General features: G+C 43.2%; 3 protein-coding genes across 4 annotated transcripts; all 3 read left to right on the top strand.

The window, feature by feature from the left end:
* The first annotated feature begins 19,109 nt into the window (after nt 1–19,109).
* sumo2a (small ubiquitin like modifier 2a) lies at nt 19,110–21,995 on the top strand. Its single transcript, XM_080522413.1, has 3 exons — nt 19,110–19,201; nt 20,182–20,313; nt 21,003–21,995. Exons 1-3 carry the CDS (start codon nt 19,181–19,183, stop codon nt 21,135–21,137), a joined length of 288 nt encoding a protein of 95 aa, XP_080378539.1. The 5' UTR covers nt 19,110–19,180; the 3' UTR covers nt 21,138–21,995.
* Nucleotides 21,996–22,465: 470 nt separating this feature from the next.
* Nucleotides 22,466–31,038, top strand: jpt1a (Jupiter microtubule associated homolog 1a). The gene is made up of 5 exons (XM_080523667.1): nt 22,466–22,631; nt 24,295–24,437; nt 28,624–28,730; nt 29,982–30,009; nt 30,618–31,038. The coding sequence occupies exons 1-5, from the start codon at nt 22,576–22,578 to the stop codon at nt 30,767–30,769; spliced, it is 486 nt and encodes a 161-aa protein (XP_080379793.1). The 5' UTR covers nt 22,466–22,575; the 3' UTR covers nt 30,770–31,038.
* Nucleotides 31,039–44,809: 13,771 nt separating this feature from the next.
* On the top strand, nt 44,810–53,793 carry LOC308149464 (CD276 antigen). Of its 2 annotated transcripts, XM_080522320.1 has the most exons (6): nt 44,810–45,035; nt 45,649–45,966; nt 47,267–47,386; nt 49,420–49,452; nt 50,280–50,333; nt 51,071–53,793. In XM_080522320.1, exons 1-6 carry the CDS (start codon nt 44,921–44,923, stop codon nt 51,085–51,087), a joined length of 657 nt encoding a protein of 218 aa, XP_080378446.1. In that variant the 5' UTR covers nt 44,810–44,920; the 3' UTR covers nt 51,088–53,793. The 2 variants fall into 2 exon arrangements, with proteins under 2 accessions (XP_080378446.1, XP_080378447.1); XM_080522321.1 differs by lacking the exon at nt 49,420–49,452.
* Nucleotides 53,794–72,089: the final 18,296 nt, after the last annotated feature.

The raw sequence follows: 72,089 nt of genomic DNA, 5'->3' as shown, positions 1-72,089 counted from the left end.
GATTGATTGATTGAAAACTTTATTAGAAGATTTGCAGAAGTAGGTACATGAAAGTACATATTACATACAAGGTCAACTAACAGGATAAAAAACCAAGAAAGCCACTGGCTTATTTCAATTGGGGTCCTTGATTCTCAATTCAATGCTAAATGGTTAAAATGTCAATGTAATATGGCCTTGTTCGATAAGGATGTATAATCCCCCTCTTCATCTTCCGCAACGCCCCTACCCTGGACACTTTTAAATCAAATTTGGCCTCTAGTTGTCACTCTCGTTGTCTTTGTTTTTCTGTTCTGTCTGACTGTCTGTCTATGAAATCGGTTAAGCGTCCTTGGGTTTGAGAAAGGCGCTATACAAATCTAAGCTGCTATTATTATTATTATTATTATTATTATTATTATTATTATTCATGTTTAAGCGCCACATAGTAGTTCCCTTCTTCACATTTACTGTCATGCGAGGTTAGCCGTAGTACATATTCCACGACAGATCTGACCGAAAACACATATTTTAGCGATTTTTGGCTGTTTTTCACTGTCCTGGCACCCCGCTGGTGGAACGAGCTTCCCACTGCAGTCACTACCTACCTTACACCGTAGATTGAAGACCCACCATCTCTTCGGGCTACACCTTAAGTATCCCTCTTAAGACTTTTTCATCCCCTCTACCGCCCTGTAGGCCTACAGTTTCTCTACTGTAAATAATAATAATTTTAAAAATTATAATAATTCTTCCTTCCTTCTAGCATTATAACTCCCAATGACCGCTGGTCTGAGCATAGATTACTTTTTTTTTTTTTGCTCTGACTGATGGATAGAAGATTTACTTACTTAGACAAATGCATTTGTAAGTCGGTATGGATAAAGGCTATGAAAACATCTCGCGAGACTTTCCTTTAGCGAAGTTGATGGAATACCGCCCAGGGCAGAAGGATAATTGATCTATCAAGGTATATCAGACATAGTTGATACTCAATTAAGGTACTCCTATTACACATATTTTAACGTATTCCTCTTTTCAGAGTTAGTAATATAGTAGGGAAATATTTAGACATTTTGAACCTAGGAATAGGTGTTAAAAACGTATGCTCTGAAATGAGCTAAGCCTACTTCAAAAACAATTATGCTTCATCAAACATAGTTCTGGGTCTGTGCTGTAAGCGCCATCTGCTGCTAGAACAGCAGGAGGAAAGGAACATAAAGACGTGCAGGGAAGAAGAGGAGTCTACTTCAATCGGATCTTTCTGCGATTTGTGTAAGTAGAAAAGTCAGCAGGCCTAATGGTGATTTTACTGCAGATGCTAACATTTAGCCATTCAAATGTGCCATCTGTCACTGAATCTGTCACTGCCATGTCGGCATTTGCAACATTAGTGTGTTATTATCAGATTCTTATGAAACCTCAGTACAAAAGTCTTATTTGGCCAGATGGGGTTGCAACATGGGCTTCAATGGGTAAACATGTTTTTTTGGCACCAGCCTCTGTAATGCCCTGCAGTTCTTTCCATGGCCAATTATTGTTTTTTTGTTTGTTTTTTATTCAAATGTGCATAAACAGTTTTGTTGTTCAAATTATAATGAAACCAATAAAAAACTGGGAACTGCATTTTTGTCATATCTTTGCATCAGTTATATTTTCACGTTTCAATTAATAGTGAACATTAATCTTAATTGATTTTTAAAAAAAGAAAACGAGTAGTAGAGTGGTGGTTGTTGTATTTGTTATTAGCGCCATCTTCTGTCAGAATAAGGAGTAAAGGATAAAATAGTGATACAAGAGCACGTGTACAAATGTTTCAATGAAAGACATTTTTATGAAAGACATTTTTGAGCATTCAAAAAATAAATGTTATCAAGCTGCATCGACGCACAGCCTCACCTGACCTGGAGAACCACTGAATCAACTCGACGCGGAACGGGAGGACCTTTCTGTAATGTATTTGTTTTATTGTACGAAAAGAAAGTGTTGTAGCTATGTGTTTCTCAGCTCACGTTCATGTTTATTTTATTTTCGGCAAGCTAACTGATTTTATGCGGCAACTATTCAACATTGTCTTGTGTCGTTTGTCTCCTCGTTAGGGTTAGGGTCTTTGCTAGGGTTAAAGTGACATTAGTTCAGGAAATGATTTATCATATCTTATATGAAAAGGGACTTTTGTACATCTGTCTGAAGTTTTTTTTTTTTTATAATTTTTTTCTTAATCCAGGAAATCGTATTGAAGGACCTCTTTTGCCAGGGAGACTTCAGCTGATGGGTGACTATGTTCTTGTTATTTTACAGCTGATGGGTGACTATGTTCTTGGTGTTTTACACCTGATGGGTAACTTATGTTCTTGGCCCCCATACCCCTGTAGACAGAGGGAGACTCAGAGGACTAAATGTGAGAGTCTTCAAGCAAAGCTGCCCAGGCTACAACAGGAGGTCTCACTGAGGTCTCACTTGTGACGTTTGGTTTTCTTGGCGTTTCCTTGGCTTGGATACATGTATAGATGCATACATACTGTACATACATTTTCATTTTTGGCATTTAGCAGACGCCATCTTCTACTGTAGTGTATTCTTATTGATTATGGATCAAAGAACAGTTAGTTTAAGATAATTTAATTAGTTACAGGCAGGTTTATACATTACATCTGTTCCCCGTGGATCCTGGGTGAGAAGAGAGCGCTTTGCCTCTGTCTCTCCCCCTTCCCTTTCCGAGGGGAGGGGCCAGCGTGCATGTCTGTCCCTGCCCAACCCCCAAAGGTCCCTGCTGGTCATCTGTGTCCCTGCATGCCCTGACATGTGTGTGTGTCTAAAACATACCACATATTCATACATAGATCATACATACTACAGAAATATACTACACATCCCCCCTCGGACCACCCAGAGGGTGTTCCGAAACTAAACTACCATAAAACAAAAACAAAAACACAAAACCCCACAAAACATTCCCAAAAAAAAAAAAAAAAAAAAAAAAATTCAAATAAAATTAAAAATTAAAAAATAAACAACAACAGACAGAAAAACTACACCAACACACAACACAAGAAGCACAATAACACAGACCAACCCAGGACCAGTATTAGGAACCAAAGATATCATAAACAAAAAATAGAAAACAACCAATAATAAAAAGAATTTTGAAAATAACAATCACAATTAAACTAAACACAGTTTATCATGCACAAATCAATACAGAAACTTCCAACGACCGATGTTTTCTTTGTCCTTGAAGCGTCGGGGTCAGAGGTTACTAGCACTTGTACCCAGTTGGAGAACAGCCTTTACCGCTGTCTCAGATTGATAACACTTCCATAGTCAGGAGCTTTCCATTTTCGTTGCGCTAGGAACAGAACCTCTCTCCTAGCTTTGTATAACCACCACATCACTTCTCAACTGACATCAATCCCATACGATATAGAAATAAACAAACAATACACAAATAATGACATTCAGTTATCATAACACATAATTCTCCAACAGTAAGCATAGGACAAAGGGAATGCATTAATGCATAGATCTTCACCTCAGGTGAGGACTAGTCTTCTGAAAAGTTCATTAACGTGGACTGAGTGACTGATTTTCCAAAAACAGTCAATGAGGCCCTGCCTCCTAAGAAAGTCAAAAATCATGTCTGCTATAATAGGTGCTCCTATCTTGGCAAAATAAGTTTCCCATGCCCCTAAGACCGTTTCCAGCCATGCTATCATCTGCTGTCCATTCCCGTCGTTCCCTTTGATCTGCTGCTTCACTACCCTATTCATAGTCTTTAATCTTTTCCTAACTGGTCGTCGTCCGTCAGTGTCATTGAGGTTAAGGCAGCCGCCTGGTCCCCTCCCACGCTGATCAAGGTCTGGGGAGTCGCCCTCAGCATCATCTGAAGCATGGTGCAGGCACTCGCCAGCATCCCCAGTAGCACAGGTGTCCAGGCTTTGGACACCCCCAGGCTGGACCTCCAGACTGTCAACACTCTCTGCTTCGTTGGTTTCTGGTTCATTGGCATCTGGACAGCTTTCCACTGTCCCCTCGGTTTCAGGCACTGCCGGTAATGTCACTGGCTGTAAAACTGGCATTGCCACTGGCTCTGGCAACACCACAGCATCTCCTCGTAGCTCCTCCTTCTCAGGTTCTCTGGGGACCTCGGCACCTGTTGGCACAACATCCTGCCTACTCTGTACATCCACCCCCCTGTCCACCACCCGTGGCCCTATTGGGGTAGGGATATGCCCAGACACCACTGGTGTACCCACTCTGATGTTGTTTCTCCAACAGACCCCACATTGACCTAAAGCATGGTCAATCTGTTCCATCAAATATGGACTCCAAAACCCATATTTCTTGGTGATCTTGCGTCTCACCTCCCCCCTAGCCACATGTGCTAATCCATGGGCTTCCTGTATTAACATGCCTAATAAATCTGAGGGTGCTACAACCAACCCCTCATGATTCCTCCATAGACCTGTGTCATCCTGACTTGCCCCCCTTGCTAGCCAAACGCTCTTGTCTAACGTAGTTACTCTACTCTGTAACATCAATAAATCCTCAAGTGTGACCATGCCCTGTAATTGCTTTTCATGTGTGACCAGAAGACCTTTACCTGCCTTGTCTGCTCCTGTAATGGCTTTGGCTGCATCTTCTGCAGCCCTGTTACCTTGTGTGACATGTGATGAGTCAGACCTGTGTGTGGCACACTTCACTATAGCTAATTCCTTTGGCTTCATCATGGCTTGTAACAGCTTCATGATCTGTGCGTGATGCTGTATAGGCGTACCATCAGTTCTCTTAAAACCCCGCCCCCTCCATACAGCTCCATTAAAATGACAAACATTATGTGCATAGGCAGAGTCGGTGTACACTGTCACTCTCCGTCCGGTTCCCAAGTTGCATGCTTCCGTGAGGGCAATCAATTCAGCCAACTGAGCCGAGCAAGGCTGAGGAACTGCCTCAGCCTGTTCTACAATAAACTTTGAATTCTGTGCTTTAACTAAGGAATACCCAGCGCACAACGTTTCTCCTACCCCGTAACAAGACCCATCAACCCAATATTCTATATCAGCTCCCTTTAAAGGCAAAGCTTGTAGGTCTGTTCTATGCTTAATCACTCTGGCTGTCGATGGAATCTGAGCACCGCTGTCAGGTGTGCATTTTACTGTACAGTTCAATTGGCATAGAGCATCTCTCCCTAGCAGCCCTGTTGGCGTGTGTTCTGACACAAGTGTTGACAGAGTTGCTCTCTGTCCCTTGTACTCTAAGTCTACAAGCTCAGTTGTAGGAATCAGCTGTTTAATTCCCTCAAATCCGATTGTCTTCACATATTCTCTAGACATAGGGAGGTGCGTGGCGCCTTCAGGCTTCTGTGTCACCACCAGCTGGCACCTCCCACTCGGATCTTCCGGGCACCCCTATAGGCCAGCTGCTGGGCCTCCGTAAGGGTTCATCACTCCTGGAGCAGGTGTAGTAGGGGGCCAATATCCTCCTCCTTGGCTCCCCCCTGCGCCCCCCTGGGGCCTGTTGCAGCAGGCACAGGCTAGATGTCCATTCTGGTCGCATTGGCATGACTCTAGCATCTCCTTCCCTGCTGCTGTCCATCCCCCTGGTGGTGGTCCTTGGCCAGGCTGTGTGTACATCTGGTATGGAACCGCTTGCACCCCTGGTGGCCCTTGTGAGTATGGATACCCCCCTTGTGGCCCCTGTGGGTAGGACTGGTAAGTAGCAGGATACCCCCCTTGTGGCCCCTGTGAGTAGGACTGGTAAGTAGCAGTCTGCACTCCAGGTGGCTGTTGCTGTGGGGCTAAAGCCTGCACTCCCTCTATGTTCCTCTCGCTTTCAGTCAATTGCAAATGAGTCAATATTCTGAGGGATTCTTCGTCTCGTGCCTTCTGTATCTGAATGTTCTTTCGATATAACTCAACTTGATGCGCTACGTGGTCTATATAAACAGCTTTGTTCATGTGTCGTAGCCCCACCACTTCTGCTAGCTTATCCTTAACTGGGGTAGGAAGCCCTTCTTGTATTTTTTCCCTGATTATGGATTTTTCTAAGGGGTTATCTTCAGCGTCTTTCCCTGTCACATTTCTCCATTGAGCGTGCATACGGGCAACATAACCCCTAGGATTCTCATCCCCCCCCAGTGGCTTCACAATGATATTGTCTGGGTGAATGTGAGTAGGGTAGGTCTCTCTGATTGCTTTCCACAGCCTGCCTCTGTTTGCTGCGAAGAGCTCTGGATCATAAACTGATGTATTGATATATCTATGAAGTCCTGCCTTCATCAATATTTCCTGCATTGTATCCAATCCTGCAATAAAAGCTAAGAGTCTTTTCAGGTCTCCCATCGCGGCCTGCGTTCCTATCAGTATCACGTCGACTTGCGCCGTCCAAGAATGTCCTCCCTCTTGAAGAACTGGGAGTTTCTCGATCACTTCAGACAAATCTGTATGATGCCACGGATGATATTCCATCTTGTTACCCCGAATCAGCACTGGACAGTTCTTTAATGTATTTGATGACATTCGGTGACAATCTCCCTCTTTCTCCGGGCGTCTTCTCCCACCTTTCCTTTCGGCTGTGGCTATCATCTTCCTGCCCTGCGCGTTGTAGCCTCCATCTGCATTGTCGTCATCACTTGAGTCTGCACTGCCATCTTCGCTGTCATCTTCCTCGTCACTCCTGTCGTCCCCTTTTCCCCTTGGCTCCTTCTTCTTCTTCTGGGAATGATCCTCCAGTGCCTTAGCATATGGAGGGGGACTGGGGGCAGGACACTGAGCTATTTTCTGTCCCTCTACCTTAAATAGATCTAAAATAGCCAACTCTAACTTGCGTTTCTCTGATCTAATCTTTCCTCTTTGATGTGCTTTGTGCCCATTGATAAGTATTTCCAATGTTGCAATTAATTGTAAATTAATGCTGCCCTCTTTCGGCCACGGCTGTTCAATATATGCCCAACGGCTATTCCATTTCGTTGACATTTTGCTAATTTCCCTAACAAGAGGATTCATTTTTTCCACTACAGCCATAGGGGATAACGTAGCCAACATTCCACGATGTTCACTAATATCTTTTAACAGCTTCGTGGAATTCGACCCCATTCTACTTGGCTCAATATGCTGACAATATTCTATATTAGATAAGGTGTACGCTTCTTACAACCCACCTTATTTTGTCTTGTTTGCTAAACAAATGCTAGTCCAATATAACTGTATTAACCATCCCCACAAAAACCCTGCAACTTCAGAATAACAGACTTGCCTCTTGTGTATGTCAGTGCAGTATTAACTTAAATCTAATCTCTGTGTAAGTACTTTATACTTAAATGTGTTTCCTAATTGTTTATGAATGTATCTTAATTACTCATTCAATACTAATTACAGTTCTGGTCAACACAATTATTAAATCACAAAAGCTTGGTCAACACCTAAGTATTCACTGATTTACAAAAACCCTTTTACTGCTTAATTATCAAATATGTACTATTCTGCTATTCCTTAATCAAACACTGTGGAAATGACCTAACTAAAATAAAAGATGTAAATTACAAATATTAATTATAACCTGTAGAGAAATCGACTTGTTATTTGGAAAAGAATGAATGATTAATTATTAATTACACACTTAAAGAAATCGACTTGTCATTTGGAAGGAATAAAATGATTAATTATTCATTACAATCTGTAAGGAAATCGACTTGTTATTTGAAAGGAATAAATGATTAGTTAGAATTATTCACTATATCATCATATACATTGATTTAAAACTTATGGAATCAATCAATTGTTTTGGGAAACAGAAAATGAATGATCTGAATAATTAATTCAACTGATAAGTAATTAATTAAATTAATTAAAGTAATTTAATATAGAACAATCATTTAACCATCTATTTATTAATGTATCGGACTGTTTCATCGACCTCAGCTGTATCTCCCTGAGGATTTAGTGTTTTAAAATGTATTGTCGTATTTCGACCAGCAGATGGAGCTGTGCTCCGGCTAACGCGCATCGATTGCGCATGCGCCAACTCTTAGCCAAGGCTATGAATGTTTTAACCGTAACTCTAAACTATTTAAAACACCCCGAGATCAATTCACTATATCTCTCTCTCCAACACAACTTGTTTTCATAAACGATTACTTTTCACGACACAGCAATATCTTTCAATCCAGTTAAACCACTATTTATCTCATTCAAATATTCTACGTTCACGCTTCCCTCACAAAGATGGCGTCTAAACTCCGCCGACAGTACACTGCAACACCCTCATAAAAATGGCCGCCCACACAATAGCGTCCTCTCACACAGACAAAGAGAAATGGCGTCTACAGTTCTGCTCATATGTTTTTCACTTCTACAATATAAAACAGACTACCCAGTCCTCCAACACATAAACACAACCTCACCGAATTTTACACAAACACACACACGATATTCCAATACCGTACAAACAAATCACATACCATCAAAACACTATATTTTACAAAAAACGGGCTACAAAGTCCGGCTCTCACCACCCACCCATCAGATTATGATTATGAAAAGTTTGCATCTATTCCAACAAGATTACCGTTACACAGATTCTTTTGACTATAACTTATCTGAGATTTACAGTTTATTTTAAACACACCAATCGACTAGAGAGAGATTTCTGCAGAAAATCTGCCTTCTTTGTTAGATTGAAGTTCGCAAAATACTGTAAATTAAGTTACATTTATCTCCTGGCTGGCTCGCCATTTACTGTAGTGTATTCTTATTGATTATGGATCAAAGAACAGTTAGTTTAAGATAATTTAATTAGTTACAGGCAGGTTTATACATTACATCTGTTCCCCGTGGATCCTGGGTGAGAAGAGAGCGCTTTGCCTCTGTCTCTCCCCCTTCCCTTTCCGAGGGGAGGGGCCAGCGTGCATGTCTGTCCCTGCCCAACCCCCAAAGGTCCCTGCTGGTCATCTGTGTCCCTGCATGCCCTGACATGTGTGTGTGTCTAAAACATACCACATATTCATACATAGATCATACATACTACAGAAATATACTACACTACCAAAGCGACTTACAATCAACATATTTGACTTAAGTAAGTGAATCGTCTATCCACTAGTCATAGAAGGAAATCTACTCTAAAAGTACTCCCTGCTCAGGCCAGGGACCGTTGGCAGTCGTCGGTACAGGGGGGTAATAGATGTCTCAGGAGGTACAATATTTAGGCTGGTACAGGCAGTGTTTAGGCTGGTAGAGGCAGTGTTTAGGCTAGTAGAGGCAATGCAGAGGCAAGGCAGACCATGCGATGATCTGACATGTGCCTTAATGTTCCACGGCACCTACCCACCAGTCCTTCCATTCTGAAATAACTTTCCTTCCCAGAGGTCACTCTATCCGTTGACATTGCATTTCTGGCATTTAGCAGACGCCTTTATTCAAAGCGACTTAGAACAAATCAGTCATCATAAGAAAAAGTAAGCTATGGGACATTTTTTCAGCTTTTTTTCTCCTCTATTTATTCAGATTCAAGTGTTTTAAATTAAGGTGTTTTATTCAGTTTATCTGAACTATTAACAGAATATTAGGCTGCATGCAAAGGCAGTCACTGACATTACAAACCTAGTCAGTAAGACATGAAGTGAATTATTCATTCCAGTCAAACCTGCATTGCTGTATGGTGTATTTAGGTCATACTGTGGCATAGCTTCTCCCCCAGCAGAATGTTTTCAGAGTAGGTGCACTGCATAGGCAAGTGTGAATAGGCAAAGGTTATCGCTACATACTACTGTATGAACATCGCTTGGCCTGGTAACCTTAACTGACCTTCTTGAAACATCTACATCCCCTCTACCCCCATGTACAGTTACTGTTAATATAAAAATAAAAATACATCTTCTAGCATTACTTACTTACTTACTTATTTAGGCCTTTAAATTCCCTAGTGGTTCTCAAACCTCTCCTTGGGGACCCCCAACCGCTCCACATATTTGATCTGTTCCACCACCAGCACACCTGATTCAACTAATCACTAATCAACTAATCACTCAGGTGTGCTGGTGGTGGAACAGATCAAATATGTGGAGCGGCTGGGGGTCCCAGAGGAGAGGTTTCAGAACCACTGCGGGAACAGAGGCCATCGATGAAACCCCTCCATCCTCCAGTCTTGTGCTCTCCAATCCCGTTGTTGCCATGACAGCCCTTCCGCCTTCATCTCCTGTTCTGTGGATCTTCTCCAGGGGATTATAGGTCTTCCTCTCTTCCTCTTGCCTTGTGGGTTCCATGTTAGAGCCAGCTTTGTGATTGATTTGTTTGGTCTTCTAAGTGCGTGACCTATCCAGTTCTATTTTTCTCCTCCTGATTTGGATTTCTATTGTTTCTTGTTTGGTGAGTTCCCACAGCTATTTGAGATGGTGTTGGGCCAGTAGATTCCCAGGATGCGTCGGAGGTGGCAGTTAATGAATGTCTGTAGTTTGTCGATTATGTTGGTGGTCTTCCAGGTTTCAGATCCGTCAACTAGAGTGGATTTGATATTCGAGTTGAAGACTTTTAGTTTGGTCTTGAGTGATTAGGTTTTTTGTTTTCCAGATTTTGTTTAAGATGTTAAATGTTGACCTTGCTTTTCCAATTCTGGCTTTGACATCCTCCTCCGATCCTCCGTCCACAGTAATTATACTCCTGAGGTTTGTGAAACTAACTACATCCTCTAGCTGGTTTTTCGTCCATGATTATTGGTGTGTTGCTCTTGTTGTTGTCGATTCGCATTACTTTGGTTGCACATCACTCACTGTTTTACTCACTATTGTGAGTTGGACAGGTCACTTGCCTTCACCAGTTAACCCTCTCCCCCTCCCCTTCCCATGTGTCCCCAGCACTACCTCAGTTAGGCCCCTATACTTTCTTTTATTTATTTTGTTTCTTTTTATTACTACTCGATCTTTTCAGTTTGTAAAGCGTCTTTGAGTGTCTAGAAAAGCGCTATATAAGTCTAGTGTATTATTATTATTATTATTATTGTTGGCTCTTGTAGACTATGCAGAGCCTTAAGGTATACCTGTGTCTTGATAGCTCTGGGATACACTTTTGCACACACTCTCGTCTCTCATTATGTCCATCAGTAGGCACTAATATTAATCACATGATTTGTGTGTTTTGCTACATTTCAGGAGCTTTACTGTGACTGTGACAAGCTCGGGCAGGCTGTGTTGGAGCTAGCCACAGAGACCGAGGATAATGACAGCAGCTTGGGTAGAAGGAACCCCTGAGGCCTGACACCACCATCTTGCCTCCGTCAGCCATATTGCCGATGCCAATTATCCTCGGCCTGGCCTTTGACCTCTTGTGCCCTCCAGGAGACTTCCTGCAGGCTATCGATGACCTCTCCCGTGTCCTCAACTCCTATAAGCAGATTGTGAAGGGACACAGAGAGGTCAACAAGGCGGTCAACAGGGCGGTCAACAGGGCGGTCAACAGAGTGGTCAACAGAGTGGTCAACAGAGTGGTCAACAAGGCGGTCAACAGAGTGGTCAACAGAGTGGTCAACAGGGCGGTCAACAGGGCGGTCAACAAGGTGGTCAACAGAGGGCGGTCAACAGAGTGGTCAATAGAGTGGTCAACAGAGCGGTCAACAGAGTGGTCAACAGGGCGGTCAACAGGGTGGTCAACAGAGCGGTCAACAGAGTGGTCAACAGAGCGGTCAACAGGGTGGTCAACAGGGCGGTCAACAGAGTGGTCAACAAGGCGGTCAACAGGGCGGTCAACAGAGCGGTCAACAGGGTGGTCAACAGGGCGGTCAACAGAGTGGTCAACAAGGCGGTCAACAGGGCGGTCAACAGGGTGGTCAACAGAGCGGTCAACAGAGCGGTCAACAGAGCGGTCAACAGAGCGGTCAACAGAGCGGTCAACAGAGCGGTCAACAGAGTGGTCAACAGAGCGGTCAACAGGGTGGTCAACAGAGTGGTCAACAGAGTGGTCAACAAGGCGGTCAACAGGGCGGTCAACAGAGCGGTCAACAGAGTGGTCAACAGAGCGGTCAACAGAGCGGTCAACAGAGCGGTCAACAGAGTGGTCAACAGGGTGGTCAACAGAGTGGTCAACAGGGCGGTCAACAGAGTGGTCAACAGAGTGGTCAACAGGGCGGTCAACAGAGTGGTCAACAGAGTGGTCGACGGAGTGGTCAATACATAAAAAATGTTGGCATTTAGCAGACGCCTTATTCCAAAGCGGCTTACAATCAATACATTTGAATACTAAGCAAGTGAATCATCAATCCACCAGTCGTAGCAGGAAGAGTAATCCAGCTCAGGCCTTTGATAGAAGGAAAAACCTTCTCCTATCACCTTCTTCTAAATCTAGTTTTTTTTTTTTTTTTTTTTTACACTGGAGAAACAGAGAAACAGTACAAGGGGGGCAATAGAAGTTTTTAGGGACACAGTAGAGGGGAAAAGCGGGTGTCTTCAGGAGACGCAGTGCTGAGGGGCAGAAGATGTCTCAGGAGGAGCAGTTAAGGTGTAATCTGAAGAGATGGGTCTTCAGTCTACGACGGAAGATGGGTAGTGACTCTGCAGTTCTGACAGCCGTGGGAAGCTCATTCCACCAGCGGGGAGCCAGTGTCAATAGGGCGGTCAACATTTTATTTACCGTCAGCAGCACAGTGTAAACACTCATCCACAGGTTCCATCTGTTTACTATGGCTGCGTTCGTAAATTCGCTCTGAGGTGGTGTCGGAGCTCACACTGGGTTCAACGGTATAAAGGGACCTTTATGCCCTACTAGGCATTCCATGAGTGCTGATCAGATTTCCAAAGCGAATTTACGAACGCAGCCTGTGTGTAAGTAATGTGGACGGCAGGTAGCCTAGGTTAGAGAGGCGACTTACGATAAGCGACTTACATTTGTCTGAGTGAGTCAGCTGTTACAACAGTCATCCTAAGTAAAAACCTTCAATAAGAACAATTGCTGTCAGCAGTCACAGTGCTGGGGAAAGGAAGAAACATTGTTTGAAAATGGTTTTATAATTATACCGGTAATGTAGGGTGTTAGTGGGTAGAGAGGTCTGGATGGATGGATGCAGGATGCATTCTTGTCTATGTGGCGGACCTCTCTGGCTCAGTTGGTAGAACATTGGTGCCAACAACTCTTAGGTTGTGGGTTCGATTCCCGGCTGGAACCATATATACTGAAAAATGTATGTATGCACTCGCTGAAATGTAAGTCACTTTGGATAAAAGCGTCAGCTATATGGCATATATTATATGAATCAAAGCTTTTCCCTCCTGCCCTTTTCATTCCCTCACGGCAGTCGATGAAGGTGAGACTCCAGCCGGCCTTGGGGACCAAGCTGGCGACCTTTGACCCTCTGCTGCCCCCTGCTGCAATCAATCAAATCCACTGATGGTAAGGTAGGTAGGGTAGGTACTTACGTACTTACTTACATACTTAACATATTACATTACTTACTTACGGCCAAGCTCCACCTGCTGCGTTGCGTCAACTCGCCATCGACGTTGCGTCAACTTCCCGTTGTCCAAGCTCCACCTGCAGCGTTGCGTCAACGTTGCGTCAACGTCAACGTTCTACTCTAGCTCCACTGGCATTTTTTGTATACGGGAGTAATTTCACCCTTGACTGCAATTATGTCCACAACAATAACAACATCATACAGAACATTTTCCAATCAGGGTAATATTTTATCTACATATTCCCAAATAGATAGTTGCTAGTTCAGTAGAAGGATGAGCCGTTCGTCGTCCATTCCTGCAACAAGAGTTCACCACAGGTGCGGTGATTGACGCCCCACGTGGGCGCCCCACGTCTCATTGTGACGTCTGCGTCCATCCACCGTCAAAAATCAAACTTTTTTGAAAGTCTACTTTGGACGCAGCCATCGGACGCAACGCTGACGCAACGCAACGCAGCAGGTGGAGCACCTTTCATTGATTACAATGCATTTGATCCCAATTTCGGACGCAACGCACATTAGACGCAACGCTCGATGGCCATGGTGGAGCTTGGCCGTTACTTGACTTACTGACGTCGATAAACTTATTGATTGATCAATCCCAGAGGGGAAATTCAGGTGTTACAGCAGCTCAGACCACAAACCACAAAAAACAACAAAATGAAGATAGACCTAATAGACATCTGAACCAGTTATCTGTACATCTGTACACATGTACAGTAGGGTTCACCATCTTTCAGCCTGACTCTGGTAGGGGTCTGTAAGAGTCATGTGTGGAAGCTAAGCAGAGCATAATAATAATAATAATAATAATAATAACTTATTTGTTTCATTATTTAGTCATTTAAAGGCAATATTAAAAAGATGGGTTTTTAGTCTTGACTTGAACATATTTGCTGAGGTTGCATCCCTAATGTAAACTGGCAGTGCGTTCCACAATTTGGGTGCATAAAATGAGAATGCAGCCTCACCAAATCTCTTCTTTTGAGTGTGGTACACAGAGAAAACCAGCGGGAGAAAACCTGAGCTCTATCGGGCTGATATGCTAGCAAAAGGTCTTTCAGATATTCTGGTGCTGTGCCAGTGAGAGCTTTATAAACAAGCAGAAGGATCTTGAAATCTATAATGGACCTTCTCTTCTCAAACCTATGCATTCCTTAAAATGTGCCTCAGTGATCTACCAGTTACCCTGTTACAACATTAAATTGTGTTATTTGGCCCCTGGTTTAATAATAATAATAATAATACATTTATTTTATAAGGCGCCTTTCATGGCACTCAAGGTCGCCGTACAACAACAAATTTTAAAACAGTTACAAAATTCAAAATACATAGAAATATACAGTATAAAACATAGCTAGTAGCAGAGCAGCACGGGAACAGTAAATCAACAGGGATATGCCTGCGTAAACAGGTGGGTTTTGAGGTGGGTTTTGAAAGAGGAGATTGAATCAATGTTCCTGATGTCGGGGGGGAGGGAGTTCCAGAGGCGAGGGGCGGAGCGGCTGAAGGCTCTAAACCCCATGGTGGACAGACGGGCTGGGGGGACGGTCAGGTTGATGGAGGAGGCAGACCTGAGGGACCGGGTGGGAATGTTGATGTGGAGGAGGTCGGACAGGTATGGAGGGGCGAGGTTATGGATGGCCTTGAAAGTATGGAGAAGGATTTTGTAATCGATGCGGTGTTTGATGGGGAGCCAGTGGAGTTGGTGTAGAATGGGGGTGATGTGACTGATGACAGGGGTTCTGGTGACAATACGGGCAGCAGCGTTCTGGACCAGTTGGATCTTGTGGAGCAGTTTGTGGGGGAGACCAAAGAGAAGGGAGTTACAGTAATCTAGGCGGGAAGTGACGAGGGAGTGGACCAGGATTGCGGCGCTGTTGGGAGTGAGTGAAGGGCGGAGGCGGTTGATATAACGAAGATGGAAGTAAGCAGACCGGATGGTGTTGTTGATGTGGGAGTGGAATGAAAGGGTGCTGTCGAGGACGACACCCAGACTCTTAACCTGGGGGGAGGGGGAAACCAAGGAGTTGTCAATGTTGAGGGTGAAACTGGGGTGCTTGGTGAGTGTGGATTTGGAGCCAATGAGAATTACCTCTGTTTTATTACTATTTAGTTTGAGGAAATTTGAAGTGAACCAGGATTTAAGTTCATGTAGACAGGCACTGAGGGAGGAGGGAGGGAGGGTGGAAGTGGGTTTGGAGGAAACGTAGAGCTGGGTGTCGTCCGCATAACAGTGGAAATGAATGTTGTATTTACGGAAAATCAGACCAAGTGGGAGGAGGTAGATGATGAAGAGGATAGGGCCAAGGACAGAGCCCTGGGGAACACCAGAGGAGAGGGGGGACGGATGGGATGTGAATGATTTTAACTGTATAAATTGAGTGCGGCCAGAGAGATAAGAATGGAGCCAGTGTAGAGGGGTGTCAGATATACCAATGGAGGCTAAACGGTTAAGGAGGGTGGAGTGCGATATAGTATCGAAAGCGGCGCTCAGATCGAGTAGGATGAGGATGGATATGAGTCAGCTGCCATCAGGAGGTCATTTGTGATTTTGAGGAGGGCTGTTTCTGTGCTGTGAAGGGGGCGGAAGCCAGACTGGAACTGTTCATAGAGGTTATTGTTTGAGAGATGAGTATGAATCTGTAAAGCCACCACTTTTTCCAGGATTTTTGAAAGAAATGGCAGGTTGGAGATGGGACGGAGGTTATTGAAGATGTTGGGGTCTGAACCAGGTTTCTTCAGAATAGGTGTTATGGCTGCGGATTTGAGAGATGATGGGACTGAACCAGAGGTGAGGGAGGAATGGATGATTGCAGTTATCAGGGGCAGGAGAGAGGGGAGGGAGGCTATGACCAGGGAGGAGGGCAGGGGGTCAAGTTGGCAGGTGGATGGCTTGGATTTCCGGATGAGTTTAGATAAATCGGCAGCAGGGGGAGATGGAAGCAGGAGAGAGGTACAGAGAGGGGGGGATGGGGAGATAGGGGAGATGGACAACTGGACATAAGAGGGGTCAGTTGCTGGTGGATGTTGGCTATTTTTGAGTTGAAAAATGACATCAGGGAGTTACAGTGGTCAGTGGAGTAGAAGTGTGGGGGAAGGGAGTCGGGGGGGCGGAGTGAGTTGTTGACCACTGAGAACAGGGCCCTGGTGTTCCCAGCACCAGCAGTGATTTTGTCTGTAAGATATTGGGATTTGGCTGAGGAGAGGGCGTCTTTGTAAAGGAGGATGTGGGCATGGTGCATCTGTTTGTGAACAGTGAGACCGGTTTTTCTTGAAAGCCGCTCCAGCTGACGTCCTTTGGCTTTCAGCAGACGTAGGTGAGGGGAAAACCAGGGGGCAGAATGGCGGAATGAGACAGTCCGGGTTTTGAGGGGCGCGAGTGAGTCCAGCAGAGTTTGGAGTCCATCATTATAATGAGAGACGAGCTGATCTGTGGTGCATGGGGGGGTGATGATGGGGAGAGTGTCGATGCCTGTTGTGAGATCTGCTAAATTAATGTGTCTGATGTTGCGGAAGGACATAGTACGTGACTGTTTGATTTTGGATAGAGACAAACTTAAGTTAAATGAAACAAGCATGTGGTCAGAGATGGGGAGGTCAACAGCAGAGGGGAGTGACACCTGAGCAACAGACCATGTCCAAAATATGACCTTTAGAATGGGTAGGGAAATCTTTTTAAAAAAAATATTAACACTAAATATATACAGGATATGCATGCGTACATACTTGACATACGTGCACAATACGTATGTAAGCATTCCATACATACATACATACATACATACAGTACATACATACAACATTGTAATACAATGCATTTTTACAATAAAAGTGTACTGATGTTATATTTACATTTTTGGGCATTTAGCAGACACCTTTATCCAATGCGATTTAAAACCATACATTTTGTCTAAGTAAACAAATCATCTATCCATCAGTCATAGCAAGAAAAGGCAATCTATGCAGGGGCCATTGGCAGTCATAATGCTATTATTATGCCTAGTATCATTATTCAGTACAACGGTGATTTCTGAAAATATATTTTTTTTATTGCTCCATTTACTCTGAACTGGATTGTAGTTACGGCACTTTAGATTGGCATAGAGTTTTGGTTTTAAGGCGGTGACATAAAATACTTAACTTGATGATCAAGGAGAGTTAGCCTAGCACGTGATAACAGCTGAAGTTGAAGTCACATGATATGATATTTTAGGCCGTTACACAACGTTACACAGTTATACGTTGAACTAATTGTACTGTGACAATCACCCCCTTGTCACTGCTTACTGGAAATAAGACCTTGACTGATTGGTTCAGTGCAGAGCCGCTCCTAGGCATTTAGGTGCCCTAGGCGAGAGTATGATTTGATGCCTCCCCCCCTTCCCCCCAAATGTTTGGGGCACCACCACCAGTACTGCCTCATCACCACCCACACATTCAACAGTAAGCCACCTTCGAGAGAGGGCACGCACGTTAGTTGCGGGCGGGAGGGGGGGGGGGGGTTCGCAAGAGGCGAGTGTGACTAATCGCGAAGCATAATAGAGACAGTAGGCTGAGACATATTTTCATAGAGACATGAAATTCATAGAGACAAAAAAAAAAAGGAAAAATTGGAAAAAGAAATTTGGCCATTTGGCGCCCTCCAGGCAGTTGGCGCCCTAGGCAACCACCTAGTTCGCCTATGCCTAGGACCGGCCCTGGTTCAGTGGGAAAAGCAAAGCCGCATTACTAATATCTCTTCCCTTTATCTCTATGTAGTCAACCTCTAAACTAAACTGATGTTTACAAATATGTACATTTCTAGCCTGCAAACTGCGACACTTCAAATGAATGTGCAATAACACTATGTGCAATATGACAACCCTAGTCGTCTATCTGTACAGTATAGTATAGTGGATAGTGTACATAGCCTTTATTTATTTATGTAAACCAGCTCCTTCCCTTCTTGTGTTTTTTTTTCTTTTTTTTTTCTTTCCTAGCACCGGAGGAGCCACCCCTCCTAAATGTCGTTGTTTGGTACCTGTACTATAGCAATGACAATAAAGACCATTCATTCATTCATTCATACCTCTGCACATACTGTATATTGCATAGTTGCCTATCACTACCATTCTTTCAAAATAAATGCATTATTATTATTATTATTAATGCTGTATTATTTAGTGTCTGTTAGAGATTGTTGAGTGTTGTTTCTTCTACTTAACAAAAGTATGTATTTTCAAAGAACTGTTTCTCTGCATAATGAATTAAAGTGTTCATTTTAAAAATATTGATGGTGATATTATTTATTGTTTTACTGTTATTTCGATGCCGTACATTTTGTCTACAAATCTCTCAAAGACAATTCAAGATTTGACTGAAATCATATTCAGCTCTAATGCGCACTTTGAACACATGAGATGGGCTACTTCTACATGTCGAATTTATAAAGTAAAGATTCCCACAGGTACAGCATTTTCAAAATAGGTTACACATAGCATTTTCCAACAGCCTTTCAATCATCGGAAACTCATAGTTTTGAGTTTGAAAAGAAAGCGGCGCATACAGAGGCTACGTTCGTAAATTCGCTCTGGAATCTGATCAGCACTCATGGATTGCCTCTCGTCCAATCAAATCACTTGGTCCCTTTATGACGTCGAACCCAGTGTGTGCTCCGGCGATCTCAGAGCGAATTTACGAACTGGGAGGCGCAGTAACCCGGGTCTGGCGCTGTGCTGCGCGACGTTTGCGGCGCAGAGAGAAACGCGCAAATTGAGCAGCCATGGCCGACGAGAAGCCCAAGGTGAGGAGCGAACCGGCTTTCGTTTTCAATATTTCCATATTTACAGTCAATAATGACGATTCGTTTGACGTGCTAAATGTTACGTGAGGTTCGGGGCAGTTTGATGTCTGGTGAATCGGTTTGGTAATAATGCAAAGATGAACAGAGAGCCAGGCAGGACAGTGTGAAGTGTTGAGCTAACGAGCTAGCGAGCTAGCTGCAAAAGACCCGGCTAGCCAGCAACAATGTCGCCTTTATATGATACATTTTAATTTTGTAAGTATATCCTCATAGCCTAACCATAGCGTATCTTACGCAAATGTAAAATTCCTGCTTTTTCAACATCATCAAAAGTGTTTTCTTGACTAGTATATTCTTGCTAGCTAGCCAGCTAATGAGGCTAGTTGAGAGGCTAGTTGAGCTAGCTAGGTAGCCTGTTAGCTAAATCACTCAGCTGCTATGATCATTGATTGATTACAATGTGAATTAGAAACCACAATGTTAACCAGGCATGTGACTTATGAACTTGTCTTTGATGGTAAGTTAACTTCTGAACGTGCCCCAGCCGCTCCACATGTTTGATCTGTTCCACCACCAGCACACCTGATTCAACTGATCAAGTACAAACCATAATTGCTTTGTACTTGATTAGTTGAATCAGGTGTGCTGGTGGTGGAACAGATCAAATATGTGGTGCGGCTGGGGTGCCCCGAGGAGAGGGTTGGGAAACACTAATCTAATGTAGCAACTTGTTGTACATGTAGCTAGTACAGAGAAAACACCCCCTCTTCTCCCTTCCTCCCCTCTCCCCTCCACATCTCTCCTACCCTCCTCTCCTCTCCCCTCGCCTCCCCCATCCTCTCCTCCCCCATCCTCTCCTCCCCCATCCTCTCCCCTCCCCTCCCCCATCCTCTCCTCTCCCCTTGCCTCCCCCCTCCTCTTCTCTCCCCTCGCCTCCTCTCCCCTCACATTATGAGTGACACAATAATCTGTCCCTACAGGAAGGAGTGAAGACTGAGAACAACGACCACATCAACTTGAAGGTGGCAGGGCAGGACGGCTCGGTTGTTCAATTCAAGATCAAGAGACACACGCCTCTCTGTAAACTCATGAAGGCTTACTGCGAAAGACAGGTGAGACACCAGCATCCGTATTATCATCATCATCATCATCAGTATATTCGAGGCCCCCTGTTTAAACTGAGACTGAGACAGATACTGATGATGATGATGATAATAATAATAAGAAGAGGTACTAATAAATAATAATAATTTATTTTGTACAGCACTTTTTACTCAGGCACTATGGAGAGAACAATAATAGGTGTCCTGCGCCCCATGACCAAGAGGACATCAGTGTAGCCAGAGGGACACATTCAGTCTTACAGCTGTCATTCAGAGTTACCCATCCCAGAATAAAAGAGGGGTGGAGTGCAATACTTACTTACTTACTTAGGCCCTTAACTCCCAGTGGAGCATAGGCCATTGACGACTCTTCTCCATCCAGCACGGCTTTGGGCTATCTTCTCCGTCTCTCCCCAGCTGATACCATGTATTTTCAGGAGTGCAATACAATAATAATAATAATAATAATAATAATAATAATAATAACAATTCTTCATTCTTCTAGCCTTGTAGGTTACGTTTTCTTAGAATGACTGCTGGATAGATGATTCACTTAGGCCTACTTAGACAAATGTATTTGTAAGTTGCTTTTGGGCTGAATGCCAAAAGAGTAATGTAATGCAACACACTGCAATGGAGAGCAATGCTTATGTTCGTATCTGAAGAGGGATTTTAATGTTGTTGTCGCCACTCCACAGGGATTGACAATGAGGCAAATACGTTTCCGGTTTGATGGTCAACCCATCAACGAGACAGACACACCAGCACAGTTGGAAATGGAAGATGAAGACACAATCGATGTGTTCCAGCAGCAAACAGGAGGTTTTCAATGAAGACTACGGTTTCCAAGCAACACCCCTACCTCCCCTGTCACCTCTTCACCCTGATAATCATCACCGTACCAATTATGACCAGTGTCAATATCATTCAGTCTGATATGTTCACAAATGCACAGAAAATGCCGTTGCATACTTACGGCCAAGCTCCACCTGCTGCGTTGCGTCAACTCGCCATCTGCGTCGCGTCAACTTCCCGTTGTCCAAGCTCCACCTGCTGCGTTGCGTCAACGTTGTCAACGTTCTACTCTAGCTCCACTGGTTAGCTCGTACTTGGAGCTGTCCGTGGTACCACGTGGTACAATTGGTCTCATTGTGACGTCTGCGTCCACCGTCAAAAATCAAACTTTTTGGAATGTCTACTTTGGACGCAGCCATCGGACGCAACGCTGACGCAACGCAGCAGGTGGAGCACCTTTCATTGATTACAATGCATTTGATCCCAATTTCGGACGCAACGCACATTAGACGCAACGCTGACGCAACGCTCGATGGCCATGGTGGAGCTTGGCCGTTACAGTCCTAGCATCTTGTACATAACCATCTGATGGACAGCGAGGATAGATTTTGTCAGCCATTTTCTTTTTCATGTTTTCCGGGAAACAAATAATCGAAGTCTTCTATTAATCACTGGCCGTCATCTTTTTGGAAGGTGTGCAAGTTCTTAACATCTAATTCCGCTAGTTTTTGACAAATTGCTGGTCAACAGACGTTTCTGTTTTGTTTTCCAGAGTTGGTTTCTTGATCTTTTTTATACTTATGTGATAAGAGGTTTTGTTTGAGATGGAGCTTTTGTTGATGTTCTCAACTGCATTTGCATTTGCATTTCCTTACATCTGTTGTTAAAATAAATTGATTCTTTTTTTTTTAACAGATGTGTCTTGTGTCTCTTTCCTTATTGATTTAAAGTCTATTGTCTTTGAATGAGTGGGGGATTAACACATCATTAGGGTAGATTGGCACTTTGGCAGGGCGCTGTTACTGTGTGTCAGGCTGTCAGCATTTATGGCAAACCCACTGACCATTATCGAATATACAATATATTTACAAGAAAGATTTTTTTAGATTAAGCATGAATTAAAGGCAATTAAAATGATAGGATTCAAAATCAACAGAGGATGTCACAAACCAGACATTTACGGATGCTCTTGGGGGAGGGACCGTTACTTTCGCACACGGATTCTCCAATCAAATGCACGATTTATGAGACGTAAACCAATCAGACGAGTCAGACATCCGCTTGTGGGCGAGACTTCGGCGGGCCACTCCCTCTCCACGTTCTGAGCGGCCGACTGATCAGTGTTGCATAGCGACCGGGTGGAGCACCAGTTTCTAGAGTATGAGGTTTTGGTGACATTTTGGTTTAAAAAAACAAAAAACGAACTCTCTAAATTGTTTTTTTTCCTCTGCACGCTTATCAACCTTACCTATAACAATGACGACGACAACCATATATTCGGGGATGGAACCCGGTAACAAAAACAGCTCCAGGTAAAAAAGGACTATCTGCAGCCTCCCTGCTTTTGGACTAACTGCCGTTAGCCAGCTAGCTAGCCAGCTAGCTGTCACTGTCAAACAATAGACCGCGTTGTCTTCGATGCGGTTTTAGTTGGTATGGAAACGTTTAGCTATGTTGCTGCTTGTTAATGTATTGTATTGTACCCTACAATGTGGCCGTTAGCTGCCTTTGTGTGGCCCTGGCCACCATTGGTAGTTGCCACACTGTCTTCCTCCCTTCGTGTTGATGCTGTGTGTGTGTGTGTCTGTGTGTGTGTGTGTACATTGAACACTGCTAGCTGGCTAGCATGTTTAGGCTAGCGAGGGAATGCAGACGTGTGGATGTAGGTGAAAGAAACCCAGCTAGCTAACGTTTAATACCGACTGTGCTTGTCATCCCGTCTTTTTTTTTTTTTTTAAATGAACGCAGGTAACATGATTGATACTAAAGCCAGCTTTACATGAAACTAAGACCATGGCTAGACACGGGATCAGCATCAGCTAGCTAATTTGATGGTTGGGTGGGGTCCCCCATGATGCTCATGTAGCTGTCTATCCTTCCAGTGGCAACCATGGGCAACCACGGCCCCTGACATCTAGGAATTGGTATCATCACAATGACTGAACTGTGAGCAATCAACTATGCAGATCTGGTCTCTGATTGGTCTCGTCCGCTTGATTGAGGATGAGAACAGTGAGTAAAACAGCTGTTCCTTTGACAGCTGGCTACAATGATATTTGTGTTTTATGACTCGCTGGCAGTGGCCGTTGAACACGTTTGTGTACCTCAACTCGGATAGTAGCTGTAGTGACATCAGATATGTTGGAAACAAATATGAATATGAAGGAAGTGGGCATCCACCTAATTTGCATCCTATGCATCCTGAAACTAAGAAGGCCCAAATGTCAATCTTACCAGATTGGCCACTAGTATTGCTATTTATTGTGATAACATGGCAGCTTCTGCTCTGCATTTAAGGCCACATGCAACAATGTGAAGTTAGTTTAATTTCATGCTGTGAAAAAAATGTCTTGTTTGGCCTCCGTGTTCTGGGCCTGTGTGTGTCACACCCATTGTCATCCCCTTCTTCTTTTTTAAGGTTAGTTTTTTTTCTCAGTGGGGCAGTCCCACTCATATTTTTCATTTTATTGGATAGAAATAGTGAAGATAGACAGGAAAGTAAGGAGAATATCGTGTCAGCAGACTATGCCGACATGGGCATAATGTGCACTGTAGACCACAGGACCCCCCCAGGCCACATCATCCGCTTCTAAGTCCCTGGCCTTAAGGTCGCTGTGGTTCACCTCCCTGCAGGGATGGACAGCAGGGCCAGGAGTCCACCATCTTACCCATGAATTCAAAGCAGTTGGCGTGTCAGCAGCAGAGCAGTGCAGTGGAGATGAGCTCTCCAGTGTGCCGGCCAGCCTGTCTGAAGTAGTGTTCTATCCCCGACCACCACAATGAGAAGGAAAACCTCATGTTCATTTTCCTGTTACTGTAATCTGCTATACCTATTTAGAGAGAGAGAGGGAGGGAGAGCGCCAAGAAAGTGAGTAAGTGAAATTTCCATCTCATTAATTTATATTTCTGTCTGTCTTTGTCTCTCTCTCTCCCTCCCTCCCACCCATACCTAACCCCCCCCCCCCCCCCCCATAGGGTTCTGCGCCCTCCGGGTGGAGCCTCCAACATCTCCTTCGGCACAGATGAGGAGAAGGCCCCCACCCGCAAGAACAAGATGGCCTCCAACATCTTTGCTGAGCCAGATGACCCCCACGCTCACCGAAGGAACAACCCACCTGGTAACTTAGAAATCCCCAACCCTAAAATCACCACACACACACACACACACACACACACACACACACACCGTTAAACCGTTCCCGAATAATACCCCAGTTTTCGGTTAAACCACGGGATTCAAAAAATATATTGTTGTAGGGCATTTCAAACGAGGTACTTTCTGCAAACCTGAATACATTTATGTCGAACACCGTGTGAAAGCACCGGAAGCACAGTCACAACACAATCAGGTTACTTCATAGTTTCACAAATATACGTGGAAAGGCACACTTTAGGGTTAGGGTTGGGCTACACCGTACATGAAAATACATGGAACACATAAAATACATGAAACACTTAACATACCTAGCTCCGCTTATCAAGGGTGCAAGGAAGACCTATGAAGAGTGATATCTTGGAACAGCGTCTTACTTGAATGAACGGCTCTTCCTCATCATTCGTTCTTACACAACGTTTCAACTGCTGCTCAAGGTGTTTCAGTTTTCAAATACTGCTGCTCAATAATCGCAGAAATATTTGACTTAGAATTCTGCAGTGAACAACAGAGCTTTTCATAAAAAGTAGAGCTGTCAAAATATAGAGCTTTCAAAATAAATGTAGTAATACCCCGTGGATAGATGCAGCATTACATTTGCGGTCACTTAGTGATTTCGTACCCTTCTGAGAAGCGGTCACGAGACACGATTATGATTGCTTCTAAATAGTATTCTTTGATAGGTTATTTATTTGACAAATAATTGTATTTCTTTACAAACCGTCCTGTCATCACTTTCAATAGCGTCTTCAACCACCGACAGTGGCTCTGGACAAACACTCTTCAGGCCTTTATTATAGCAATTTAGGATGGTTTTATGGCTGTATTGACAAAAAAAGATGCTATTTTTGAATACAGAGGTTCTTAGGTTAAACCAAAAAACCAGCCAACCCTGACACACACCCTTAAGCTGTGTGTACGACTTACGACCTCAGGGATATTGTCTCTACATGAAGCAGATGTTCTTTGCCTCAGATTTATGATGCACATCCCTTGCTGTCATTGCCATTCATTTATATGACCCAATTTACTCTCAACCCAAATCCATAGTCTTTAGATATTCCATTATTGGTTTCCTTTCATTTATTGACAGTCTCATCACTCCTTCACTGACGCAGGGGCCCCTCTGCCAGGACTGAGCCATGCTGAAATATTTATGAGGGTCTGAACTGCCTCCAAGCCTCCGTATCAGGCCTTCTCGTGTGTGGGGGGGGGGTTGATGGGAGGCAGATCTCGCTCCATGTCCTCCTGACAGTACAGTAGTACGGTAGTGGAATGTGACTCCCACAATGTTCTGTTTCTCATTAGGGGGGCGGGGATGCTTTTAGTCTCAAATGGAACCTTTTCATGTCGTTTCCTGTCATCTCGTCTTCACCTCCCTCTCAAAAAGCGATTGAGAAGAACTATCTGAAGAGGTTGGACCATCTCCTCCGATTGATTTTTGGGAAGGAGAGAGTCTGTCTACTCTTACCCATCCTACTTCCCCCTGGCGGACAGGCTTATAAACAAGCCTACTTATCCCCAAGCTACACCTTAACGGTCCCTCCTGAGACATCTACTTCCCCCGCCCACCCCACCCCTGTACAGTTTCTGTACTGTTAAAATAAAAAGAGCACTAGCACTACGACTGCCCATGGCCCCCAGCATAGATTACTTTTTACTTCAGCATACAATACTCTATTATTTGAGCTATTTGTTTTGTTTTTGTGTTGCTCAGTTTATTGCTCATCTTGTATTGCTCAATTTGTCTCTTGTCTTTTACAACTATTGTCACATGTCCTAAATCTCTCACTTGTCTCTTATAACTATTGCCAATTTATTTCTCTTGTCGCTAGTACGTCGATGTAGAGAAACTGAAGCCTAAGAAATATTTTACTCTCTCTAATACTTATTAGGTATAACTGGATGTAAGAAGAACCTTGAAACTTAACTCTCTCCCTTCTCAAAATGCAATGGAGGAGGTTCCTCCACTTTGCACCATCACCTCCTACTCACAGTTAAGGAGGGGAGAGAATGAGAGGAATTCGATGAAAGAGTCACCCTGTCCCAACACAGAGTTCATGAAGAGGATGGCGTTGTGAGGTTGTTTAAGTCAGTCCATTACACAGTGGGGATCCATGGGCAATGGAACGGCTTCCTCTCAAAGGAAGCTTTGTCTGCACCAGTCGACACTCGTCTTCTCAGCTTTCCCTCTAGATGATGAACGCGAACACATAAAGAGACTTAATATAGCAAAGTAAGTAGCCTTGAGAACCGATGGTTCTGGAGCCTAATGGCCCATAGGCCAGGAGCCTGTCTCCTGTTTCCGTAGAGTGAGGCGGCTTAATGTACAAGTACACCCCCTGGACATGACACTGGTATGTCGCAGGGTCTTATAATAATAATGATAATAATAATACATGCCTTTTAACTGACACTTATCCAAAGCCACTTACATTGCAGTGAGAGTGCACATTCTTCTGTATATATGGTCCCAGCGGGAATCGAACCCACAACCTTGGTTTTAGCAGGTGAAACCAACTGAGCCACAGAGGACCACATTTGTGCAGTATCTCACTAACCTGTTTGCTTTGGGGACTTCCACCTCATGCTGTAAACTGAAAGGTCAAATGATGTGTGGGTTGTTGGTGTTGGCAACCTAATGGCAGGGTGTTGAACTGGGCATTCTCCCAGCCATTGTGTTATGGCCAGTGTATTATCAGTTTCATTCTTGCTCACAGCTCTTTGTATATAAGTACAATACAACGAAAATGCAGTTTAGCATCTAACCAAAAATGTAAAGTAGTGATATAAGAACATGATATAAAGAAAACATGACAATGATAGTGATAGGTAAGTGTGCAAAATACAGTATGTGCAGAGGTAGTATTGTAGACATCAGTTTAGTTTAGAGGTATATTCAATTATGAGCTATGTACAGTTAAGGTAGCTTGTACAGTGTGGTAGCTTATGTACAGTATGTAATGTGCAGATGTGTAAAATTCATGATAACTACATGACCAATGTTGTTATTCAAGTAGCTTGACACGCCCTTCCCTGTCCAGAAGAAAACATTCCTAGGGCTTAACTCTTGTGTTGATCTGAAAGGATTGGACAGATAGGCGGTCGGCTTTAAGCCAGATTGTGTGTGTGTGTGTGTGTCTGACTGAAAGGTTTGGACAGGTAGGGCTTAAAGCCAGATTGTGTGTGAGTGTGTGGCTGCTTTTAACTGTTACACCCTCTGAAACATCCATGTAACTGATAGTTATCCCCATGTACCTCTATCCTCAGTGTTTCTTAAACCTCAATTCTGGTATGAGAAATGAGTTGAATGTGTGCCATGCGAGACTTCCACGTGAGCGTCAGGCTATAGTTATAATACCTCTGCTCCCAACCAACGGGGCTACGCAGCGGGCGCGCTGTTCAGTCACGGCTTTTCACTCTCGTCTCGGCGCCCCGGTGGTGGAACGAGCTTCCCAGCGCTGCCAGGACTGCAGAGTCACTACCTATCTTCTGCCGTAGACTGAAGACCCCTCCTCTAGTCGAGCTACATCTTGACTGTCCCTCCTAAAGACCTCTTCACCCCCCCCCCCCCCACCACCACTACCCCTCTGTACAGTTCCTCTGCTGTTAATTATAACAAAATAAAAGAATCCTTCCTTCTAGCATTGTGACTGCCAATGGCACCTGGTCCGAGCATAGATGTTTTTCCTTATGATGATGGACGACGTCGAGACGACTCACTTACTTCTTTAGACTTGTTGTAAGTCGCTTTGCCATGACAACGTCTGATAAGGGTCAAAAATGTAAATTCTATCCATATCTCGGATAGTGTTTAGAAGATCCGTATCTTCTAAGCCAACATTTAAACAGGCCCTCAAAACCCACCTCTTCATGCTTGCCTTCACCAGTTAACCCTCTCCCCCCCTCCCCTTCCCATGTGTCCCCAGCACTACCTTAATTAGGCCCCTATACTTTCTTTTATTTCTTTTGTTTCTTTTTATTATTACTACTCAATCTTTACAACACTCAGTTTGTAAAGCGTCTTTGAGTGTCTAGAAAAGTGCTATATAAGTCTAATGTATATTATTATTATTATTATTATTATACACACTAAACCGTGTGTGTGTGTGTGTGTGTGTGTGTGTGTGTGTGTGTGTGTGTTGGGACAGGTGGGAAGCCCACAGGTGTGCTGTGTGGAGAGCCCTCGGCCCCCCTGAGGAGAGCCGGAGCTCCGTCCTCCAACAACAACAACCACTCAGACGAGGCCAACGTCGGGGTGAGACCAGGGGTCATCTGTTGGGGAGGAGTGTGTGTGTGTGTGTGTGTCTGACTAGGAGAGGTGTGCGTGCGTGCGTGCCTGTCTGTCTGTCTGTCTGTCTGTCTGACTAGTGTGTGTGTGTGTGTGTGTGTGTGTGTGTCTGACTAGGACAGGTGTGCGTGCGTGCGTGCCTGTCTGTCTGTCTGTCGGTCTGTCTGACTAGTGTGTGTGTGTGTGTGTGTGTGTGTGTGTGTGTGTGTGTGTGTGTGTGTCTGACTAGGAGAGGTGTGCGTGCGTGCCTGTCTGTCTGTCTGTCTGACTAGTGTGTGTGTGTGTGTGTGTGTGTGTGTGTGTGTCTGACTAGGAGAGGTGTGCGTGCGTGCGTGCCTGTCTGTCTGTCTGTCTGTCTGTCTGACTAGTGTGTGTGTGTGTGTGTGTGTGTGTGTGTGTGTGTGTGTGTGTGTCTGACTAGGAGAGGTGTGCGTGCGTGCCTGTCTGTCTGTCTGTCTGACTAGGAGAGGGGTGTGTGTGTGTGTGTGTGTGTGTGTCCGTGCGCGCCCACCCACAGTGGCCTAGGCCAGTTTCATGCAGGGTGGTGGATAGTGAGTTGGACTGGTGATCAGAAGGTCATGAGTTCCAATCCCACCTGGGAACACCACCACTAGTGTTCCCTTGAGTAAGGCACTCGGGGCTAAATTACTCCAGGGAGACTGTCCCTGTAATCTCTCATTTCTAATCTCTGGGTTATTTATCTGATAAAAGTGTCTGCTAAATGGTTAAAATGTCAAATGTAGTATCGGTGTGTTTGTGTATAGGCTTTCCGTTCCAACCATTGAGCAGTAACACACTTCCTACAAATTTCAATCGAGTTAGTTAGTGATTTAGTCAAATTAATCAGTTGTATGGCTACTGTTTGAGGCGGAACCAAAGCCTGGCAATCTCACTGGCCTGAGTGTGATCACCACCATACACTGCCTCAATTAATGGACTGTTTCGGCTAAGCATTTGGCTGACCTTCCTAAAACAATGTTTTTGTCTCGTTGAGCGGCTGGGGGCGGCTGTGGTTCACGAGGTAGAGCCGGCGTCTAATGAACGCAGGCCCGGCGGTTTGATCCCTGGCTGGCCACGTGTCGAATAGGGGTGGGACGATTAGAAAATTTCAATGCGCTATAATATAAGTGCAGTCCCTTTTCCAATGTGTGGTTGGAGAGTTTGGTGGTCAGTTTTTGATTCTAATGTATGCATTCTTTCCCTCCACTTTTTCCTCAGGAGGGAGACAATGATATGGGGAGTGCTGGTAAGGACTAATGTGACCTTGTGACTAATGTTGCCTTTTCCCTGTTCGCAAGGTCCCTGGTTCGATTCCGGCCATCGACAAATCCTGCACGTCATCCCCCCTATCTCTCTCTCTCTCTCTCTCTCTCTCTCTCTCTCTCTCTCTCTCTCTCTCTCTCTCTCTCTCTCTCTCTCTCTCTCTCTCTCTCTCTCTCTCTCTCTCTCTCTCTCTCTCTCTCTCTCTCTCTCTCTCTCTCTCTCTCTCTCCCAGTAAAGCAGAAACGCCCTAAAAACAATTGAATGAGAAAGTGTCCAAACTTTTGACTGCTACTGCATTTATTTAAAAAGGAAAAAAAGAGAAGCTCTTCTAATAGGTTTCATGTGTTAGTTTACATACTCAAGTCCCTGGTGTATACAGAGTGTTTATTTTAGTTAAGCGTGTTGTCTCGTGTCCCCTGGTGTGTAGATGTTGGTATATAGCAGTGTTTGTGTGTATACAGAGTGTTTATTTTAGTTAAGCGTGTTGTCTCGTGTCCCCTGGTGTGTAGATGTTGGTATATAGCAGTGTTTGTGTGTATACAGAGTGTTTATTTTAGTTAAGCGTGTTGCCTCGTGTCCCCTGGTGTGTAGATGTTGCTGAGGAGCCCGAGGCTGTGCCAGAGCAGAGGGAGGAAGCCCCCCAGCCCACGGGCCCCCCAGGACAGTCCTCTGCAGCAGGGGGGGGGGCAGCCAACGGCCGCAGGAACCCCCCCGGGGGCAAGTCCAGCCTCATCCTGGGTTGAATCCCCACCCACCCAACCAACCACCCACCCATCCATCCTACCTTCTCTGTGTCTCTCTTCTCTCTTCTCTCCGAACTCCGCCATCTTTTCTCTTTTGTTTTTTTAAAAGGAAGAATCCCTCGTTCACCTGTGTGTCCAGGAATTCCGTCCACCTGTCCCCCCCCCCCCCTCATCCCAATCCCCAAGTCCATTGTTTTGATATCCCCCTTTTTTTAATTTTTCTAAGAGTTTTTTGGATAGAAGCACTTAAAGAACTTTATGTATCTGATTCAAGCCAGACCCCCCCCCCCCCCCCCCCCCCCCCCGCCCTCCCTCCCCCCGTAGCGCGTCGGTCCTGCTGGAGAAGGCATGAGGTTTCCGTTGTCCTTCACTCTAAAACCCTTTGGTGTAAATGGCAAAAAGCTCTGATGATGCGTCATCCGTTTCTTAAACTGCAAAAAAAAAAGTTGCAAAAAAAGATAATGAAGTTGTTGCTTTTGCACCGTGTTCATTGTTGGGCAAAAAACTGCATGCATGATGTCCTTGGTCTGTTCGACTCAACCAAATTTCTTGGTGAAGCAATTGTTCAAAAAAAAAAAAAGATAAAAGAAATTAAATGTGAAGGATTTTGTGTTTGATTTAAGATTATTATTATCACGCTGGACTAAATTGTGAGTTGTATTAATTTGGGGGGATGAATACATGATAATGTAGTGTTGCATGAAGTCGAGCTTGAACATTTCTATGCGATGTTGTTGTCCACATGAGGGAGCCAAGCTGTCAAATAATTCATAACATTTCCGAGGACCAAACCAGTTATGTCCTGAGAATGTCCGTAATGTGATTAAAATGGAGAATCAGATGTGATTATTATCATTTTGTTTTATTTTTTTGTATGCCTAGTCCTTACATTTCAGTGTTCCTATAACTCCAGCCAGTTATGAGTGCCAGTGTTTTCTTTTTCCAAGAGACCCTTTCTCAACAACAAAGTATGCCTGTTTGTGTGTGTTTGTACCCTATCAGACTTCATGCCAACTTGAAAAGTGACCTTATGACAGCTCTGCCTATTCATTGTTAAGCCTATTTTGCTGTTAAACCCTAGAGATGCTAGAGTTGCATAATTTCTGTGTTAAATTTCTATGTTACCCTCCATTTTGTTTGTGATTTGTTCTTGTTTACACTACTGTCATGGTCCCTCGTATGTCTCAGCCCTCGTCAACAGGCTGTCATGTGCAGGAAAAAGCAGAAGTTCAATTTGAATGTACATGTTAATGGAATTTAAAATGAACTTGAACTCATACTTCTTTTTTTTCTTTTTTTCTTTCTTTTTAAAAGTGTAGACCTAGTTGTTTAAGGGTACAATACACAGGGGTCTGGAAAAATCTAATAATTTCACATAACTTGTTCATCTGAGTTCATGCAGGTTTGTTAGTCACTGTAGAAGTCCCTGAATAAATATTGGCACAAATGAAAAATGATTAAAGTCACTTTTGACCATACCCGTCTGACTGTGCAGTTGATGCTTTGCGGGAGTGGGAGTTCTCCTGTATATGCTGTAGGTTGCTCTGGTTTCTCACTAACAATAACTTAAATAATAACTTTTTATTTGTAAAGCACTTTTCCTGCAAACGTTGCAGCTCAAAGTGCTTTAATTATATCATTATATATTCATAATTTTATTATTTAGTCATTTAAGGGCAATATTAAAAAGATGGGTTTTTAGTTTAGACTTGAACAAATATTATTTGCTGAGGCTGCATCCCTAATGTAAAGTGTCAGTGCACTCCACAATCTGGGTGCGTAAAATGAGAATGCAGCCTCACCAAATCTCTTTTGGACATGTGGTACACAGAGAAAGCAAAAGGTATTTCAGACATTCTGGTGCTGTGCCAAATCTTGTCCTTCAGTCCCACAATGTTTTGGTCTTCTAAGTCAAGTAGGTAAGATGCAGAATTTACATTTACATTCACATTTTTTGCATTTAGCAGACGCCTTTATCACTCTTTCCCCCCACCTCAATCTCTGGGAACGATCATTTCATAGATTGGTTTGATGGGCAGCATAATTCTCGTGTGCTCAATTAAATCAAACAATTTCAACTATTGCGATGACTGATGGGTAGATGATGCTCTTACTTAGACAACATGTATTTGTTGGAGGTCGCTTTGGATAACGTGATAACCGAAATTGCCACATGTCGAGTCAAAACGAAACCGAAATTAAACAGCATAGATCGATTTTTATCGGACTGCCAGAATCAACTCAGACCTCGAAGGTGACAACAACGCCGGAGAGCTTCAACGGTAAGGTTTTTTGTTATATTATATATACTATAATAAGGGACATTAATAAGACGCGTTTATTTCTGCTGTCCTGAGGCTGAAGTTTACCGTCAGCTACTTCGGGGAAGGGGGAGCAAAACTTGAATGTGAAGGATTTGTGTTTGATTTTAGATAAGGGGGAGTCTTGCAGGTTGGCAAGTGACTTGCAGGTCACTTGCCAATGTGCCAATATGATTACCCCTTCAAATGTACAGACACACATTGTGTATGATTGTAAATGTGTTATTATTAAAAGTGTGTAGGCTATTCCTTTAAAATGGGTTGGCGGTTGTTGTATTGTGGATTTCTCCACGGCGACAAGGAAAAGCCGTGACAGAATAGCGCGACCGCTGCATATTACAGTAAGTGGTATATTAGAATACTGTAATGAATTCCGCAATCATCATGAATTCTAATATCCTAAAATTCCACTCTACATGCTACATGTTTACCAGTCTGGGAGGTGGTGATTGTGAATTATTACATTGAGATTGACTTCAATGATTTACTATCCAACTGGTACAACTTAGTAGTAAAGTGAAAGTTCTCTTGTTATGAGTAGGTTGTGTAAACACAGCTTTCTGGTGTTCAACATTCTCAAGCTTTCCCACACACCATATTGGCTGGGCTACTGCAAGCAATTAGTGGAAAAGTTTGCCAAGGCTCACACCTTAAACCACAACGTGAGTTGGAACGAGCCGCACGTTTTGACACCTCTCATTTTGCTATAATAATAATAATAATAATAATAATAATAATAATAATAATAATAATATATATGTACAATAACAATACGTGTTGCTTGCAGTAGCAAGCACACTTAATAACCATACAAAATAGACCAGTTCCTTGTTCAGCACTTCCCTAAAGTTGCTGAACACACAGGGACAAGTAAAACCTGAAAGTTTCAAACGTGCGTGCGTGAGAGAGAGAGAGTAGAGCAGTAGGCCATCAGGTAACAGACAGGTTGTCATGGTGAAGGAAGCTGATCTCACGTTATGCAAAACACATCACATCAGACAGACAGACAGACAGACAGACACACACACACACACACACACACACACACACACACACACACACACACACACACACACACACACACACACAGACAAACAGACACACACACACACACACACACACACACACACACACACACACACACACACACACACACACACACACACACACACACACACACACACACACACACACACACACACACACACACACACACACACACACACACACACACACACACACCAGTGGCGTACCGCAAAATCCCGAGCCCTTTCGCAACGGAGGTAAAAAAAATAAAAAGTGCGTTTTTTAGAGGCCGATGCGTTATTGACGTTGCGAAATTTCGCAATATGCACTCTACATTATAAATGCTTGACTTAGCAAAAGGTACAAACAAGTGAGAGCAATAACTAAAACCAAATGGTAGACTACATCAGTAGAATGTATTATAAGTAGAAAAGTACAAGCTTTATTTCTTTTAACAAAGTGTGGTGTGCACAGCAGCGCGATAACTGTAAACATATAAGCTGTAGACTCTCCGCTAAGGGTTGCCAGATGGGATTGAGAATTTCCAACCTAACCAATCTAAAAACTGCTAAATCCACCAAAAACCAGCCCATCTGACAACCCTGTCGCCGCTGCATCAGAGTCTACTTTTTGCGTAAAATTGGCCAGGGTTAGTCAAATCCTTTGTTGGACATCTCGTTTCTTAAGTCCTGGTATATTGTGGCATTTCTTTACTTTTTGCCATCTGGTCTAGGAATACCCAGGGAGACGCAGACAGCAGAAGTAGAATAGAATAGTAGAATAGAAAAAGAAGCAGCTATATATAGCCTAACCATGCTGAATTATGATGCACTGACAGCCTGTGACTGTGAACCTGGCCGGACCCTGCCCTTCTGCCTGAGTTTGAGTATGATGCTGCCCAAATAAATGTTATTGTTTAGTGCTGTTTGATTGATTGATTGATTGAAAACTTTATTAGAATGTTTGCAGAAGTAGGTACATGAAAGTACATATTACATACAAGGTCAAACTAAGAGGATAAAAACCCAAGAAAGCCACTGGCTTATTTCAATTGGGGTCCTTGATTTTCAATTCATCGTTACATGTAAGACAGACATAAGAAAAGAACTAGTACTATCTACATGATAATACAGACAAATAACTATTACTATCTACAAGATAAACGTACATCCATCATGGGAAGAACAATACAACAAAACATAAGGTATGTACAGCGGGTAGGACAGGTGGGGACATACACCACAGGTGGGGGCGGGGGACAAAACACAAAGTATGTACAGTGGGTAGTTCAGGTCTTTTAATCTGATTTTTGTTTTAGAGGGTCCAGTTACGGATTGCAGCCTCCTGAAAATGTTTTTTGAGAGTGTCTTTGAAGGTGGGCAGTGTTTTGCACTCCTTTAAGATTATAGGAAGGGCGTTCCACATCTTTACTGCATAGTTTGCAAACGAGTTTAAACCCTTGTTTGTGGTGCAACGCGGTTGAACGTGGTTCGTGGAGCTTCCTCTGGTGTTGTAAGTGTGGACGTTGTTCACTTTTTGGAAGTATGTTGACAGGTACTTGGGTGTCTTTGTGGTGTAGCGTATCTTGAAGACTAGGCCCAGTGCAAGCTGCTGCACTCTGTCAACTACTCGTAGCCAATCAAGGCTCAAAAAAATGAGCAGCGGTACGCTTTCGTGGTATTATATTGTGTGAATTATCATCTGTATGTTGTTTTTCTTTCACTCCGAATGTCCGAATAGAGAATCTACCACCACCTAAAGAATGCTTATTGTACTTTGTATTGTATTTTCGCTTGCTCATTTTCCTTGTGTCTCGCTGCCTACGTGTGACGTCAGTCATGTTGCTATTGGATACGGCTAACTATGTATATCTTTTTAAATATAGGCCTATATATTAAAATTAAGCTTGACACAATGAAGGGCCACTTATTTTCTTTGTTTCATATTTGTTTAAATTATAAAAAAAAAAAAAAAAAAAAAAATCCAATGTTAGGGGGCCCCCTAGTGGCTGGGGCCCCCCCGCGGTGCGTCGCTTGCGGGCCCGTCCGCTACGCCACTGACACACGCACACACACACACACACACACACACACACACACACACACACACACACACACACACACACACACACACACACAGACAGAGAGACAGACAGAGACAGACACACAGACAGACAGACACACAGAACAGCAGCATTAGCTGAAGGAGTGAGAGAGGATATTGCTCAATTCATGGTCACATTGATTAGTTCTCCTGAGACCTACTACCCAAAGACTACTGAACGGGCCTAATATTGTTATATTTAATAAACGCCATACAAGTGTGTGGTTGAAGATGCTATGAAAGTGATTTTTGTAAACAATGTAATTTGTCAATAAATTAACTGTCTAAAAAGATGTGTCACATGACAGCTTCTCCTCAGAACGGAGAATATTACGGCCGGATACAATAGGATACAATACAAATAGTTTTTGGTAGCGCATATGCCTGAAGAAGGTCATATGGAAGGAGATTAACTAAGTGACCATCGGAGATAAATCACTACTTCGGGACCCGCAGCCAAAGACAACCACAGAAGCCAGGTAGGCTTACCTGTGTATGCGCATTAAGCTGTATATTAATGGATGGTATACGGTTTGCATATTCACTGCTGTTTGGCTGATTGATTACCGAGTTGGTTTTTGAGTGCTGGCATTATCCTGGTTGAGCAGACTCTCGGTGCTGTGATGTCTAGATGCTGTCAAATAAGGAATCTTGTGGTGGGTTGACATAATTCACCCACGGAACTATGGGTTGGGAGTATTGTTCCGCACGGACAGATAAGTGCGTGGTACCCGAGTTGTTTAGTTCAGTTCTACTTACTGCTCTGCGTGTTCACAATCATTCATGTCCTTCATTAAACGTTTAGCTTTGACATTGGTCAACCCACCACAATCTCCGCTTTGTCTCTTTGAAGTTGCCGCTGCGCTGCTGATATGAATATGATGTTTGCTGGTTGAATTTCCTTTCGGTCTATGGATGCGTCTTAAATGCACAAAAAAGAAATCGCATTCCAGCGACCACTTATATTTGTTGCGACTGTGCTTCCGGTGTTTTCAACATTAATGTATTGTAGTAGTATAGCCTAATAGGGCTCCATTATTTGAAATTGGCGGATGAACAATGTCATTTTGAATTCCGGTTAACCGGAGTGTGGCCTGCATGCGCTGGAGGCTAAATCCTGTGTTGTTGAAATACAGGTGAATTTATTCCTAGTTATTGTGCTGCTGGCTTTGAGTGTTCTGCGTGAATCCTGTTGAGATGCAGGTGAATGCTGGCTATATCTTATTATATGCTGTTGGCATTGGCACCGTTTATCCTACTAGCCCCCAGCACTGTGTCTCCTGAGACATCTAGGCTACTACTTATAAATCAATTGTGTTTTGGGTTATTTATCTATTCATTTGGTCATTGTTCATGCACGGTAATGTTTTTGCTCTGCGACATGCTTTGTGTCAAGCTTTTGCTAAGTAAATATACAAGGAGTTACTTAGCTTGTCAACTCGTAAATAAGTCTATTGTTTAACTTTACACATATTATACTATGTTTTGCTGTGCTGTGGTAGAGAAGGCAAGAGACCATAATAGTGTTCACACATTCAAGCCTCTCTTTTTAATTGTTGTCCGTGAGCGGATAGTTCCTATTATATAAATTCTCATCTGAATCTGATCTGTCTCAAACTATGCCATGTTGTGCCCTTGAATTCGAGGGAATTGAGTCTTGAAAGTCCTTGAAAGGTTCTTGAATTTGATGTTTCAGAAGGTGTGGGAACCCTGCTCCTGACACATCTACTACCCCCCTGCACTGTGTCTCCTGAGACACCTACTACCCCCCAGCACTGTGTCTCCTGTGTCCTGAGACACCTGCTTCCCCCTATACTGTGTCTCCTAAGATTTCCAGTAACCTCCCTAACCCTAACCCTAAAAAAAATAATATATATATTTCTTTCTTCTTCTATCACGATGACTACCAAATCAATGGCCCCTGGCCTGAGCTAGATTACTCTTCCTGCTACGACTGGTGAATTGATGATTCACTTGCTTGGGGCTAAATGCCCAAAATATAATGTGAAATACATAGGCGTAGTGAAGTTTAAGCACACATTTGAACAAGACTCCATAAAACTACACGGCTGCCATGCTAGCTCAGATCTTGCTAACTCCATGGCAGCCATGTTAGCTGAGAACTGACCAATAGCTATGCTCCAGCTGCAACGTTTGCTACAATAAAAGGCCAACAAAAGTGCAGACTGTACATAAATCATCATGAATGAACACATGGAATGCTCAAAAGCTGCCTGTTTAGTGTAAATGTCAGCTGAACTCATTCCTTTTTGTCTGTCATAGTAAAAGAGAAATCAAAGTCTCATTCAAACTCTCTCTGTAAGTACTCTGTTGTATTAGTACAGCGGCTAAGCTCTCATATTATGAGGAATTGTGCACTTTTTGAAGAAAGCATGACATTTCTACCATAGTTAGTACATACCATAAGATTTATTTTCAGATGTGGAGGGAAGTCAGATTTGACCCCAGAGGCCCGGGAGAGGTCAAATTCAAGATGGCCGCCAGGCCCTGTGTCTAATGTTCAAACACGCTTAATTTTGGAACCAAACAGAGTAGAAAAACACTTTAGGTGTCCTTTCCAACTAAGTTAAGGATGCCTATTAATTTGGTGATACTTTTGAGATTCAAGAAAATATATTTAGTTCAAGGTCTATGTAAAACTTTACCTCAGAAAACACAATTAGTTGTTCTCTTTTATTTATGAACTCTGTATTTATGAAAAAAATACTTTTTTATTGCCCTGCATTATTCAGTTATTAGTTATTATTTACTGGGATGTGTGGTTATTTTATTTATTCCTGCTAAGCACAGCGTTATCAGCAGATGGCCCTCTAGGGCACCAGTAGCTAACACCAGTAGAGTAGAAGTCAGTACACTCCGTGATAGTGCAGTATGCACGAGACAGAGAGCACTTCTGACTAAATATCAACAGGTAAATATACTTACTTAAGTAAAATGACTTACTATGAACAGACAATATTAGTACACTTGAGTAAAGCCTTAGTTCCTAACTGTAACATGCAAAGACATTGAATTTGATTATAGCCGGGAATGAGTTTGCTAGCTAGCTATGGCAGCGCTGATCAAAATAATTCTGCTAGATAAACTAGTGTAGGTCTGTTATTAGTCTTTTTATTACTGGTTTCAAAGCAAGTTTCAGAATAAGAGTCATAGTACCGAAATGTTGTAGTAAATACATTTTTGATTGGACAACACCTGTCACGCAAACACTTCCAAAGAACAAGTTGCCACTGTTCAGTAGGCCACCTGTCAAGATAAGGTCAAAAGACAAGGGACAACTTGCAGTACTGAAGAGTGACTGTGGTCTCTTTTCAAGGCTGTACATCTCCTGTCAAACACGAGATGGAGACATACAACATTTCTTCTCCCATGAAAACCAGGCAGCCCCACCAGCTCTGTCAACTGGAGGAAAACTTTGGGGTTAAAGCAGATCTACTTCGCTGCCTGGAGTCAGATCTGCTCGAAGACAATAGTGTGCCTGTGGCTGATGCAGTAATTCTCGATGGTGCAGCTGTGGTTCAAATGCTAAATCCTAGCACATCAAGAACATTTCAAGAGTATGGAGAAACAGTGTTTGCACCATACATCTCTGCTCAACTTCAGAAAAACACCCAAGTCAACCTTGTCTGGGATGTATACCTACCTGCCAGCCTGAAAGCCTCGTCCAGACAGAAGAGGGGAAAGGGCAGCAGGAAAAGGGTGGCTCCTCCTACTGTGATGCCTAAGAACTGGATGGACTTCCTTCGATGCAATGAGAACAAAACCGAGTTGTTTTCTTTCCTGTCATGCAAAGCTGTTCATCTACCTCTAGCACAGGGCAAGGAACTGTATGCAACAGATGGAACTGGAGTCTTCTGCTCTCCTGCTGAGTCATGCTTGGCCTGCCTTGCCCCATGTTCGCTAGACGAGTGCGACACTCGTCTACTTCTGCATGTGGCAGATGCTGTGCAGAAAGGTTGTAAGAAGGTGACCATACATACCGGCGTTGATACTGATGTGGTGGTACTGGCTGTGGCTTCATTCAGCAAAATAGCTCCTGATGAGCTGTGGGTTGCCTTTGGTGTCGGGTCAAGCTTACAAGAGTCAAGTCAAGAGTCAAGAGTCAAGAGTCACTTTATTGTCCCATCACTGGGAAATTTGTATTGGGCTTACACCCCACAGCAGCCAACAAAGAGCAACAGACAATACAGGATATTAGCACACAAACAGAAGGCGGACCTGATTAAAACAAGAGTGGAAATAAAATGATAGCAAGATAAGTTACATTCATCTGGTGCAGTTTAAAAGTTTAACAGAAACGGGAATAAAAGAATTTTTAAATCTATTTAATCTAGCGCGAGGGACTCTGAACCTCCTCCCAGAGGGCAGCAGTTCATACTCTGCATGTAGGACATGGGAGGGATTCATGAGAATTCTATTAGCCTGTCTAAGAGTAGCCTGTTCAAAAATAGACTGCAGGGATGAGTGGTCTTTCACCCCTATGATCTTCCATGCAGTCTGTATCAGTCGGACCAGTTTGGACCTTAGTTTTACAGATAGGTTACCAAACCAAGATGTAATGCCGTATCTGATGAGACTCTCTAAGACAGACTGGTAGAAAAGTAGCATACATTTTGGGTCAACACCATGAACTCTAAGGCGGCGTAGGAAGTGTAGACGTTGTTGTAATCTGCTACACAGGCTGTCTACATGAGTGCTCCAGGTGAGTGAGTTATCAATGAAAACCCCAAGATATTTGTAGGAGGCGACCTGAGAGATGGATTGTTTGTGGATGACCACAGGCCCCTTACGGTACATAGCTGTTCACCAAATGGTTGCCACAATGAATCCTACACGGTGCCAGACTCTAACAGTCTTTCACGATTTCACTGGGTGTGACACTGTCTCTGCATTCGCTGGCCGAGGAAAGAAGACTGCCTGGGAGACTTGGAAGTCTTTCCCAGAGGTCAATGATGCTTTCCATGAACTCCTGTGCATGCCAAGTGAGGTCAGTGAAGAATCAAAGTTACTGCTAGAACGATTTGTGGTGCTGATGACCGAACCAGTGAGAGCACGGAGGTGAATGATGCCAGGAAACAGCTCTTCACACAGAAGTCCAGAACTTTAGAGAACATTCCTCCAACCCAGGCAGCCCTCAAAGAGCACTTCAAGCGCACTTGCTACCAGGTCAACTGTTGGAACCAGGTACTGGTCCTGGATCCAGAGATGCCAGAGCCATCTGACTGGGGTTGGACAAAGGAAAGAACTGGGTGGCAGCCGCTCTGGACCACTCTCCCTGAAGCATCAAAATCGTGCCATGAATTAATCCGCTGTCGCTGTGAGACAGGGTGCACTGGATGGTGCAAGTGTGCCAAAGTTGCACTTAAGTGCACTGATCTGTGCTTTTGTTCCCCTCATGTCTTCCCTTATATCCCCTTATGTCTTCCCTTGTCTTTATATCCCCTCGTGTCCTCCCTTATATCCCCTCATGTCCTCCCTTATATCCCCTTGTGTCCTCCCTTATATCCCCTCATGTCCTCCCTTATATCCCCTCATGTCCTCCATTATATCCCCGCATGTCCTCCCTTATATCCCCTCGTGTCCTCCCTTATATCCCCTTGTGTCCTCCCTTATATCCCCTCATGTCCTCCCTTATATCCCCTCATGTCCTCCCTTGTATCCCCTCATGTCCTCCCTTATATCCCCTTGTGTCCTCCCTTATATCCCCTCATGTCCTCCCTTATATCCCCTCGTGTCCTCCCTTATATCCCCTCATGTCCTCCCTTATATCCCCTTGTGTCCTCCCTTATATCCCCTCATGTCCTCCCTTATATCCCCTTGTGTCCTCCCTTATATCCCCTCATGTCCTCCCTTATATCCCCTCATGTCCTCTCTTATATCCCCTCATGTCCTCTCTTATATCCCCTCATGTCCTCCCTTATATCCCCTCATGTCCTCCCTTATATCCCCTCATGTCCTCCCTTATATCCCCTCATGTCCTCTCTTATATCCCCTCATGTCCTCTCTTATATCCCCTCATGTCCTCCCTTATATCCCCTCATGTCCTCCCTTATATCCCCTCATGTCCTCCCTTATATCCCCTCATGTCCTCCCTTATATCCCCTCATGTCCTCTCTTATATCCCCTCATGTCCTCTCTTATATCCCCTCATGTCCTCCCTTATATCCCCTCATGTCCTCCCTTATATCCCCTCATGTCCTCCCTTATATCCCCTCATGTTCTCCCTTATATCCCCTCATGTCCTCTCTTATATCCCCTCATGTCCTCCCTTATATCCCCTCATGTCCTCCCTTATATCCCCTTATGTCTTCCCTTATATCCCCTCATGTCTTCCCTTGTATCCCCTCATGTCCTCCCTTATATCCCCTTGTGTCCTCCCTTATATCCCCTCATGTCCTCCCTTATATCCCCTTGTGTCCTCCCTTATATCCCCTCATGTCCTCCCTTATATCCCCTCATGTCCTCTCTTATATCCCCTCATGTCCTCCCTTATATCCCCTTATGTCTTCCCTTATATCCCCTCATGTCTTCCCTTGTATCCCCTCATGTCCTCCCTTATATCCCCTTGTGTCCTCCCTTATATCCCCTCATGTCCTCCCTTATATCCCCTTGTGTCCTCCCTTATATCCCCTCATGTCCTCCCTTATATCCCCTCATGTCCTCCCTTATATCCCCTTATGTCTTCCCTTATCCCCTCATGTCCTCCCTTATATCCCCTCATGTCCTCCCTTATATCCCCTCATGTCTTCCCTTATATCCCCTCATGTCTTCCCTTGTCTTTCGTCGGTTTGTCGTTAGTTTGTTAGTTGTGTGTACTTTGAGTTCTGTGTACAATTTTGTTTTGGAAATTAAGCACCTTTTTGCATCCTTTGCCTGCCTATGTCTGCATAGTGTGTACTACTCCTCTACACTAACCATAACAATAGTGTCAAAATGGAAGCAAAGTTTCATGTAATCATGTAATTTCAATGTAATTTGACCTTGACTTTGACCTAATTGCATTTTCTTGAATTCTGGCAATCTCAAAAGTATCACCAAATGAATGGGCATCCCTAACTTAGTTGGAAAGGACACCTAAAGTGTTTTTCTACTGTTTGGTTCCAAAATTAAGCGTGTTTTGACATTAGACACAGTGGACTGGCGGCCATCTTGAATTTGACCTCTCCCGGGCCTCTGGGGTCAAATCTGACTTCCCTCCACATCTGAAAATAAACCTTATGGTATGTACTAACTATGGTAGAAATGTCATGCTTTCTTCAAAAAGTGCACAATTATTGTGCTAAGCCGCTCTACTATATATTGAAAGTTCCCCAAAAGTAAAAGAGAAATCAACGTTTCAATCAAACTCTCTCTGTAAGCACTCTGTTGTATATTGAAAGTTCAACATTCCTTCAAAGAAAGAAAGTCAGAGAAAGAAAGAGAAATCAAAGTGTCTGTTTCAATTTGCTTAATTTCTATTAAATAACATACAATGTTGACCTTCAAAATATAATAGAAGAAATTCACTAAAGAACACAATAGTTGACCATGTTATAGCACACGTATCCTGGGGTGGTCCTGTGGTCTAGCACCGTGGTGTACAACATTGTGCCCATGTCATTGTGCCCATGGGTTTGAATCCGGCCCGTGACTTGCTGACCTGCTGTGCTCTCTCCCTTCAGTGGGACTGTCCCACTCAGGAATAGAATAACTAATTTACAACACACAGCCGCAACACAGCAGCTGTGTGTTGTAAATCTCTTTTTTTTTTCTTTTTTTTCTTTTTCTTTCTTTGAAAAACTAAAACTCTTTTTTCTTTTTTCAGGAATGAGATCATGGCTTCACTCCTGATCCTCTTGGTGGTTTTGCCTGGTTTCTGTATCGCTGCTGCCGCTGCTGCCGATAGTAAGTGCTGCAATAATTAAGCAATATCACACGTGTGTTATACTGAATATCAGCCGAAGACGATCACAGCCGTGCTGGTATTCAGTATAACAGCACGACCTCGAGTGTGATATTGCTTTTATACAACAGTTCTACAGCGCGATTTATTAGTTAACAGTAATAAGCGACAACAGATTATGATTTGTTTGTTTATTTAATCATAACAATACAAAATAAAATAGTTCCGCAACTGAACTTCAAATGGACTGTTGCCTAGTAACCTGAACACAAACATGTAGTCTAATTAACGGTCGTTTAGTAGAACATCTGTGCGGTGGAGTGATACATATAGTTAAATATGTAGTAAATAAAGTCCCAGTGCTGTTATACTGTATATCAGCACTCATGGAATGCCTCTTGTCCAATCAAATTACTTGGTCGGAACTAACTGTTGTATAATGAGGCCATATCACACTCTTTGATTTGAATTAATGAATAATGTTAAGGCCTAATGTGTATTTTTTGTCTTATCTTGTATTCATATATTTCTCTCTCTCTGGTTCTATTTCACACCACAGAATTTGTCGAAATGGATTGTCAGTCAGAGAGCCAGGGAGTGTACGGCCAGCATTCGCTGCTGAAGTGTGTTGTCAAACCTACCAAGAACGCCACCATCACAGTGGTCACTTGGAAGAAAGCTGAAGTACCTAAAGTACCTAAAGTTAAACCTTTATTGCTGTTCTATAAAGATAAGATAAGTTTCCCGGCAGGGCTTCCCGGCTTTCAGTTTGCTGAGCCAAGCTGGGATGAGAAGAATATGAATGTGTCCTTGTTGTTGACAAACACCAAGATGGCCGACACCGGGGTGTATGAATGCTCTGTGCAGACGGACATCGGTTACATCAGTGGTAAAACTGCCCTCAGTGTCACAGGTGAGGGGGAGAGTCTCACACAGGGAGTTGTTTATCTTGTTTATCTAAGCATCTTAGTGAGATGTTGGATTTTAGACTTACACTTTCGTTACAGATACAACTATTATGTTTTGGTGGGGATTTTCCAGACAGTGGAATAGTTTCATTTCTGTTTCAGTTTGAGAGACCCATATGGAGCGGAAATCTCCATGGTCAGCTCAGCACCATGGCTTTAAAAAGATACAATAGAGAGATAATTGCAGTGTCTCTCTGTTTCTCTTTTGCTAACCCTAAACCTAACTAAAATCCCTCAGAAGTAATTACATTCAGGTTATAACCATTATAGTAAGGTTGAGGTGCAAGACAAGGTCCGATTTCATTATATATATATATATATATATATATATATATATATATATATATATATATATATATACACACAGTACCAGTATAGTGTAGAGAGAGAGAGAGAGAGACAGAGAGAGAGAGAAAGAGAGAGAGAGTACATATATTAAAAAAGGATAGATTATTATTATTATATGGTACCATATATATTGTATTATTATGAATACATATATTAAGGTTTGTGTTGTGGCCCCCTCATGTGTTTAACGCCCTTCCTCCCCCTCTCCAGCGAGGTACCAAGATCCGACCATGACTTCAGTCCCTGAGAGAGACATCAAGCAGAACACAGATGTGACTATTTTCTGCCACTCAAAGGGGGGTGACCAGAAAGGTTCAATTCAGTGGTTTGACCAGGAGGGTTCACGCGTGGGGACAGGCAGTGCAGAGCTGGAGGCCAACCTGACAGACGGCGGTCTGTTCAGCCTCTCCAGTAGGTTGACGGTTCGGAAAGCTACGGCCAGCTCCTCTCAGTACAACTGTACGGTGCTCAACGCCCGCGGAGTCAAGGAGGGGGAAGCCACCATCCAGCTGCAGTTTGAGCCCCAAGGTATGTTCTGTTTTTGTCCACACAATACACACACACAAAAGAGTTTAGTCCCTACAAAAGAAATATTTTTTCGTATCGCGTAGAACTCTTTTTCATTCCGTGTAGAACTCTTTTTGGTGCCAGATAGTACCCTCTGACGTATAGTAAGTTGGCGTATAGTAAGTATAGTAAGTATAGTATAGTAAATTGACGTATAGTAAATATAGTACGTTGGTTAGGAATGATGTTTGGTGTGTACCTCAGCCAGATCCATTCTTATCACTCTGTCTTGAGACACCAAACATCATTCCTAACCAACTTACTATACGTCAGAGGGTACTATCTGGCGCCAAAAAGAGTTCTACACGGGACGAAATAACATAAACATAAAAATTAGTCATACCAATCAAAGTGCACTCAACCCAGCTTTACTGGATGACTGACTCAGCACTTCTGTCTCATTTGGCATGGCTCGTTTTTATTGCTATGTTGTTGTTGTTTGTTATATAACAAGCTGCAATAAAACCCCTAATATAATGACACAAAGAAAAGATGTCTGAATCTCAAAACATTTTACTTGATTGATGGTTTCATTTCTGGTGTTCAACATTCTGGTGTTCAACATTCTGGTGTTCAACATTCTCAAGCGTTCCCACACTCCATATTGGCTGGGCTACTGAAAGCATTTAGTGGAAAGATTTGCTTACACAGTAAACCACAATAACCATACACAATAGACTAGGCCATTTCCTTATTCAGTACTTCCCTAACTAAAGTTGCTGAACACTGAAAACTGTGTGTGTGTGTGTGTGTGTGTGTGTGTGTGTGTGTGTGTGTGAACCCTCTTGGTTTGCGTCTTTGTGAAACACATAACATGTTGGGGACATGTTTCTTTGACAAATTGAAGAATAATTGGAAGCTTAAAATAAAATAAAATGAACACCCTCAAAGTACCACCTAGGGTGAATTGGAGATGCTTGTCTTTGTGATTATAATAGAGAACAAGTATGTTTGGGGATTGGTTCGACAGGTACAGGATGCAGTCCATGGTATGAATTACAGTCTAGGTAAACATGTTGGACTGGTTAAGTGTGGGTTTTTTTGGGTGGTTTTTGTACTGCTAATCTAGACTAGTTTGTCTGTATCCTTACATTTTGTCTTTTGAGCACTTTCTGTATGGAATGCAATAACAGTTTGATTACTTTGATTAATGATTCTAATAATCTATCCATATTTATACAGCCCTTTTTTAAGACCCAAAAGAAGTGGATGTTATGATAAAATAAAATAAATCACAATACTTCACATTTTGTCAACACAGAATCGCCGCCAGAACGTCTCACAGGTGATACCACCAAAATTGTGGCACCGATTGTGGTCATTGGAGCACTGATCGTTGGAATCCTTCTTGCGCTGCTGGTTTTCAAGAGGCGCTCTCGACGTAAGTACAGTACAGCCATAAAGATAGTAATAGCATCCGCCTGACACCTCGAGTACTGAAGCAACAAACACAAACCGTCCTTCTTCCAGCTTTGTGACTGCCAATGGACCCTGGCCTAGCATAGATCTTTCTTTTTCATTTTTTTTGTTGACTTACAAAATACAAATACAATGGTTTGGAATTGTTGGGGACATGTTTTGTTGACACATTGTGCTTGTATTGCTTGTGATGCTGTGAAGCGACTTGCAAGAGTGTTTCCTGAACCGGGCCATCAGCCATGCGCTCGGGTGCTCTGGCAGTCAGCCAGTTGGCTAGGCAACGGGGAATTACACAATGTGTAGAGCAGGTCAAATGTGAGGCAGCTGGTGAAACCAGGAACATTTCTTTTATTCTGAAAACTGTAAATAAATTGTTGCAAATCAATGACACACTCGCTAGCCATACACTATAAGTAACTATACACTACTTTACATTGTTAGCAGGCTCACAAAAATAAGCTGTGTTACAGTGGCGGGCGGTGCATTTCACACCTAGGCCTTCAGTGATGTCCTACCTGAATTATTCCACCTCTTAATACCATCATTATGACACGCCATGTCTCCAGAAACTATACATTTAGACAGAAACGCAGTATAACCGGGCGTTGCAATTGTTATTATAGCTGCACCTCGTCTGGGTGTATTCATTGCATGAAAACGAAAGCGTCAGTTATTTCCCGAACTTTGCTTATCGGCCTGTCGATCTCGATAGGAGGACCGCATCGAGTCCATTCGAGGCTGGTTATCTTCCTCATGTTCATACGGTCACGGGGGTGTGTAGCGTTTTCTACGGTAGTGATTAAAAGATCGCATTGAAGCCCCACTTACTCACACAGCTGAGCCAGCACACACATATCATATACGGCTCTTTTGATTATGTCTAGCTTTTGGAAGGTTCTTCTTGAAAATGGCATTGTTATAATATCTGCCACCAAATCTACCTCTTCTCCTCCTTCAACCATTGTGGCTGCTTGTAGAACAACATTAGCTCGATCAAGTTCAGTTTGCTAGCTCTGCCTCTCAATAGTGTGTATCCAATCAAAAGACGTGCAGTTGCTGATCAGGTGCTCCGCCATTCAGCAAGCGCCTTCGTGGGATTTGCTCCCCAACTCGAGATCTGACTACAGTTATTTTCTCGTTCACTTTAAATTACAATCTGTACTCGCGCCACTGTTGAATCTGCAGGCGGGCAGATTTCTTGGTACCCTGGCAACACATTATGGCTGAAATGAAATGAAATGATTGGATAAAAGCTAAAGGCCAGCCCTCCAAATGGCTGGAAGCAGCGCAACCAAGAGGAAAGCTATGAAATGAAGAGAATAGACTAAGGGAATCATTTTATACATATTTGTGGAAAAATATATCAAAATTAAATTGATATTCTGATGATGTTTAGGCCAGCAGAGAAGGCCTTGCTGGCCCTGACGGCCCACCACTGTGTGTTAGTAGACTAGCGAGTGTGTCATTGCTTTCCAACAAGGCTGAAATGTATTTACATTTTCCCGAATAAAAGTCTGAACATTTGATCGGGTGATAACTTGTTCCCGGTTTCACCAGCTGCGGTCACATATGCAGGTCTCAACTGACCTGAGATTCCAGGTTTGCTTACCAGACCTGGGTTGTCATGGAAATAGTTTATTTAAACCTGCCCAGAGTTCCGGGTTGGCACAGTTGTCAGTTTGGTGAGTATTGCATTGGTTTGACTTTGCCAGGCAAACTCAATCAAACACAGACAAGTCTTGAGATACTATTATAACCCAGTGGCTTTGTCTGATGTGAGGTGTTTTTAACGGACTGAGCATTTGTAAGGCATGCATGGTAGAGTAACAGATCTGGTTGTGCTCAATGACCTGATCGTTGTCTCAGTACTTGTACTCAATAAAGTTGAATCTAATCTAATCTAAATCTGATTTGATCATTATAAATACATATATTCATTGTCTAGACTGTGGACTCCAGTCTGATACGGTTTGAATTATCTAATTTTCTTGACAGAGGCTCGAAGGCCGTCCGCTGCACCATTAATGAGTATGTTCTTCAATATATTGAATATTTTATGTACTGTATTCTTGTATATTCTTGTATATTCTTTTCATATTTGGTTTCATATATGAAAAAAAAAAAATTCACTGAGTTACCTGACAAAGCAATATATATTATCTATATGTTACGGTACATGTGGGAATACGGTACATGTGGGAAAACTAGGGTTAGGGTTAGGTGCTAGGGTGACTTGGTACATGCTGGCATGTCTAACCTTAACCCTAACCCTACCCCTAATCCTAACCCTAACCTTAACCCTAGCACCCTAGCACCTAACCCTAACCCTAGTTTTCCCACATGTACCGTATTCCCACATGTACCGTAACATATACACCATATACATATATGTGTATGGTATATAGATAATAACAAAATGTTTGTCATAAGTAAATTATTACTCCAGTAGTTGGATACTTTGGCTTGGGAATCTTTGCTGCTCATATATGATATTTGGGAACTGTGAAACTGATTTTTGGCGCTGGATTATACACTAACATGGCCTGCGTTTCATGGGACTACTCTATCTTCTAGTGGAGCCTCTATTAACGACCCTCTCTCTCTGTTTCTCTTTGCGTCTCCCAGTACCTCTGAAGCTGAACAATGTTTGGTCGATGTAAAGGGCCACGACGGCCATTTGTGACAGCAGCTGGTGAAAACGGGAACAAGTCGGCAACCGACCAAATGTTCGGATTTGTATTCTCAAAAATGTCTGAACATTTCGACTGGTTGCCCGACTTGTTCCCGCTTTCACCAGCTGCTGTCACATTTTACCGTGGTATGAAATCGCTCCAACCTCTGCTTGTCTGTTTTAGGTCATGATCATGACCGGATCAACACAGGTGACCCAGACACTGAAGCACCAAACGGTAACGTTTTATCTACCTCTATTCACAGTAACAAGATTGATTCAAGTGTCCCTCACTGTATGCAAGGTTAGAAATCCCACACAGTCGTCAAAGTCACAGTTAAAGCTCACTAAGGCACATGCCACGTAATGGCAGGGTCCCAGGTTTGATTCCAGCCATCGACCTATCCTGCATGTCATCCCTCCTCTCTCTCTCACCCATCCTTCCTGTCAATCTCATATTTTTCCATGTTATTGGATAGAGAGAGTGACAGTAGACAGGAACGTAAGGAGGAGAGGGCATGTCAGTAGGGCCAGATTCAAACCCATGCTGACATGGGCATATGTGGCATGTGTGCACTGTAGACCGTGGTGTCAGACCATTGGACCACCCCAGGCCACGTTCCTGTCAATGTCTTCTGTCTCTATCCCAATGAAGCAGAAATGCTGTAAAAAAACATATGAGCAGAGCAGTGAAATGCTTGATTTGCACAGGGCATCTGTAATATATCTAATACTATTAACTCACATATACCGTAAGTTACACCCTAACTGATTTGCATAATATATATACAATACAATACTGGTTATTAGCAAGAATTACATTTAACAATATAAGGTAGGGTGGTAAAGTGGTAAGGCAGTGCAGCAAGTAGAATAATCAGATTGCAATACAGTCTATGATTGTGCTGCTTTATTAATATCTCTCACTGCCCCCCTCTCTCTCTCTCCTCTCTATCTCTCTCTACAAATGAACAGACGTGGAGCTCCAGTAGGACGATCTAACGGCGAACAGCTGATTCATACACTGGCAGTGTCTGGAGGGGACTGTAGCTTTGGTAATCACTACAAAATCCATCCCCATCATTTTATATTCTGTTTCCTGAAAGCACACTCTCATTTTTATGTTTCATGATCGATCGTAACATCAATTTCACTGTGATTTCACTACTGATATTATCTTTAACTTTTACTGTGATCTACTGATATTATCCCCTGGGGCCGACAAACTAAGTTGTGTGATATCTAGGGACAAATCACAAATGTTAAAGATGTTTGGAAAGGTTTTATCAGCGTGGCTGGAGTCAGCAATGCAGGCTTTGTCCTGGGTGAGAGCAGGGAGGTATTCCATCAACGTTGCTAAAGGACAATATTATTATTTTTATAAATCCCTCGAGATCTATACAAAAATCCAGTTTATCAAAATAAGCCTGGATTTTCCTTTAGTGACGTTGACGTAGTTTCTCAAGCCACACGTGTTGCTTGTGTCACAATCCAACTATGTTCTGTTATGGTAAGCTCAGTGGGTTATGGTGATTGGCTAACCAGGGTACTTGGGGGAGTGGCTTGCCTGTTGGCAGGTGTCATGAAATGTGCTGATTTCCCACCTGTGAGAAGAGAGAAACAGAAACGCTGTTTATGAACCCCTATTATATGAACCCCTATTATATGAACCCCTATGATACCCCTAGTAAACGATATTTACCCTAGATAACCGTTATTCCATTGAGACTGTGACCTACCCCCTTGACTTGTCCGGTTTGTTTCGTTGTTATATGTCAAAACCTAAACGTATGAGATACCTTGCCCTAACAACACACGCTTGGACTATCCCTAAATGAGACAACGCGACCGGAGCACGCCAAGAGTAAAGGTAGGCCTCTCCCCTGCTACTACTATACCCAGTACCATCATACTGCTACCTGAGCTTACCTATACACCTGTGTCTGGCCTCGGCCTGTGTGTTAACGAGCTGTTTTAGTTACTGAAGTACCTGCAGAGCTGTTGGGTTGTGACACTTGCCTCCCACAAATTCCTTGAGACTATGAGGGCTTTGCGTGCATGGTTCTTTCCAACGGTCACAGGTATGAGAGTAGAGTGTGTTGTAGTTGGTTGGGTACAGTGTTCAGTACACTGTTCTAGAGAGCCAATGATATTACAGTGGCCCAATGTTGTCAGGACTGTCAGGAGTTTGTTTGTTTGTTTATGCCATGACATTAGCTAGTCTTCCTGGGGTCCGACACAAAAATCATATTTGAACAATTGTCAACATTATAGCCTATACATAGCCTACAGACAATTGTAAAAGGAGTCATTGCCTATCACTATATTCTACGGTAGACAGACGATCGATCTCTTCAGGCTACATCTCGACCGGCCCCCCCCCAAAGACCCCTCCATCCCCACTACGCCTCTGTACAGTTTCTCTTCTGTAAATATATGTATATATATATATAAAAACATCTTCCTTCTTCTAGCATTGTGACTGTCAATGGCATTTTAATTTACTTTAAAAACGTGTTAGGTGAATGAAGTAATGTTGTGTTTAATAAACTGTGTTAGCAAAACCTGTCTGTCTGTGTGCCTGTCTGTGTGCCTGTCTGTGTGTGTGTGTGTGTGTGTGTGTGTGTGTGCCTGTCTGTCTGTGTGTGTGTGTGTGTGTGTGTGTGTGTGTCTGTCTGTCTGTGTGTGTGTGTCTGTCTGTGTGTGTGTCCCTCCCTCCGTCCGTCTTGTACCATTTTGCCGCACCTTGTGCCATCAACTGAACATGCAGATACAATCTTGATCAAGACTCCATAATGTCAGCATCAAAAAAACAATACCTCAGTCAAATAAGGATTGGCTTTAATGTCAATATAGGCTATATATTGACAGAACACACAACAAGCACACCAGTGAGCATGTCGAATGCCAGCTATTGTAGGGTTACAGTTATAGCAATAGGTGTTGGCAAAGTAGTGCAAAAATACAGACAATAATGTTTTAATAATGTTAATATGCCTAAATTGATTCACTGTGATTTCATGTTATATTCTTGTATTTGCTATGTGTTCTTTGATTAACTGTGTTGTTAAAGTGACAAATATACTGTGACATTCATGATCAAAGTGTTCTAAGTGTTTTATTTTTATTTTGTTATTGTTTTTTAAGAAAGTAAACCACCAATGCTGAATTCTTCCATATTGTAACCTGGCGACCTGTAGGTTCATCAGTTTCATAGAATATTTCTAGCTACTTCGTCCAAGAGATCAAGCTAATAATGGAAGCAATTTACCATGAAAGGAAGGGGGTTGTGGACTCATTTACCACTGGTACAGGGTTGTGGCACGAGGCGTAAATTGCTTTTCTCCAACAGCCACAACATATGTAGGTCAATACAGGTGTTCTTAATCAGATTGATTGGGAGGCGCATTGATACTGGAAATGCGGTCTGAACAGTGGGTTGGTTGTTGAGATATTTACCACTGTTGCTAGCCAATCAGAATCCAATATCCAAACATGCTGTTGTAGAATTGTATTTATACCATTACGGCTGTAGTACTTAGGTAATTATTGTAAACAAACGAAACGAATAATCAGCCTTTGATGTACCCCATTTCCACAATAACAAAATCTCTTCTTTTTTATTTTATTATCTTAACATCTATACAAAATGATGTGGCTGTTTACTCTTTCTTTTCAAAAGATTGTATCGATCACACAATGCGTATGGAATATAACAGCTTGTACTGTATAACTTAAAGATTAAGATTTAAATAAAATTAAGCTCAAACCCATCCACAATGCTTGGACAATTGTCTACGTTTTTTTTATCAACCATTTCACAAGGTAAAGTTGAGCAATTGAGGTTTGATAAGAGTTGGCCAAATCAATTGCTTGAAAAGTTGCTTGTATTGTTTTTCCAGTGGTTTGGCAAGACTAGCGACCCAACGTCTTCCGTCTTTTGAGTGACGCAATCTCATTCATGTTGCATAGATGAAGTAGGGCTTCGTTCACACGGCAGTGAAATGTAGGGTTGCCACCTTTCAGTCAGAGAAATAAGGGACACCCCTCGCAGTAGGGGCCCCGCTCCTCGGGACCACGACCACCACGGGCCCAAGGGCGGGGTGGGGGCCCCAGTGATAGTAAATCATAAGTTAAACATTGTTTCAATAAAGCATTTAGATTCATACTTAAAGTTGTGCCTCGCGGTGGCGTAGCGGTCTAAGCACTAGCCACTAGTGCAAGCTGCCCACCGGGGACTGGGATCGAATCCCGGTCTCGCCAGATCCGGATGTGGCCGAGGCACACAGGGAGCGGCATATTGAGCGGCCGCTCCAGAAGGCGGTATAGGACTATTTCCAGACAAGGATCCGTCGCGCAACAGCGCCCCCGGGGTGCCGGAATAACGGTGCTGGGCTCGAGGAGCCAGTCAGCTAGTCTGCCTGGCGATCTCCTCTGGGGCTGCCGGGATTGGGTTGGGTTCAATTGGATACCAAATTGGGTGAAAAAGGGATAACATCTGAAAAACTAAATTATTAAAAATAAAAAAAAGATTCATACTTAAAGTTTCAAGTGCTTTATTAACACTGACTGAACGTATCTTAATACAACATGTATTAAACAAAAAGCATTAGCATACAGTATATGCACCATAACTTAACTCAATAACTTACAATTAAACAAAGCTTTGCCACTTTCAAATATAGTGCAACAATGGTTGTAAATAATAATTTATGAAACTATAAAACTACAAAACATTCAACATTCATCATTCAATCCTGTGCAGCAGTAGACAGGGTTTAGCAGTTGAGCTCTCTCTCTTCTCCTCATTGTGTTACTTATTTTTCCTGTGAAAACAGTTAACACCTCTAGCTCTCTTCCTCACTGTGTGTATTTCTTTTTCCAAGTGTACTTCTGATCACTCCTTGCAGCACTGAGCAGCTGTTTGTCTTTCAAAACAATGGAGTAAAACTCTGAACAGGACAGCTCAAAGTTGAGAGTGATCAGCAGCTCACTCATGAGCTCCACAGAGCACCTGTTCCTGCAGTCACTCCATTTTAAAATACGCTATATTGAGCACTCGTATAAGAACATGAACCAGAGAACAGCAGTAAATGCAATAACCCACAGTCGTCGCTGATGATGTTGCATTTTCGATTAGGATACGGGATTAAAGGGACGGGCGATTTCCTGAAATCCAAATGTCCCGCGAAATTCGGACCAATCACAAAACTGTTTTGTTGTCGCCTCGCGCAGCGCGCCTGTTGAGAGCGATTCAGTCTCGATTGCAGTGCGGGCCGCCACGAATCAATGCATATAGAGGAAACCAGTGGCGGCTGGTGCTAAACATTTTGGGTGGGGCACAGGTTATGGGGGCATGCTCCACGGGGAAGAATATCAACTTTAAAATCTGGATTTACAGTCGATTTTAGCATGAGAATAGCTCTACCCCCCTGTACAGACCTCGCCATCCCCTCTACCCCCCTGTACAGACCTCTTCATCCCCTCTACCCACCTCTACAGACCTCTTCATCCCCTCTACCCCCCTGTACAGACCTCTTCATCCCCTCTACCCACCTCTACAGACCTCTTCATCACCTCTACCCACCTCTACATCTCCTCTACCCACCTCTACAGACCTCTCCATCCCCTCTACCCCCTGTACAGACCTCTCCATCCCCTCTACCCCCCTGTACATACCTCCTCATCCCCCCTACCCCCCTGTACAGACCTCTTCATCCCCTCTACCCCCCTGTACATACCTCCTCATCCCCCCTACCCCCCTGTACAGACCTCTTCATCCCCTCTACCCCCCTGTACATACCTCCTCATCCCCCCTACCCCCCTGTACAGACCTCTCCATCCCCTCTACCCCCCCTGTACAGACCTCTTCATCCCCTCTACCCCCCTGTACAGACCTCTTCATCCCCTCTACCCCCCTGTACATACCTCCTCATCCCCCCTACCCCCCTGTACAGACCTCTCCATCCCCTCTACCCCCCTGTACAGACCTCTTCATCCCCTCTACCCCCCTGTACAGACCTCTTCATCCCCTCTACCCCCCTGTACAGACCTCTTCATCCCCCCTACCCACCTCTACAGACCTCTTCATCCCCCCTACCCACCTCTACAGACCTCTTCATCCCCCCTACCCACCTCTACATACCTCCTCATCCCCCCTACCCCCCTGTACAGACCTCTCCATCCCCTCTACCCCCCCTGTACAGACCTCTCCATCCCCTCTACCCCCCTGTACAGACCTCTTCATCCCCTCTACCCCCCTGTACAGACCTCTTTATCCCCTCTACCCCCCTGTACAGACCTCTTCATCCCCCCTACCCCCCTGTACAGACCTCTTCATCCCCTCTAGTGTGTGAGTGTGTGTGTGTGTGTGTGTGTGTGTGTGTGTGTGTGTGCGTGTGTGCGTGTGTGCGTGTGTGTGTGTGTGTGTGTGTGTGTGTGTGCGTGTGCTGAATACATAAACAAACAAGCTAAAAGACGACAATAGAAAACGTACCATGCTGACGATATTACTAAATGTTTGAAGTAGCTTTTATCTTAGCTGACTCTCTTACCTTCAGGTCGAGTTTGTGTATTCTGGCTTCGCAAAACACCAACAGTAGCAGCCTAACAGCCGCGGAGATTGCGCGGAGATTGCGCGGAGATTGCGACCACAAACGAAGTTTGACTTCGGTAATAGGTCCAGTTGTAATATCCTCAAGCAGGGGAGGCTGGCTCCCCACCAAAGGGAGAAGAGAGAGATTTTTTTTCTATGACTTCTAGACAGTGTTGCTTCTGAATATCATAGTCCAATCAGCTAGTGTTCTGTGGCGTATATCATAGTCCAATCAGCTAGTGTTCTGTGGAGTATGTTCCAATCAGCTTCAAGTCCCGCCCCTTTCAGTGCATGTCCCAAAACCCCATAGACAATTGACCGAATGGCCTGAAGTTACCAAAATAGATTTTACATGCAAGTCTACGAGAACAGCCTAGTGCAACTTCGAGTAGACTGAAAGTTGCCCCGAAAGGGGCGGGACTTGAAGCTGATTGGAACATACTCCACAGAACACTAGCTGATTGGACTATGATATACTCCACAGAACACTAGCTGATTGGACTATGATATTCAGAAGCAACACTGTCTAGAAGTCATAGAAAAAAAATCTCTCTCTTCTCCCTTTGGTGGGGCATTGCCCAATTGCACCTAATGAACCAGCCTCCCCTGGAGGAAACACTGAATTATTGCCCAGCGCTGCAGTAAGATATATTGGAGGAATCACGCAATGCGGGTGGATTGAAAATACGGAACAAACAGCGTTCCGTATTGGTTCAAAACGGAACGCATCTTTTAACTGTCAAATAAGGAACGATTCCGTATTTCAAGGTACGGGTGGCAACCCTAGTGAAATGTGACCCAAATCCGATTTTTTTTGCCGACATGCGACTCAGGTCTGATTTATACGGTGGCCGACAAGGGCAAACGCGCTGCAAATACCGAAACGCGCTGCATATAGAGAAACGCGATGCATATAGAGAAACCGACAAGGGCAAACGCGCTGCAAATACCGAAACGCGCTGCATATAGAGAAACGCTGAAATTCAGTTCACAACACAACGGAAGTGTTTTCACAACACAACGGAAGTGTAGAAAACGCTGCAATTCAGTTCACAACACAACGGAAGTGTTCTCACAACGGAAGTGTTCTGGGGGGAACGATAAGTGGAACGGACCGGAGACGTGTTTTTGAAGAAGTTCCGAAAAGCAGTTCTGAAGAGGTTGTGGAGTGAAGAGGCGACATAAAAGGTACATATTATATTTCTTATTTATGTCTGCAGATAACATGTGCTGTATTTCAAACCGAAGGGCTCATTCTATGCCCTACACCCTACGAAGGGTTCGTAGAAGCTTGTGCAGTGGAGGGATTCTTTATTGGGAATTAGCCGTTGGATCGTATTCAGACATAACGTAGGCTGGTTCTGTCAAGATATTTGTTGGCATTATGAGGAGTTTTGATTGATTGATTGAAAACTTTATTAGAAGATTTGCAGAAGTAGGTACATGAAAGTACATATTACATACAAGGTCAACTAACAGGATAAAAACCCAAGAAAGCCACTGGCTTATTTCAATTGGGGTCCTTGATTCTCAATTCATCGTTACATGTAAGACAGACAAAAAAAACTAGTACTATCTACAAGATAATACAGACAAATAACTAGTACTATCTACAAGATAAACATACATCCATCATGTTAAACATACATCCATCAGGAGGACAGGTGACTTCCTTAAACCTGTGAGAGTCACATCCCCTTGATGTTCAACCACAATGGTCATCTGACCAACTGTTGGATGCTGCTTTAAAGAAGCTGAAAGATTTTAACCAGGACATGAAAGATGTTGCCTATGTCTATGGTCAGGAAGTTCGAAACATTCCAGGAACAGACACCGCTTTCACAGTGGAGAAATACAAGGAGGCCATTGGAAAGGCCTACCAAAGAATAACACTGTACATTTGCCCTGGTGAACAATTCACAAACAGTTGTAAGTGCAAGTTTCCACCTTGTTTTAAGCTCCACTCTGTAAAACTGAGGCAATGAGTGAAATTCATCTTTATACCCACATCAATTATGCCAATTATTATTTTTCAAAGGTTACAGTGGACAGTCTTCAGGTGAAGATGATGACGGTGTGGTTCAAATGGTTAATTTGGCATCTGGAGACAGTCCACTTTCAGACACCGTGGTCAGTTTGCATCATGGCATTTCTCCTTAAATGAAGTGAATTGACAATATTTTGATAATATTTTCATTTGATCTAATCTGTCATTTGTGTGTTGTATGCAGGTGTGGGACGGTCCAAATGAAGTGAGCACTCCAAATGAAGTGAGCACTCCAAGAATGGAGAACATTTTGCAAGGGTAAAACACAGCACAGTCGACATGGACTTTTCTTGCACAAGCAGCACAATACAGTACAGCAGTTTACATTTTTTTTTCCAGACCTGCCAGACGCTTACAGACAGCATCTCATCAAGTAAGAAAATCCATATCCTCTAGTGTTGAATGTGTGAACCTGAAATTATGAAATGCCTGTAAATAATTTCATTAATTCACCAAGCCAAACTACATGTAATGTGTGCTGTTTTAGTTACTAAGCCAATAACACTGTCATTAAATTAACTGCTAATTTTTGGGGTAAAACTAGGATGGAGGACAAACCGCAGTCCAGGAACAAGAAATGTGCCCGGGGTCAGAACAACTTCTACAGGTAAGCTGTGTTGACAGATGCAACCTTTACACATTTGCTAGTTTACTCAGAATTGTGTGGATTTTCAATTTATTTCTTGCATCTTTGTCAAATGTTTACGGGCAGTGTGCACCAATATGCCAAATGAGCTGGTATTGTATGTTTTAAACCTAATGTTTTTCAAAGAAACCAGACGAGGATTGACATCTGAATTTAAGCCGTAGGTATTTTTCTTTTTCAGCTCAGTGAAGCAGGGTGCACAAGGCGACAGGAAGAAACCTGTGTACTCGGATTCTGGAGAGACTATCTTCTTGACACAGAAGGTTTATTTTAATTATCTCATCATAAACACACTCCCTACCCTGCAGAAGACCTGAACAGTCCCCAGATCTTTTAATTATGTCATCTTGATATCATCTTCTATTGCTGGCAGTTCCATTGAAATATTATATTTTACAACTAAACTAAATCTACTTTTTTCAGAGAAACAAACAGGAATCTTCCTCCAGGACATCCTCATGTTCGCCACAGGACTCGACGCACTGCCTCCCTCTGGGATCCAGCCACCACCCAAACTGCTTTTTCTGCGGACATCACGCTTCCCAATGAGCAGAACCTGCGCCAACACAATAGAGATACCGATGGCCATGAATTACAATGAGTTTCAGAACAACATGGACTTTGGGATACAAAATTCCCCAGGGTTTGGACTACAGTAAACTAAACTGGCTTAACTAGATTTCAGTAGTTAAAGGGTTAACTTTGTTCTTTGAAATGTGTACTCACATATCATGACATATCAGCCATGTTCTTCAGTCTGATATAGTTCTGTACACCAGACTGCCAGGTCAAGGCCTGCATCAGACCAAGCCTTCTCTGCAGGTTCTCAAAGTGTCCCTGGAGATGCTGATCTCCACATGGACTGTAGGTAGACTAAAATTATTAATTAAATTATTATTAATTAGACTCCGAAACAAACTGGCCCAGTTCGTGTGGTGGGACTTTGAACCCACAGTCAGTTCCGCCAAACCTGTGGGTAAAAGTTAACTGGCACACTAACTGTACTGTTTTCATTAAAACATTTTGTTATAAATGTATCATTGTATCAAATAATCATTTTTTAGAGAAAAGTATTTCAATTGAAAGCTACTCAACAGGCAACTACAGTTGATTGCATTTTAGACAATTAGAAGTACATGTGAATTGTGAATGTAGAAGTACAAGAATGAAAAAATAATTTTAATTGATAGAACCAAACCTGTGAGGCAGGTTGTACATGACATCTGGTTTCCCAGATGGACAACGAGACTGGTGAACAGGTCTGATGGTGTGTGTGTTCCACTTTTCCCTGCATTCATCACGGTCCCGCTGTAGCACACCCATGAACACAAACCGCACTAGGCATGTGTGCTCATGACTGCCACTGAACAAATCTCTCTCCCTTAGGTCATTCATGAGGTCCATCCAGAATTGAGATCTGAAAAAACACTCAAATTAGAGATGTAGTTTGTTGTAGGTGATGCATTTCCATGTAATGGATTTAGAATTAGCATAATGATCATCAAACAACAGAAAACCTGCAGTGCCACAAAAGGTATTTACTAAATAGAAGGGGTCCCTCTGTGTTTTAAGGTGTTTCTGATCAGTTCAGTGGAATGGAAATCAATGCTCCAACAACTAGATGTACCACCAAGTAATCAGAACGAATGAAATTCCATGGGTATTTTAAGATATACTGTGTTCCCTACTAGGGGTGTAAGAAATATTTTAAAAGTTGAGGACACCTCTGTTTGCGGAAGTATGACCACCAGCTTTCGATTCGTTGGTTTGCTGTTGAGGAGCCATACATATGACTGGCAGCCCCAGCAAAGTCATCGGTGTGTGAAGATCTTAAGGCACACTGGATTGCCGCCATTGTGCCGTTTTCAGTGCCACAGTCCGTGCGAAGCCGCATTGGTATGACCCCACATTCTGAGACATAATGCAGGTAGTATTGAGCAATGACCCCAGGGTCATTGTTGCTTGCTCCACACACCAACCACAGCACTTTGCGGGAGTAGCCACTAATGGCCAAACCGTATGGTTTTAATTTATCATAGCCATCCACATGCCAGACATGGTTTGGTCCATAGGAGCTGTAAACTCTCCTTACAAATCTTCGTCTTGCACGAAGTTGAACTCCTGACGGATCAAGGTCTCTCATCAAAGCCATGACTTTATCCCTACTCACTGTCAGAGAGTACTTCTGACGCAATGTCTGCCACATTGAACGGTAACCATAATGCTGGCCTGGTCCCTTCAGCTCTTCTTGTATGGCAGAACATACAGTAGCAACAGGAGAGTAATTTGTTTGCCTGCACAAAGAGAAACTTCTCAATTTGCTCTTCAGAGAGCGAAGGCTCATTTTAACATTGTGAGTCGTTGCCAGGAAATCCAAAATTTCATCGTAGCTGTAGCCATCATGGAAGTACTTTCGAATCAGATCCTCTTCTGTGGGGCTGTCTGATGCTGAGCCTGATAAACAAAAAGAAAGAAAAATATAATAAAGACAACATTTTCTGCTAGGACAAGCTGCAGCACATCATCTGATCTGCCTTCTCTTCAGGACTTAACTTATACGCCTTGAGTACCAGGTGAAGTGCAGGAAAGATTATGGCAGACCCCTCTGACCCTGAACACCATTTGTTTGAACCCCTTCCCTGCTAGTAAGAGGTTGAGGTCTATCAAGACCAAAAGTTCAGGCCATAAGACCTGTTTCTACCCCATGGCAGTGGGACTCAAAAACACTCCCTATACCCAACTGTTTAATCATATGCATCGAGAAATTGTATACAATTATTATATAACTTACATTTCTAATAAATTAGTCTACAATCTAATCATGACCTCAATCTTACATTCAGGAAAGTAGGCTTCCATACTGAAAACTATTGCATTAGTATTCCCAAAGGTGTGTTGTACCCCATATTCTGCAAACAAACTCAAATACAATCATCATGTCTACTCACTGTTGCCTTCAGGTGCTGCCAAAAACTGTACATTTTTGCCACATGAGCCACAGAAGACTTGAACAGTCCCCAGATCTTGGCCACAGAAAGGACAAAACATGGCAGCCTGGAAGACAGGCATTGATATGGTTTATTATTTAATATTAACACAATTATAGTATTAACATTAATACTAACACAATTATAGTATGGAACCCCAGCCAGGCTGATAACCCTCCGTCGCGGGAGGGGAGAGTGCCTCAGTCGGCTGTGAATTCCCAATAAAGAATCCCTCCACTGCACAAGCTTCTACGAACCCTTCGTAGGGTGTAGGGCATAGAATGAGCCCTTCGGTTTGAAATACAGCACATGTTATCTGCAGACATAAATAAGAAATATAATATGTACCTTTTATGTCGCCTCTTCACTCCACAACCTCTTCAGAACTGCTTTTCGGAACTTCTTCAAAAACACGTCTCCGGTCCGTTCCACTTATCGTTCCCCCCCAGAACACTTCCGTTGTGAGAACACTTCCGTTGTGTTGTGAGAACACTTCTGTTGTGTTGTGAACTGAATTGCAGCGTTTTCTACACTTCCGTTGTGTTGTGAGAACACTTCCGTTGTGTTGTGAACTGAATTGCAGCGTTTCTCTATATGCATCGCGTTTCTCTATATGCTGCGCGTTTCGGTATTTGCAGCGCGTTTGCCCTTGTCGGTTTCTCTATATGCAGCGCGTTTCTCTATATGCAGCGCGTTTCGGTATTTGCAGCGCGTTTGCCCTTGTCGGCCACCGTAGATTTATGCATGACCGTGTGAACAGCGCAAGTCACATGAAATCCGACTTTTTAAAATCCGACCTGGGTCGCGTTCAGAGGTGGTATTATTTAAATCCATAGCTAAGCATTTGGCTCTCTTTTTCCTCATCCTTCTTCTTTTGACCACTTGCTCATATCTTTGCCGGCTTCCGCTGCACAAAAACTTGAAAATGAAACCGGTTGTAAACGTTATCACGTTATCCATGGTTACTTCTGTAACAGTGCGCTGCACGTGATATCCTGAGGTCATTGTTATTGTCCTTCTGCGCATGCGGGCCTATTCGGGGCCGTGGAATATTCACACGGGAGTCAATGTAGGTCAAATATAGGTCACATTTTAAAAGTAATGTGAACTGCCAAACAAAGGCTGTTTCACTCTGTTTCATCTCTGTCCAGAGCGTCTGGTGATCTGGGCTACTGGTTTGATCAGTGACGACGGGTAATGGGAAGTTGATGAATTGAAAATCAAGGACCCCAATTGAAATAAGCCAGTGGCTTTCTTGGGTTTTTATCCTTTTAGTTGACCTTGTATGTAATATGTACTTTCATGTACCTACTTCTGCAAACATTCTAATAAAGTTTTCAATCAATCAATCAAAGTTAAGAGGCGAGCAGGAAGAGACTGTGGTTTCACCAGAGAGTACAGAGAGGGCTGACCAGTGGCGTACCGCAAAATCCCGAGGCCCCCCCGCAAGGTGGCGGTGGCCTTTCGCAACGGAGGTTAAAAAAAACTGCGTTATTGACGTTGCGAAATTTCGCAATATGCACTCTACATTCTAAATGCTTGACTTAGCAAAAGGTACAAACAAGTGAGAGCAATAGCCTATAACTAAAACCAAATGGTAGACTACATCAGTAGAATGTATTATAAGTAGAAAAGTACAAGCTTTATTTCTTTTAACAAAGTGTGGTGTGCACAGCAGTGCAATATCTGATACAATCTGTAGACTCTCCGCTAAGGGTTGCCAGATGGGATTGAGAATTTCCAACCTAACCAATCTAAAAACGTCTAAATCCACCAAAAACCAGCCCATCTGGCAACCCTGTCTCCGCTGCATCAGAGTCTACTTGTTGCGCAAAATAGGCCAGGGTTTGTCAAATCCTTTGTTGGACATCTCGTTTCTTAAAGTCCTGGTATATTGTGGCATTTCTTTACTGTTTGCCATCTGGTCTAGGAATACCCAGGGAGACGCAGACAGCAGAAGTAGAATAGAAAAAGAAACAGCTATAACCATGCTGAATTATGTACCTGTATGATGCACTGACAGTCTGTGACTGTGAACCTTGCCGGACCCTACCCTTCTGCCTGAGTTTGAGTATGATGCATTGTATTGCTGCCCAAATAAACGTTATTGTTTAGTGCTGTACGCTTTCGTGGTATTATATTGTGTGAATTATCATCTGTATGTTGTTTTTCTTTCACTCGACTAACCGCCGAGATAATACTTGAGACATGTACTTCCGTAAACATTATTATTTTTATTTGATTTTTTTACAATATCGGACCGACAGTCCCACATATAGCGGCTATAATGTCCGAATAGAGAATCTACCGGTTTACACGATCCCAACTCAAGTACGGTCCTCTTTAGCATAGGATCCGTTAAATCAACTGGGAAATTGGCTCTGTCTGATGGATAGTGTTCACCTGTGGTTGTTGTTGTGTTCTCTAGATTAATAATAGCATCCTCAGACTCCTCGCCTGGTTGATCAGTGGGAGTGCAGCTAGTAGACTGGTCAGGTGGCGGGTCCTCGTTGTCGTCGGCCGGGTCAGCCTGCGCCATGCTGCAGTAACACTGGCCTCCACAGTGGTGCTGCTAGCAACAGGTGCATCAACGACGTTTGTCCCTGACCCAGTGCTAATCGCATCCCTACCCGCGTTAGTCTCAGAAGCTGCATTGGGTAAAAGAAAAGATGACATTTTTCGCTGAATTTTGTTCCTTTTTATAGGAAAGTTCCCGTTTTTGCGCACCGCTGAGGTATTTTCACTTGCTCATTTTCCTTGTGTCTCGCTGCCAATTGAGCGTGTGACGTCAAAGTCATGTTGCTATTGGATACGGCTAAATAAATACGGCTTTTTAAATATAGGCCTATATATTAAAATTAAGGTTGACACAATGAAGGGCCACTTATTTTCTTTGTTTTATATAAATAAATAAAAAAGTTTGTATCCAATGTTAGTGGGGCCCCCGCGGTGCGTCGCTTGCGGGCCCGTCCGCTACGCCACTGGGGCTGACCAGATCTGAGCACTGAACACTGGTGCCGTGCCACGTGGGACACCCTGTGTAGGCAGCGCGCTGTGTTGTGGTCTTCAAAATGGCGGACCGTGTGTTTGAATGCGGTCTATTGTTCCATAAGAGCCGAGAACATGTACTCTTTAGGTGGTTAGGGGTGTAATGTTGAAGTGCATAACTTGGTAGTCTCCCCCCTACTTTCAGTTGGTTTTTCGTGCTACATACAAACATCTCACAGTACATTCAATTTGCAGAGCCTTCTTGGAATAAGACGAATATGAATGTGTCCTTGTTATTGACCAACACTGCAATGGCAGAGTAGGCCTACTTTAACCAGCCTCAGAGTTACAAGGTGAGAGTCTTGCACAGGCAACAATAAAACCAGACCAAACCAATAAAAACAGTCGTCATTCTATTGCCGTCGTCTATTGCAGATCGCAGGTGTTTGTGCTGCAGATTTACGCGTGCATTTCATTTTTACTGCAGTGTTTCCTGGAGAAAAAAGAGAGATAAAGTTAAAGCCTGTTGATGTAGAAACTGGTGGTACTTTGATGTCAATTCAGCACAGATTGTGAAACTGGCTGGGGTGGGGTGACTCATCTAGATTCATCTAAATCACTCATACACTCCACCCACAAGTCAGGTGTACATTCCCCTTATCTCTTTCTAGATAAGCACAGAAGATCAACAGTGTGCTGCACCCGTTGTGTTCGACAAGATGGGCTATACTCGAGTAGTGGAGCTCGATAGTGAACTGAAGTTGACAAACACAAAAAGTCAATGGAATGCCCCATTAAGCCTTGTAAACAACAAAGAAGTCGGTTATTGACCTTGTTGAGCTTTACATATTTTTGCAAACATCTCCATGTTAATCCTTTCAGAGTTTAGTAAATAATTATATTATAATTATTAATTATTGAATTATTGAATGGTTATATATATAATATTGAATACGGTGTATTTTTTTTAATGGAAATATGCTTTTGGTTGATATGATGTAGGCCTACCATTTTTATTCTTGGCCTTATTTATTTATTTATTTATTTATTCATTATGTTGTAATAACTTTCATCCTCAGGCTATTGGGCTACTTTATAGTAATCCAGCAATAATTTTTATCAACAACAATACTCCTGTATTCTGCTTACACGTTGTGGTTATTTTCTTGCATTCTTTCATATGCAAATATAGTGTTAGTATATTTTCTGCTGTACTCAAAATATGATTATCAATCGCAATCTATTTTCATAATACTTAACATTTGAGAACCTCCCACCACCTAATCATACATTTGTAAATGCCTTTGTGAGGAATGCAGTTAATAACACATTGGAAATGTCTAACGTTGCAATTTCAGCCCCTCAAGTTTGATGCAGCACCATTGTTATGGCCATCCCTCTCCGCTAGAGGGCGCCCTCTCCACAATAACTGGAATTAGGAATCAGAACGTGAGACAGAGGGAATCAGGATGCATGAGCAGAAAGAGAAATGCTGACGCACAATCAATAGTAATCAGTAGTTGTCAATGATCAGGACATGGTAACAGATGAAATGCAATCAACCTATTAGTCAGTTTTAGTACATTCATAGTTTTGGATTGTATTTGTAAACAATCACTTTGGCATTTTACCACTGATGTGTAGTAGGTACTCAGATACTCTCAGATTACACTACAAAAACAACTACAAACCCTATATCCTATTAAAACCCTATACCCTATTTCCTGTTTCATATTTACAGTACTACGGTAATGATATATAATCTTTGATATCACGATAACACACATACCAATACATGATTTAAGAGAATGATGATATTCTGTGTTCAGTCATACACTTAGGGATGGTGTGTGGGCCTTGATGATGGCGCGGTGTGCTTCCTGTGAGGTTTATATGTCAGAGAGAGAAACGGCAGTAGCCTACTTCGTGGTTGAGTGATGACGGTGTCACTGCAGAGATCTGTCCTGCTGCTCTGTCTCGCTGTCAACGCCGTTACAACTACAGGTCAGTCAAACTGTTATTGTTGTCAATATCTGTTAACGCTGTGTTTCTATGTTTTTTCAAATGACGTTGTTGTTGTTGTTGTTGTTGTTTTTGCACATAAATGAGTGTTCATTAAGGTGTGTGAAGTCTGCAGCAACAGCAGTCTGGCATCGTCATTTACTTTTTGAAAACTGTTGATTGAAGAAAAAACTGCGTCTAAAAACAAGAGTTCCTCCCTTAGAAAATTCAAAAAGCAAAATTGAATTTGTACTTGAAGAACTTTATTGATTCTCCTTAGGGAATAGAGCAATGAAGATTTCAATGTAAAAGTTCTAAGCTATCGTGCATTAGACAATGCACTGTTTAATTGACAAAGTGCTGTTTAAAATACAAAGATCCATTGATTGATTGATTGAAAACTTTATTAGAAGATTTGCAGAAGTAGGTACATGAAAGTACATATTACATACAAGGTCAACTAACAGGATAAAAACCCAAGAAAGCCACTGGCTTATTTCAATTGGGGTCCTTGATTCTCAATTCATCGTTACATGTAAGACAGACAAAAAAGCTAGTACTATCTACAAGATAATACAGACAAATAACTATTACTATCTACAAGATAAACACACATCCATCATGGGAAGAACAATACAACAAAACATAAGGTATGTACAGCGGGTAGGACAGGTGGGGACATACACCACAGGTGGGGGCGGGGGACAAAACACAAAGTATGTACAGTGGGTAGTTCGGGTCTTTTAATCTGATTTTTGATTTAGAGGGTCCAGTTACGGATTGCAGCCTCCTGTAAATGTTTTTTGAGAGTGGTTTTGAAGGTGGGCAGTGTTTTGCACTCCTTTAAGATTATAGGAAGGGCGTTCCACATTTTTACTGCATAGTTTGCAAACGAGTTTAACCCCTTGTTTGTGGTGCAACGCGGTTGAACGTGGTTCGTGGAGCTTCCTCTGGTGTTGTATGTGTGGACGTTGTTCACTTTTTGGAAGTATGTTGACAGGTACTTGGGTGTCTTTGTGGTGTAGCGTATCTTGAAGACCAGGCCCAGTGCAAGCTGCTGCACTCTGTCAACTACTCGTAGCCAATCAAGGCTCAAAAAATGAGCAGCGGTTAGATGTGTCCTAGGGTTGAGACCTAGCAGAAGCCTAACCAGTTTATTTTGGGCTGTCTGGAGTCTTGTTTTATGGGCCTTTGTGGTTCTATAGTACCATGATGTTACGGCATAGTCGAAGTGACATTGAATGAGAGCTCCTGATAGGGTCCTCAGTGTGTTTTTACTGACAAGTGAGGATATCCTGTACAAGAATCTAGTTCTATGGTTAACTTTTTTGATTACTTTTGCTGCCATTTTATCTCCGGAAAGATTTGCCTCTAAGATGGAGCCCAGGTATGTAATATCCTCTTTTCTTGTGATATTAATGTTACCCACTTTTATTTTAAAATTTTCAGCCTTTCTGAGTTTAGATGGGGATCCGTATAGGATGGTTTCAGTTTTACCTAGGTGTATTGATAGTTTATTGTCAGCTAGCCAGATGCAGATTCTACTCAGTTCAGTGCTTAGCGCTTTTTCCACCTGCAATATGTCCCTGTCAGAGACCAGCAGAGCCGAGTCATCCGCGAACAGGAATAAATTGCAATCACATGCTGATGACATGTCATTCACATATATTAGGAACAGTAAAGGTCCCAAAATGCTTCCTTGTGGAACGCCGCAGGTCACCGGGAGGGGGGGGGACAGTGTTCCGTTCACACTAACCACCTGTTCCCTCCCCTCTAAGTAGGATTGCATCCAGCTCACCGATGTTCTATCGAACCCTATTGCTTTCAGTTTATCTAACAATATGTGGTGATCTACTGTGTCGAAGGCCTTCTGGAGGTCCAGCATGACCATGCCGCAGTACTTGCCCGAGTCCACCTCATGGTTGATGTGGTCGTTCAAATAGAGAAGGCATGTGTCAGTGGAATGGGATGTTCTGAATCCTGATTGAAATTCATACATCAGCTTTTTTTCGGTAAGGTACCTATCGACCTGTTCATAAACTATTTTTTCCATAAGTTTCGAGATGGAATTAAGAATAGAAACAGGTCGGTAGTTGCCTGGGTCTAATTTGCTTCCTTTTTTATACAGTGGGGTTACCCTTGCTATTTTAAAGTCAAGGGGGACGTGTCCCTGTTTGATGGAGAGGTTTATTATGTGGGTGATGATTGGGGTAATGGAGGCAGCTGAATCTTTTAGAAATCTGGCTGGAATATTGTCATGGCCCGTGGCCTTTTCTGAGTGTAGAGCGCCTAGCTTTTTAAACACCTCACCCATTGTTTCCTCTCTATTATATTGGTCTCTAATTATACATCTTACATATGTAACATACCTCAAGACCTATTGCCCTGGTTTTGTACATATAATACTGTACATACCTAACCCTTAATCTCATGTATATTCACATTATATTCATTTGTTTATACTCGCTGTATCTGTATCTATCTACTACATTATATTGATAATCATCTCATGTATATCCACTTTATATTCATTTATTTATACTCATTGTATACTGTAAAAGCACGCAGTCTATCATGTTTGCACCTGGTTGGATGCCAGACTACATTTCGTTGTCTCAGTGCTTGTACTCAGTTTAATGACAATAAAGTTGAATCTAATCTAATCTAATCTATCCTGTAGAATCTATCGTCTGGGGCAAGAGCGGGGACCAGTTCACCATGAAGTGTTCTATCTCCCTAGAGGAGGACCAGGAGGAGCTGTTCCTCTACCGCGGTCTACCGTCTCCTCTACCGTCAGGCCAGTGGAGTCGGGACATGGAGGTGCTCTCCTACTACCACTATCATACAAGTAGCTTTATGACCCCCAGGAGACCATATGTGGACCGGATAGCAACACGGGGAACATTGAACAAACTCTCCATCACGATCACAAACCTGACCGTCAATGACACTGACGCATTCTGGTGTGTTTACCTCAAATTCAACATCGAGAAAATTAAATATGACTACACCCAGGGCAGCGGCTCCTCTCTCCTCGTGGTGAATGGTAGGTTTGTGTCTCTCTCCTCGTGGTGAATGGTAGGTTTGTGTCTCTCTCCTCGTGGTGAATGGTAGGTTTGTGTTTGGAACCTTTACCATGCGTGTTAGTGTTGTGTTATCCTCTACCTGATGTATGCTTAGTACCTGCATGTGAAAATGTTTAATTGTCTGTGATCTGGGTCGGCTTTTGTCCAGTCTCGGTCTGTGGATCAACTAGGCCAGTTGAAATGTACAGAATCGTTAAGCTTAAGACACAGTCAGAGTTCACTGGTGATTCCTCCCATAGAGAGAGAGAATCCATGTCCGTGGACCCCCAGTCCACCTGAAGAGGGGGTCCTGTGCTCCACCACCAGCAGCAGCCAGGCTGGCACCCCCAATCTGGTGTTCATGGTCGTCGTCACCGCCCTCGCCGTCCTGTGTGTCGCTGTCTACATCATCTTGTTGGCTGTGCTGGTGAGTGTCCTGTGGGTTCCCGGGGGTGACGGGTTATCAATCAATCAATCAAGCATTCAATCAATCTTTATTGTTCCGAGTCAGAAAATGTGTAGTGCAGTCGGGATAAAACAACAACAACAACAACAACAACCATACAACAAGATGGTCAAACAAACTCTCTTGTAACTAGTCGATGAAGGAATGTCGTGCCTGTGTGTGTGTGTGATCTCTGCCAGACTTCAGGGTCAGTGTCATGCCAAAATCGTTCCAGTGATTGGTTTGTTAAATTATTATTAAATTTTTTATTATTATTGGCCCGCTCCAACCACCTCCCTCTTTGGAGGACAACTTTTTAAATTGTTTTATTATGATTGAAAAAAATAATAATAATAATAATGTCACCTCTTTGAGGGAGGGAAATAACAAAGAGATGACAGAGTGAATAAACATAGGTTAGACCTAATAGGGAGCAGGGGGAGAAATAGGTACGTTGTGGTATGTTAGGAGCAAAACACATAAAACAGGAACAAAACTAAACTAAGGAGAAAGACAAACATAGCTTTGGATTAATCATAAGCATTGGTGATTTTTTAAAGTTATTTTTTCTGAGTGGGGCAGTCCCACTCATATTTTTCATTTTTTTATTGATAGATACAGTGAAGATCTAGACAGGAAGGATGGGTGAGAGAGAGAGGAGGGATGACATGCAGGGTATGTCCCCGGCCGGAATCGAACCGGCCGGGGATCCTGCGGTTACATGGTCAGCGCTTAACCTGCTACGCCACCTAAGCGCCCCAGCATTGGTGATAGTTAATGTTTATGTGTTGATGTAAGTAGCCTTGAGAACCGATGGTTCTCGAGCCTAATGGCTCAATAGGGCAGGAGCCTATCTCCTGTTTCCGTAGCGTGAGGCGGCCTGAACAAGTACACCCCCTGGACATGACGCTGGTATGTCGCAGGGTCTTACCCCCCAATGCTGAGTGCCAGGCAGGGAGGCATCGGGTACCATTTTTATAGTCTTTGGTGTTGATGTAGGGGGATGAAATTAGGGAGTAAGTTGATGAGAGGAAGAGCTGTGTGTGTGTGTGTGTGTGTGTGTGTGTGTGTGTGTGTGTGTGTGTGTGTGTGTGTGTGTGTGTGTGTGCGCGCGAGTGTGTGAGTGAGATTAACAGGCAAGTCTCAAGCGAAAAGTCTGAGGTTTGGTACCGGAGTGTAGTTTGTTCCATTGATGTGTGATGTATACTGTGTTTCTAGTC

This window comes from Nansenia antarctica, assembly GCF_963989245.1.
Source record: "Nansenia antarctica genome assembly, chromosome: 2".
In the NCBI taxonomy this organism is placed as follows: Eukaryota; Metazoa; Chordata; class Actinopteri; order Argentiniformes; family Microstomatidae; genus Nansenia; species Nansenia antarctica.
Note: the sequence above shows the minus strand (reverse complement) of the source record. Positions and strands in the feature narration are given on the sequence as shown.

Coding starts and splice junctions, on each gene's coding strand:
- sumo2a (XM_080522413.1), top strand. CDS start 19,181: ATGGCCGACGAGAAGCCCAAG. Junction 19,202..20,181: donor TGGCCGACGAGAAGCCCAAG/GTGAGGAGCGAA, acceptor CTGTCCCTACAG/GAAGGAGTGAAGACTGAGAA. Junction 20,314..21,002: donor AGGCTTACTGCGAAAGACAG/GTGAGACACCAG, acceptor GCCACTCCACAG/GGATTGACAATGAGGCAAAT.
- jpt1a (XM_080523667.1), top strand. CDS start 22,576: ATGACGACGACAACCATATATTCGGGGATGGAACCCGGTAACAAAAAC. Junction 22,632..24,294: donor GGTAACAAAAACAGCTCCAG/GTAAAAAAGGAC, acceptor CCCCCCCCATAG/GGTTCTGCGCCCTCCGGGTG. Junction 28,731..29,981: donor CAGACGAGGCCAACGTCGGG/GTGAGACCAGGG, acceptor CTTTTTCCTCAG/GAGGGAGACAATGATATGGG.
- LOC308149464 (XM_080522320.1), top strand. CDS start 44,921: ATGAATGTGTCCTTGTTGTTGACAAACACCAAGATGGCCGACACCGGG. Junction 45,036..45,648: donor AACTGCCCTCAGTGTCACAG/GTGAGGGGGAGA, acceptor CCCCCTCTCCAG/CGAGGTACCAAGATCCGACC. Junction 49,453..50,279: donor GTCCGCTGCACCATTAATGA/GTATGTTCTTCA, acceptor TGTCTGTTTTAG/GTCATGATCATGACCGGATC.